This window comes from Arachis ipaensis, chromosome B4 (genome assembly GCF_059453495.1).
Source record: "Arachis ipaensis isolate K30076 ecotype BB chromosome B4, ASM5945349v1, whole genome shotgun sequence".
In the NCBI taxonomy this organism is placed as follows: domain Eukaryota; kingdom Viridiplantae; phylum Streptophyta; class Magnoliopsida; order Fabales; family Fabaceae; genus Arachis; species Arachis ipaensis.
The window spans coordinates 5,444,295-5,516,383 of record NC_142439.1 but is presented as its reverse complement, the minus strand read 5'-3'; the positions used below and the strand labels follow the sequence as shown (position 1 = coordinate 5,516,383).

General features: G+C 30.0%; 5 protein-coding genes across 7 annotated transcripts; 1 reads left to right on the top strand and 4 right to left on the bottom strand.

The window, feature by feature from the left end:
• Positions 1–22,689: 22,689 nt before the first annotated feature.
• Positions 22,690–25,137, bottom strand: LOC107638581 (Heavy metal transport/detoxification superfamily protein). The gene is made up of 3 exons (XM_016341918.3): positions 24,782–25,137; positions 24,630–24,705; positions 22,690–24,559 (listed from the first exon to the last, which is right to left on the bottom strand). Exons 1-3 carry the CDS (start codon positions 24,809–24,811, stop codon positions 23,082–23,084), a joined length of 1,584 nt encoding a protein of 527 aa, XP_016197404.3. The 5' UTR covers positions 24,812–25,137; the 3' UTR covers positions 22,690–23,081.
• A 13,187-nt stretch (positions 25,138–38,324) lies between these two features.
• Positions 38,325–41,411, top strand: GB1 (GTP-binding protein 1). The gene is made up of 7 exons (XM_016341917.3): positions 38,325–38,550; positions 39,042–39,272; positions 39,360–39,500; positions 40,108–40,216; positions 40,346–40,407; positions 40,614–40,717; positions 40,841–41,411. Exons 2-7 carry the CDS (start codon positions 39,180–39,182, stop codon positions 40,947–40,949), a joined length of 618 nt encoding a protein of 205 aa, XP_016197403.1. The 5' UTR covers positions 38,325–38,550; positions 39,042–39,179; the 3' UTR covers positions 40,950–41,411.
• A 669-nt stretch (positions 41,412–42,080) lies between these two features.
• LOC107637529 (uncharacterized) lies at positions 42,081–42,858 on the bottom strand. The gene has a single exon (XM_016340937.3). It carries the CDS (start codon positions 42,750–42,752, stop codon positions 42,270–42,272), a length of 483 nt encoding a protein of 160 aa, XP_016196423.1. The 5' UTR covers positions 42,753–42,858; the 3' UTR covers positions 42,081–42,269.
• Positions 42,859–45,867: 3,009 nt separating this feature from the next.
• On the bottom strand, positions 45,868–50,017 carry LOC107638579 (uncharacterized). The gene is made up of 9 exons (XM_016341916.3): positions 49,435–50,017; positions 49,159–49,220; positions 48,586–48,640; positions 48,259–48,357; positions 47,928–48,014; positions 47,570–47,686; positions 47,242–47,334; positions 47,050–47,080; positions 45,868–46,373 (listed from the first exon to the last, which is right to left on the bottom strand). Exons 1-9 carry the CDS (start codon positions 49,528–49,530, stop codon positions 46,186–46,188), a joined length of 828 nt encoding a protein of 275 aa, XP_016197402.1. The 5' UTR covers positions 49,531–50,017; the 3' UTR covers positions 45,868–46,185.
• Positions 50,018–50,505: 488 nt separating this feature from the next.
• Positions 50,506–52,932, bottom strand: LOC107638578 (uncharacterized). 3 transcript variants are annotated; one of them, XM_021120559.2, is made up of 2 exons: positions 52,722–52,932; positions 50,506–52,594 (listed from the first exon to the last, which is right to left on the bottom strand). In XM_021120559.2, exon 2 carries the CDS (start codon positions 52,494–52,496, stop codon positions 50,646–50,648), a length of 1,851 nt encoding a protein of 616 aa, XP_020976218.1. In that variant the 5' UTR covers positions 52,497–52,594; positions 52,722–52,932; the 3' UTR covers positions 50,506–50,645. The 3 variants fall into 3 exon arrangements, with proteins under 3 accessions (XP_020976218.1, XP_020976219.1, XP_088339420.1); XM_021120560.2 differs by having other exon boundaries at positions 52,726–52,932; XM_088483294.1 differs by having other exon boundaries at positions 50,506–52,514; positions 52,726–52,932.
• Positions 52,933–72,089: the final 19,157 nt, after the last annotated feature.

Below are 72,089 nucleotides of genomic sequence, written 5' to 3'. Positions count from 1 at the left end.
CCTCCCCTTCCCCCCACCCCCACGTCCCCTCCCCCTCCCCATCTTCCCCTTCCCCCCACCCCCACCCCCCCCCCCCCCACCTCCACCTCTACCTCTACCTCCACACAGAGAAGCAGAAACAGAAAATCAACAAATTCAAGCACAAATTTAACACAAGCAGAAACATAAAGCAACAAATCAACAAATCAACACAGCCAAATCAACAAATTCAACGGAGAAGCACAAAGCCAAATCAGAAATTCAAAGAAGCAGATGCAGAAGGCCAAGCAGGACCACCGGCAAACTCATCATCAAAACCCATAACCGCAAGAAGCTGAAGCAGCGAGGCGGCGAGGAGTAGCGGTGACGGTGGCACTGGCTTTCCTCAGCGGCTAGGCGGCAAGAAGCAGCAACGCGACTCCTTCTCCCTCTTCGCGGCTCTCTCTGTCCGATCTCTCTCTTCTGGCGTGGGTGGCTGGCGCGACGGTGAGAGTTGGGCGAAGAGATGAGGGCTGGGCGGTGAGGCGGTGAGGGCTGGGCGCAGCTGGCGGTGAGGCGCTGGGCGCAGCTGGCGGTGAGGAGTTGGGCGCGGCGGTGAGGGCTGGGCACGGCGGTGAGGCGCTGTGCACGGCGGTGAGGGGCTGGCTTCCCCTTTCCCCTTTCCCTCCCCTCCCCTCCCCTCCCCTCCCCCTTACCCTTTTCCTCCCCTCCCCCCCTCCCCGACGCGTTTCCCCTCCCCCCAACAACACGTTTTTTTTTGTTTTTTTTTATTTTATAATTTTTTTATTAAAATAGGGGTAGTTTAGAAATAATATAAAAAATTTTATTAAAAATGACGATTTTAATACGAAAAAAAACGTTAAGGACGATTTTAAATCGAAAATTAGATGAGGGACGGTTTCGATTCTGGCGTTAAACTTTAGGGACTAAAACCATACTTATCCCAAAAAAAAACTTATACTACTTATATATTTTTCCAATACTAATAAACAAGTAAGTAGTATTTGTACTATTATATTTATTATTCTAAATGATGATTTAAATTGTTTATTTCATATGTTAAATAATATAAATTCTTGTATCTTAAATTCATTAATCATTATATTATTCTACAACAAATATTATTCTAGCGTCAAAAAGGCTTATGTGGCGCATTCTGGTACTAGTATACATACTCTTCTCTTCTCAACTTATTTTAAAAACGTATATTTTTTATAATATATATAAAAATTAGCATTTAATGCATAATTAAATTAATTATTAATTATTAATATTTTCAATCATTTTGATTATATTAATTATCAGTCATTCTAATTGTCAATCATTATAATATATTTTTTAATCAAACATAATCAGTAATAAATTAAATATAAATTTATGATTCTAATTACCATAAATATGATATTAACGTAAATAATTTTGTCAAAAATTTTTAGAATACATGTGTGTATTAATTAGTGGCAAACTAATTGATATCAATAATAAATTTCTATAGTTAATTTCGTACTGCTAAAGATTTTATCGTTCATAAATCTAAGTTTGAGAGTTAAAGTATTTTGTTTAAGGAAAGTATGCAGAGCCAATGGAATATTTATACAATGTGTACAATGGAGATTTAGTAAGTATTAGAGATATAATCATTAGTGTTACCGTTTTCTATCAGCTGAAGCTTTTGGGATGAGTGGTATTATGACATGGTATTAGAGCGCTAGATCCGAAAGGTTAAGAGTTCAATCCTTGGTGAACCCCAAAATCAGTTTAATCTTTTGGGAAGATGCGGATGGTTATTCTAGATAGTATAGAGGATGTTCATTTTATAACTCAATAACCCATTGTATACATTGTATAAATAATCCATTGTCTTCCTAGCGGGATCCGTTTGTTTATTTTAATTTGTTATTTTTCTTTGACAACCTCCTAGAATAAGAATGTATTATTCATTTTTCTTATCTCCTTTTAAGGTACAAATTATAATTTTTTATGATATTTTTATGTAGCCATTCTATTATTATTCTTTTGATAATTTGATAATTTGATAATTGTTCTTAGTCATAGTTTATTCTTTTCGTCTAAAATTACAACGCAATTGTCTTTTGCCCCAATTGTTTACAATGCATCACATTCATCAAATATCATTTCGAGTTATATTGACTGATCCGAATTCTAACTACATGGATGTAAGAGTTTAACGAAGGGGACTTAATAGAATGTTTGTAAAGTTAGTTTTCTTAGGAAGAACTTGATTTTTGATTAAGCATGCAATTGCTTCGAAGGATCATATTATAGGCTGAGTTCAAAATCCATCTCCTCCATACTTTCTACGTTTATCAAAAATTTTTAAAAGGAAACATATAATGAGATTGAATTTTCTCAATTTAAGCTCAATTTTGCTAAAATTGTGTCAAGCTTTGAGATGTAATTTCAAAATTTGGTACTTTATTTAAATTTTCTTCTTTAAGTTTTTTGTAATAAAAATAATTTTATAACATATCATATTGTGATTTTTCAGAAATTACTGACCTTCTGGTTCATCAATACAATATCATTGATGAAAATAAAAGTTAATTTAGTTTCTCAATGTGGCTATTCTATACCTTACTACATTATATGGATAGCGATGATAATAAAACTTATTTAACAAGAGGATGATATGCATTTGTATGGATTCTAAATGTCCAAACTGATGACATTATTTCAGTCGGTTGTCGTTACGAGAATGACTCCAATCTATATGTGAGGACTAGAATAGGTTAAATATTATTTAAATAATTTAGTTCTAATATTAGTATTTAATTAAATTAGTTTTAGAAAAATTTAAACTATTACTTCAATTTATATATTACGATTATTATTTTTGAATATGTTATTTTTATTTTTTAATATGAAATTTTTGTTTTTAAATTTATTTTTATTTTTATTTTCTCTCAGTATAACTAAAAAAATAAAATAGTTACGTTAAAAACTTGTTAATAATTAATAATATATTTGATATGATAATTATTTTAATTAATTATGCAGGATTATTGTAAATAAATGATAAAATAATTAATAATTGGGTTGTACTTTTATTAACAATAATATTTATTAAAAATTTAGATGTTCAATAATATATTTAATTAGATTAAAATTTTATTAACATATATATTAACTTATAGTTAACCATACACGTATAATCTTATGATGATAACTTATCATTAATAGTATATTAGGGTAAAATTTAGTTTTTCAATAATATATATATTTATAAAAAAATAACTATGGGTATAAAAAAAATATTAATAGCTAAAATTTATGACTATAATTAATATATATCAAATTAATTTAGTATTAATTAAAATTTTATTTTTTTTATCTTAAAGCAGATTAATTTTGTCATTATTATTATTAAATGAATGTACAATTATAATTATTATTATTTTACGTAATTACAGTACTATTTATAATTTTATTATTTTTATTATATCACTATTTTCATATAAATTTATGTCTTTATGATTTATAAAGATTACCATAATATGTTAGTATTACGGGTACATTAATATTAATAATAAAAAATAAAAAAATTTCTTGAATGGTTATGTAGGCTCAAAAATATTTTTTATATATATAAAGAATTAATCGTAATAAAAAAATAAATATATCCTGAGAACAATAAAATTATTAATTATAAAAAAATAATTTATATATGTAATTTAAATATATTAGTTACCTACAGTTAATATGATATGTAATATAAATAATAAAATATTTAAAATTATTTAAATAAAATAAATATATTCTAAAAACAAAAAATAATTAATTCCACAAGAAATTATCATAATTTATGAAGATTATTATATGTACGATAATTTAATAGTATAAAAGATTCATTAAATAATTATAGACTCAAAAAAAAAATAATCATAATCATAAATAAAGAAATATTTAAAATTATTTAAACAAAATAAGTATATTCTGACAGCAAGAAAATTATTAATTAAATAATTAATATATACGTATATATAAATAAAGAAATTATTAATTAAAAAGATATCGTATAATTTTAGTTTTAGTAATTAAACGTACATAATTATAATTATTTGTTCTAAAGTAGGTAATCAAATTAATTTAGGAGTAATTGAATTTTTTTTAATTTAGAGTAGATTAATCTTATACTATATATGTCCTCTTAATATATTATGTGATTATAAATTTTTATATCTCACATTTATATTTTTTTTTTTATAATTGTCATGACTATTAAATTATGTTCTAACTTTTAATTTAAAATAATATTTAATATAATTTTTTAATTAGTTTTTTATTTACATTATTTTGTCCTTGTATTTTATTTTAATTTTTTTTAGGTATAATTTTATTAAAAATTTTAAGGCAATATCTGGACATAAAGTTTAGAAACTTAATTAAGGTTAGAATAATTCAATTTTAGAGTGTCAAACAATTTGAAATACGTACACAACAAATTTCAATCGAAATAGTTCTACTTGATAAAGAGGCAATTAAAAATTATATATTATTTTTAAATTAATTTGTTACTTTTTTATTATTTTTAATTTTTTTTATGGGTTCTCATATACAATACATAATAAAAAGTTTAAAAGCATCCTTATTTAGAAAAATGATATTGGAAGAAAGTATTTATATTATGACCAACCTTGGCGTAAGTTAAAATAATATTAGATTCAAGCTAACCACGTATGAATATAAAGTTTACTTTAGAAAGGGTATCATTTTGTATTCAGTTGAAGACTTTTCAATTTCGATAAATTCGTTTTATTTTGAACCGTACTATACAAAAAATGCTTTAAGAAAAAAGAAAAGATTCACACTTAATAAGTAAAAATTGTATAATTCATATTAAAATTGTTGGAATCAATTTATTTTGATAATTTTTTAAGGTAATAACACTTTGTATTTTTAAAATTCAAGCTGTAATAAGCCTTTTAACTGGAAAAGAAAATTTAAAGGTCTCTAATAGGTTTGGAAATCTTGTTTCTTTTATTGTGCTAGAACTTGATGAGATGCAGTAAGTTAAAAAAAAAGGTAAAGTATACTTTTTGTCTCTAAAATTTGGCAAAAGTTTTAAAAATACCCTTAAGTTTTATTTTGTTTCAATTTTGTTCCAAAAGTTTTCGATTTTCATCAAATATACTCCTGACGGCTAAATTTTCAAAAAATTTAAGACCAATCTAACAATAATGCATGAAAATTATGCTTGTGTTGAGGGTTGTTCTTATGAAATTATTATTGAATTGGTCTTAAATTTTTTGAAAAATTAGCCGCCAAGGGTATATTTGATGCAAATCGAAAACTTTTGAGACAAAATTGAAACAAAATAAAATTTAAGGATATTTTTAAAACTTTTGTCAAACTTTAGGGACAAAAAGTATACTTTACCCTAAAAAAAATTATGATAGTTTTATTAGTTTTGTTTTCTAAATTTTTATAAGTTATTATGTTTTTAACTATTTTGTCTTCATGTGGTATAGAGGTGAACCTAAATTGAGATGAATATTGAGAGAAAAGTTCACAAGACACTTTTATTGAGTATATGTAAAATCACCCAAATAGACAGTATATCATTATATTGCAATTTGAAAAGTTCAAAAATTTTGACCATAAATACCTTTTTTTTTATAATATTTTTAACCATACATACATAACTATAAATTTTAAGTAATATATTATTTTTTAGTTTGTATTGGTGTTTCGATGATGCTACTTAAAAACATAGACAAAACAAATGGCATATGTAATAGTACACGACTACATATTAAAAACTTAAAAATTATTTCGTTGAATGTAAAATACTAACAGGACAAAAATAAAAAGAATTGCATTAATCCCAAGAATGAAAATAATGACTGCACTTCAATCATATTTTAAAGAAGACAATTTTTATTGATAGTATCTTTGGTATGACAATCAACAAGGTACAAAGACAGACGTTAAAGATTGGGATCTGTATTTACGGAGACTAATTTTCACGCACAGATAATTATATGTGAAATTTTTAAGAGTTAAGAGCAAGTAAGGGATAAAAATTTTAATTTAGAATCATAAAAAAATATTTGAGAATTACACTATTAGTATTATGTATAAAAAAATATTTAATAAATTGAGATGACTCGGTACTATTTAATCAATTAGTATTTTTTTGTTGTTAATTATATTTTTTTCATATTTTTTATAATTGAATAGAAATTTTTATATAAATAATATTTAAATTTTATTTGATATAGGAATAAATATATGACCTATAAATATACAACGATTAATGTTGGAGGCAACAAAAAATGTGTACGCGCAAAATTAAAGCATTAATTTATTATATATTATACTTTTTTTTAATTAATCTAATTATTTTGTGAACTTTTTTATTATGTATGTATTATTGTTTAGTATCTACATGAATAAAAAAAATATATCAGATATAAATAAAATATTAAATAATTTTTTTTAACTCGTATAGATACATATACTAGTCTATTCATAGTAAGAAGAAAAAAATTATACAATAAATATATTTACGAATTTGTTAGTCATCAAGTAGACTAGACCTGATGAATTACTTGATTATGAAACACAAAAGCATTTAAAAAGATTTTTTTTTTTCTTTAAAGAAGAAAAGAAAAAGCAAGTATGGACCTTTCACTGTGTTTTATTTTTTATGCCAACATTTTCTGAACTCCAAACAACAAAGAATAACATGTTGCTTTACATTCATCTGAAATAATATATAAGTTAGTTGGTCAAACTTTGCTTTCATATGGGACCATTTCAAAATTTTGCCCAAATTGAAGTAGAATTATTTGTCTCACATTCAACTTTATTATCGAGCTAATTAAACACAATAATAATCGTCATTTGGTTTCATGTTATATATCGAATTCTGCTAAAAAAAAAAGTCAAATGAAATTATTATTAATTACCCGTTCTTCTTTTCAGATTACTTCTTTTAATTACTTAGCTTAGAACTTAATCAACGTTGCGGGCAACTCAAAAGCAATGATTCACGTGTCAAGTCCAATCTGTTTTACTTTTAATATAAGAATAATCACTGACTTAATAGTATATATCTATACTATATATTTATACTATATACAATGAGAATACATGACTAATGTCTAATTTTTTTTTTTTTCAAAAATACCTCCCGTAATATATAATTTACAAAAAATATCATTTCCAAGATTTGAACCCAAAAGTTTTGTTAAAATATAAATCATTTATCATCTTAACTAATTCATTCTTTATTATTTTTATACCTATTTATTAGTAAATAAAAAAGAATCAATTGGTACGTTAGTAATTAAAAATCACATTGGCTTATCAATATTTGTTTGTCATGTCAGTTAATTATCTGTTGTGTCCAGCATAGTAATGATGGTGTCACATTATCATTCTGATTGATGATTCAATGTCGAAAAAAGATATAAAGATTATATTAAGGTGTGCAGAGCTCAATCTCAGATATTTTAATAATGCAATTAAAATTTTAAGAATTATTTTATATATGTCAAGTCCAATCTCAAAAATTATTTTAAAATTTGAATCTAATAAAATCCCTTAAACTAAAAGTTTTATAATAAGAGGAAATAAAATTTAAAAAAAAAAGAAAATAAAAAAATTATCTGTATGTTGTTAGATAAAAAAATTAATAAAAAATAGAAAAAAAATTTGTTTCAATGAAAGGAAAAATAATAAAAGAAAAAATTATAATAAAATAAAATTATATTAATATTTTTATTTATATTATATATAAATTATAATTTATTAATATATTAAAGTCTTTTTTTCAAAAGAAAATAATTATCCAATTAATTTTCAAAATTTTAATTTATATTATTTTTATCAATAAAAATATTTGTTTTAAAACTAAAGAACAGGAGAGATGTGTTTAGAGATTTTAAAGAAAATAAATTTAAAAATTATACTATCTCTATTAAATAAAAGATAAAGCTGTAACTTTGGTATTGTTGGTACATTTTTCATCTATTTTTATCTCATATATGAAAACATTTAGATGGCCCCACATTACTTTTTTTTTCCTTTTCATTTTTTTTCCTAATTAAATCAAACAACAAAAAATTTAATTTTTTATTCATTTTTTTTAACATTTTTTTTCATTCATATTCCTTCAAACCAAACAATATGTAAACTCTACTTATTTTCAATAAAAAAGATAAAATCTTTTAATTATATCAAACATCTTAACAAATATACTGAAAGCAAAGCAAAACATTTTAAAAATATTTATCATTTCTCTTAGAGGAGGAATCATATAAAAATCAGATCACCGATTAAGCTAACAAATAAACATAATTTTCAAGCTAATAAATTCGAGTCTAATTACTTTAGTCCAAATACAATCTAAAAATTGATCGCCCTTCAAGAAAGAGAAAATTCATATTTACTAAATGGACCAGGCTTGAGAATATTGTGTATCAGAGTTCACCTAGCTTAGGTGAATCAAAACGGCATTATGATCCCTTGCGACAGGTGTGACACTGTAACTAACAATGCAAGAAAACATTGGCAGTAGAAAAGTTGTTTAAAGAAAGATGTTTGGTATGTTCAATTGTGTGTGTATATATATATATATATATATGCATGAACAACACTGTCAGCTATGTCCGCGGCACTATATATATATATAAGAAGTACTAAATAAGCATTTAACCCTAAAAATGCTTCAAATTAAACATAGATGATGGTGACAGCACCAATGAGCCACTATCTATTAATAATATGTATGCTGCCTTCAATTATCATACTCAACAGATACATACAAGAGAATAAGACATCCACTAAATTCTCAATCTTCAGAAAAACCAGTGTTTTTATTTGGAGTAAAGTACCGTTTTTGTCTCAACGTTTGGGTAAGTTTTATTTGTGTCTCTAACGTTTAAATCGTCCTATTTGTATCCCTAACATTTATAAAAGTGATTTAATAATGTTATCATATTATCAATTACACTAACAAATCAGATTATATTTTTTAATTATTTTCACTTGAATGCATTCATTTTTAATTAGGTCTCACTTGGATGTGTTCGATTTTAATATTATACCCACTATTTGTGTTTAGATTTAATTATGTCACTAGAAAAGTGAATTATGTAAATATTGTAGGAATTAGTTTCAACTTTTGATGAGCTATTTTTCGGAGTGGATCATCAATTCTATCCCAGACATTTGTATTCTAACTTCAAGAAGTGATTTTTAAAACTCAAACTAAAGTGTTTATGATGTGTAATTGACGGCAGGATAACATTGAATCACTTTTACAAACGTTAAGGATACAAATAGGACGATTTAAACGTCAGAGATACAAATAAAATTTATCCCAAACGTTGAGGACAAAAACGATAGTTTACTCTTTTTATTTGTCAAAATTTATTAATTCTTCAATTCCTTGTCCTTTTAAAAAAAAAAAGAAAGAAAATAATAAATTCCTCTACTTTTAAGAACAACTAGTTGGCCTCGAAAGTGATAATCATTACATGTGTTTTTTTTGTTGAGGTTATAAAAATAATAAATAAAATATCTTATTTAATTTAATATTTATAAATTTAATATATAAAATTTATAATTATAAAACTTATTGTATTTAATGTTATTTAATTAATCTTGCACAAAGTAAAGAATACAAAATAAAATAATAAATAATAATTAATAAATAAACTAAGATAATTTTGGAATGCTATGAATTAATTTTATCTCTTAAGTAATTTTTTTATACCTCTCTTATATTTTTTATGGTATAAAAAATTTTTTTAAAATTTTTTCACTTCCTATTTATTACTTTTAGTACTAAAAATGAAATATATAAAAAGAATTGTACGAAAAAAGTAGCATAAAGAATATTTTTTATTAATACATGTCATAACGTACGCTTTTTCATTTGAATATGGAAGTAAAAATGGTGTTGGACTCGGACATGGAGAATACAGGTGCTTCACAGCCATGTGGTGTCAGTAGAACAGAACTTGGACGGTCCGAGTTGCGTTTGATATTCCATTTCACAGAAAAATTGACAACAACAAATAGTTCGGAGGGTCCGTTTTCTAGCTTCTGAAATTCATATTTGCCCAAATACAAGTCGGACCATGCGATTTCTTAAACAAAATTTTAAAATCAAACAACTCGCATGGTCCGATTTATGTACTCTGAGTTTTTTCAAATTCCGATTTGTGTACTCTGAATTTTTTTAACTTTTTAAAGTCCGATTTGTGTACTCCCACAATTTTAAAAAACACCCAAAATTACCATATTAAAGTATATCACTCATTTTATTTCCATATTAAAATTTTTTAGCCTCATAACGTACCATTTAAGTTATTCAAATGCTAGAGCCTGTTTTGTAACGTGGAAAAGCTTAGAAATTCATCTCAAAATACCCACGTCATTATAATATTTTAGCAAGATATTTTTTAAAATGTACTAAATGCTAATAGAGAGTAAATTATTGTTTCTAACCCTAAAAATTTAGACATTAATAATGTTAATTATAAAATATGTAAATTAATTTGATATTTATAACAAAATTAAGTTAATTTAATAGTTTTGTCAAATTAATCTATTTTTTATAGACATTGAATTAATTTAAAATTAGAATACCAGTGTCTAAATTTTTTATCATAAAAAACAATAATTTAAGAAGAATGAAATTTTATGCAAAGGTTAATTACAAACCCCCAACCAAGAGAGAGCTACCTTTTGCTGTTTAATAACTTTCTGTGAACTCATTTTTCATATTATTGGACTAAAGCTAATAATACAAGAAGTGGTCGTATATATTGTCTGTTAACAGTGAAATCATGAATGCAACTCCACTTAATTAATTTGATATTTATAACAAAATTAAGTTAATTTAATAGTTTTGTCAAATTAATCTATTTTTTATAGACATTGAATTAATTTAAAATTAGAATACCAGTGTCTAAATTTTTTATTATAAAAAACAATAATTTAGGATGAAATTTTATGCAAAGGTTAATTACAAATCCCCAACCAAAAGAGAGCTACCTTTTGCTGTTTAATAACTTTCTATGAACTCATTTTTCATATTATTGGACTAAAGCTAATAATACAAGAAGTGGTCGTATATATTGTCTGTTAACCGTGAAATCATGAATGCAACTCCCCTTAATTATTCGACTTTAACTTAATTTGTATTTATACTCTGAATCTATATCTTAGTCAAACCTAAAATAAATAAGGTTTAATTAATAGATGTTATCATTACGTAGATTTAATTTTATTTATTTAAATAAGTAATATCATTTTTATTATCTCTTTTAAGTTCTATTTATCTAAAAATGAGATTTTAACAATTTTTTCAACAAAAAAAAGTAACAAAATCTATTATCAAATGTGAGATTATTTAAAACGTGATATTGACTTTACATTTATATTCATAAATATTTAACATTTTTAGGTTCGAATTCCAATCTATTAAAAACTTACCTAATTCTTGTTAATTTAAACAATTGAAGACCATGTAAGTATCATCCTCATCTTTTCACGAAAAATTGTTCATCATTCCTATCAAAAGAGACATCGAATCTTTCACCTAAAAACGTCTGAACCTCACAACCAAACCCAAATTATCCTAGTTCCAAATACGTTTCGGAAAAGCTTGCATTGCATGAAGCCATTAAAAAACCTACTAGCTAGCCTTTGTTCATTAATGTGTTGTCGGCAAATTCTGTTTTACTACTATTTATGAGAAGATAAGTTAACCTTTAGTTTTGAGGCGAGGCCTCTTGGAAGAAGACAAGAAGTGGTGGATTCCCCACTAATCTATTAAGGGATATATGGTTGATTTTCAAATCGAACAACTATTTGTGCGTAATTTTAATTTTTTTGAAATTAAACTATTTTATTTGTGATTATGTTATATGTATACCAAAATCAGTATCAATATAAAACATATATTAAAATATAAATACACAATTAATTTTATATCTACATATAAATATTTTTTCTATAAATATGATACATAACAGAATACAATGACATGTTTGATTCATGTAGCCGACCCCACTTAATGGGACAAGACTTTGTTGTTGTTATTGTTGTTGTTACACAATTAATTTTGTGTTATTTGTAAACGCCAACAGGAAAAATGTTGCAACTTTGGCACACTCTCTTTGTATTTAGCTTAAAAAAAGTTTTTAAGGAAAGAATGAAAGAGAAACAACGAAACAATTAATACTCTTGTCTAGCTTTAATTTTATCTCACGTTCTTAACAGTACAGTAGTATATATGTATTAATGTATATATAACACTAGTGTATAGAAAGTTAGTTCTAATAATAGGAGCATTATTGCGTATATAAGCTTTTTCACTAGTACGTAGTTGATCTATGATTCTAACACTCTTCTTAAGTTGTACTCAATACTCGATAAATTCATCAAAAATGGGCATTTATGACTTCAAAATTGTACATAATATAGATTTTGATTCCTACATGTTGTCAATAAGATATATCGTTTGTTCACTCTGTTCTTGATGAAAACTAAAAAATTATACTGTACAGTATCAATTTGTAGAGTAAAAATCACCTATTCAAATTAAATATATCAAATTGTAAATTAGTTATTGTTTAGATTGTAATCTGATTCTTTGAGTCATAAACTAATCCAAAGCGAATTACATAAACTTTCTAAATTCACGAGGAACTCTACAATGACATAATTATTATAAATTGATTGAATTCAACATCTATCAATGAAAATATCTTTAGGATATTTATAATATCTGACATCATTTTGTTTTAAGATAATTTTTAAAATTGAGAATAAATTTATTTAATTTAATACATTATTAAAATTAATGTTATTGGATAACTTTGGAAATATTCATATTTACAATTATTTATGTTTCAATTATTTTTTGAATGAATTAGAGTCGCTTAATTTTAATTCTAATGATAAGAACAGAAAGGGTCCACGTGAAAGTATAGAAAGGTGTGAATGGAGAGTGGTCAAAAGTCAAAACAAATGGCCCAAGTAGAAAAGCAATAAAAAAGTGCTACAGAAGCAAGAACAACACTAGAAATGATTAAACTGCTTTGTCTCTTGCCTATATAGACAACCACCTAATTCCCTTTTACCCTTTTCCTCATTTCTCTGCCTAATTTTGGCTTCTATGCATCATACAAACCACTTTCAATTTCTCAAAGTTAATAAGAGTTAATAATATCAATAATTTACTTAAGTAGAACACGGTTCTCTTGTGTCAGTGGCACAATGTTTGTTTGCGAGGGTGAAAAAGGAGTAATAAAACCAACACAAACGACATGGACACGCAATTTGTTGTTAGGTTACTGTGTAACTGTGTTCCCAAACACACCGTCCATGTGAACCCGTTAACTCCACGCTCTTGTACCACGTGTCCCAGTGCATGCTCGACGCATTTCAACACCAAAATGCAACACGAGGATAAGAACGATACGGAAATAGCGTTATTGTTAGAACCAAATAAGGGTTTGCCAAATTTTAAGATCCCGAAACAGAAACTGCCCCACATTAAATGCGCGTTTAAATACCTGCACTCGTGCGAAGCGTAGGGTGTACTGCAGCTTGCGTAAGCACGCACACACTGGCACATAACCCACATCCAGGTTCTCTCAAATCTAACGTACTCTTCCAAGATTGGGTGAATTCTCTTCCCACCTTCATTTTCATCGCCACTCATCGCCACTAATAATCCTTTATAGAGTTATGGTGTTATCAGCTTAATTTTTAATTGGTGTGGGAGAGATTTTTTTATTAAAGAATATTAGAAAATAAGTAAAATTTATTATTTTGAATTATTATTTTTAGTTATTAATTTAGTTTTTTTAATTTAATAATTTAATAATATATTTTTTATTTATATTTTTAAATATTAATGATTAATTATAGACTGAAAACAATAAATTTTACAAATTTTATGCAATTAAATATCATAAGACAGAAATTAATTAAGGAAACAAAATTTGTATGATTTTTAATGACTATATCAATAAAAATATGGTGTATTTTTTTATAATTAAATACACAAATTAATAATTTTTGTATCTGAATTTAGTTCTTCAAATAATAAATTTTTTATTTAAATAAAAAAGGTCAAGATTGGGATCATATTTTAGTTGGCAAAAACTTTGATAAATTGTTGCTCCATAGTACAAAGGAGTACAATGCAAGTCACCGAAAAAAAAAAGAGTACAATGCTCTTCTGGATTTGTAGCATTGATAATATCTAAAAAGGTTAATAGGATTAGGATGAACATTATTGTAGCATGCATGGTAGGAGATGCGATTATTTTAAAGTTAGTTACCATAAAGATGTAGCTTTTTTTTTGTGACTTTTTTTTTTTTATTGATTAGGTGTTTGATATTTTATTTTTTGGAATTGAAATGTTTAGTTGATATTTTATACTATACTCCACCTATATTGACATATCCAAAAAAAAAATAGATGAACCAGGTTCAATTTAATTATTGATCTTATTATACTAAAGTTCGATGTTGGTAATTTTGTCTAAATGTATTTGTATTTATAAAAAGTATAAATATTTTATTTTATAAAATAAAATATTATTTTAATTCTTAATATTTGAGTCAAATTTTAATTTAGTTTATAACATCTTAAACCTCTTATTTTGTTTTCAAAAAATTTCAAAACGAATTTAATATTATCCCAGTCGTTAAATTTAATTTGAATAATTAATTAAAAAATTTTTATATTAATAATTATTGGTAGATCGATTTTATTTATCTACCGAAATCGAATTTTACATTGGCTTTTTTTTTAATTAAGAGTGAAACTCAAATTTGCAATTTCTAAATACGGAAAACTATACCATTTTTACTATAAATATACTAATTGTTTATATTAAATTTAACAGTAGAATAATGTTAAACTTATTTAAAAAAATTTAAATTAAAATAAAATATATAAAACATTAAGAATCAAATTAAAATTTGACTCAAATATTAGAGATTAAAATAATATTTTATTCTATATTATATTTCGTAAGTAAAAACGTATATGGCTGTACTTGTGATTTAAAGTTATGAATATTTTAAAAAGTATTTAAAGAGATTTTTTAAAGTTAATTTTTTTAAATTGTATTTATTAAAAATCATTGTTATTTTAATTTATTAGATATAGTTATTATAATTTTTGAAAAATTACCTTTCAAAAAACCAGTTTTAATAAACTATTTGAAAAGTAAAATTTATCAAATCAGACTAATATTGTAAGTCGTGAAACACATTCATCTTAGCAATTTCCAAGTTTAGTAACATTAAAAAAACATGGTTAAATATATTTTAGAATTATAATATTAATTAAAATGTTGGGTATTAAGCGGATATAATATAACTATTAAATTATAAAAAAATTGTCATCACGGATAAATTTTATTTTACTAATTATAAGTAATAAAATTTTATGTGTGATTTTATAAATAAACACTCTTATTATTTTTATAAAAAAATTATTTATATTATAATCCAAAATAATTAAAATTTATAATTAAAATAGACTCACCTCTTTAACAGGCTAAATAGACAAATTTACAATAAATAAAAAAATCAGTCTATTAGGATAAGTTCCAATGTAAAAAAAAAAATAAAAAAAATAAAAAAAAACTACCCACTCACATTCAGTTGTGATCTCTAGAAATAATAATTAAGTTATTTTTTTAATAAATTCTCATCAAATTTAGGTATTAAAAATAAGTCAATTTTTATAATTGAAAAATCCTACTTAAATTCTTTTGATTTAGCTATTAAAATTTTTTATAGATATTTTTAACTGTTATTTTAAAATTGACATAAAGATACTTAAAACATTTTCACTACCCTCCTCAACCTCTTTTACAAAATTTAATTACTTAGCATTTGTTTTAGTTTTAGATATGCCTCGGAATACAAATTTAGTTTGGTCGCTTCTAAAATATATTTATCCATATTTTTTAATTTGGTTAAACCGAAAATTGCAATGCATTTCTTCAACTAGCCAGGGATGTATATAGGTCGAGTGAAACCGAATTTGATGTGATTCAGATCTAATCCGAAATATATACCGGGTCTATTTAATAATTCCGAACTCGGCCCTAGACCCGATGAAATCTATACACTTTCGGACCACGATTATATCAGATAAAAACCGGGTAAAAACCGGGTTGTTAACACTACATTACCTTGATATCTTCTTATAAGCTAGTATGTGAAAATATCCAAATTTTCAAGACTCCAACCATTATTTGACATGGTAAAATTCACTTAAAAAAATATAACAAGAACCAATTATTCTATAAAATTAAAACATAACCATAATCAATACTAATATTGTCTAATAACACCAAATATTTAAATCAATATAAATAACACAATATTATACATCAGTCTAAAATTTTGTGCATTTTAAACATAAAACATTAACTTATAGTATTATAATAACTAATAACACAAAATATTAAGGTTTACAATACTTAAATTCCACATAAGAATAGCCATCATCCATTACTAATAACACAAAATATTAATTGTGTATGATGACCGGACCGACTTCGGGAGACCCGAACAATGGTCCGGACCCGACCCAAAATAATAACCGGGTCTATTTTTGAGACCCTTATCTGACCCTAAACCCGATAAAATCACACCAAAATAGTTCCTAAAATATTCGAGATCGGGACGGATCTTCGAATTAGACCGGATCATACATACCCCTATCTTAGACAAGAAAAACTAGAATTTTAAATTAATTAACCGTCTCATTTTAGATAATTTAGTGAGTATGTAGTAACCATACTAAAACATACATACACGCTTGTTCCACCTTATAATGTTAGTTACTTTATGTACTAAAATTAATTTCTTAAAGAAATCTGACAAATACTACTAATTATAAACTGGAAATGTTAATAGAAATAGGTTTTTTACTACAAGGACAAAGGTGGAAGCGGTGGTGTATGATTAGATTTATATGGATGATGATGATGAACATGTGACATATGTATGATGATCACGAATGGGGGAAGGGGTTGGGCCCACAAGTGGTTACTTTAATTCTTATTTCTTGAGGGTAGTGGCAGTGAGTGATGCCCTTTGTCCTTGTGAGGGAGGGATAGTCAGATAGATAGGACTAGACGCTTACAAATACAGAGAAAGAAAGAAATTTTGGTGTCAAAAAGTGTCAACGCCGTTAGATTTTTTGGAAATGTAAAGTAGTTAGCTTGTCTCTGTCCATACAAATACCCTGAAAAAAAATCACTTATTTTTTTATCAAAAATATATTTTCTTTCCATAAATAATATTTAGAAAAATTGATAATATTTATAGTGCAAAGTGTGTCACTCACTCCCAAAGTGCCTCTGAAAAGTTTTTTTTTATATTGTCAAACTTTACCTACGTCTTTAGCAAATTTTTTTGCATGGTATTTTTCTCATCTTTAATAATTATATGGTGAATACTACGGTGTTTTTGTTATGGTGTCTAAATTGTCTAACTTTTATTTTAAAGTAAAAAGTAAAATATTTAAAATAAAAAATAAATCATATAAAATTTATTAAATATTATTTATTTATTTATTTTAGTAACTTAGATACAAAGTGATAGACACTATTATAACACTCACCTAATTATATTATACAATATAAATTAGTTATGTCCATATTAAAAATTAACTACCATCTAAATAAATAATTTATATTTATAATTTAATTTTTAATATGTACATAATATTTGTTTTACAATATAATGCAGACTTTATTATATTTACAAGTTTCTATTACCAAAAACACATTCAACCACGTATAGTTACAAAACATATCTGTAAATTAGTAGCTCTACATTAATTCTTTACTCTTCTTGCTATTATGTAAATAATTTACACGTGTCCTGTTTATAATTTGTTATTATTAATGGTGTAATTTATTTTTAAAAACGATCATTTAAAATAGAGAAAGTATGAAGAGTCAATAGAATATTTATACAATGTGTACAATGGAGGTTTAGGAAGTATTAGAAATATAATCATTAGTGTTACCTTTTTCCATCATCATGACTTGATATTAGAGTGTTAGATCCGAAAGGTCAAGAGTTCGATCCTTGACGTTGATTTTGTTGTTTGAATTAGTAACTCTAAAAAAATGTCATATTCAAAAATCAGATAATATCATAATAATCACTTGGGTATATACCTTTTTACATTTTTAGAGATTTTTTTTTGGTCAATGCATACGGTTGATGCTGCTATCATGTAGAAAGGCCACCAGCCACAAATAAGTATTTAAAAAGTTCTTTGGTAAATTATTTATAGGTTTCAACAAAAATTAGTATTAAGTAAGTTGTTGAGAAAATATAATCTTGTAACGCCCTATAGATTTTTTTGAGTAAAAAAATACCAAATAAGTACATGAAGAATTGCAATATGAACGTATATGTTAAAAGAATTACAACATACTAAACACCTTTATTTGATCCTTCTATCACTTTTTCATCTCATAACATAAATTCACCTCTATGGTTGTTCATGAATTTATTTATTACTTTTTTTTTCTTAAAGATCTATAAATCTCAGAAAAAAGATTTTAAAAATTATTTATTTCATTACTCTTTAATTTAATATCTAACAATATTTAAGAAGAGAAATAATTTAGAATTTTGAAGTGGAGACTACACCAATCTTTGAAAACAATAAAATTGACATTGATACAAATTATAAAGATTTGGATGTTAAGAAAATTTTCCAGCTCTCATATTTCTTCGTTACACATGCGGGCGCGTGTACGTGCGCACACATATATATCAAAATGTTATTTGTACACTAAAATTAGTCATTAAATTAACTATTAATATATTTGTGTATAATTATATGTATAGTTTAATTTATTTTCAATGTGATAAAGAAATAAGAAATAAACAAGAAGATAAAAATTCAACCTGAATGAAAAGATACATTAAAATTGAAATAGAAATAAAAAGGATAGATTGAAATTGAATACAAAGATCAGAGAATCACTCTACTTTCTATCCAATTTCTTGACGCAACAAGAAAGGAACTCCTCAGTCTAACTTGTCAACGCTATAGTTTGGAAATTGATTCGAAGGGACTCCTCAACCTTCCAACTAATTCTCCGATGCAACAAAAGAGGGACTCCTCAACCTCAATTGTCCACACCATGGTTTAATCACGAAACCAAAAAAGAATTTTAAGACCTCTAAATTATTCTATACTACGACTATAATAGTTAAGGAGGTATTTATAACCTCTTATTAGATTAAAATAAAAAAAATCCTAAAGCCCATAAACATAAGGCTCAATCTAATAATTAAATAAACACAATCAAAATACATCAAATTAAATTAAAATATTCTAAAAATATAAATTAATAAAATCTTCTAAATAACACTCGAACTCTTCATATCACGAACATTTGAAACACATATCACAATGTGTATTTGTATTTCAACATATATTTTATACTGTTGACTGACTTTAGTGGCTGATTTTATTATATATATAGCATTTATATGTATAGTTTGTACTTTGTAACGACTAATTGCAAAATCTTAAAAGAGTTATCACTACAAAAACTCCTTATTAGTTATTATGGTGTAATGAATTTCATAAGATTCTTTTGCATAGATTGACTTCTTGACATTGGAGTATTTTTTAGATATTGATCCTTTGTAACACATAATAGTCTCTCAACTACTCTCCCTAAACACCATTATAAGGAAATTTTTCGTCCTTATTCTTTTTTTTTTAGGTGTATGACCCGCTCGTGGAGTTGGCAGATAGGTTTTGTCTGTCTAAAGTAATCGAATTTAAAAAAAAAAATAGTCGAATTTAAAGTTACAACTCCCTTGTCTTGTCTCACAATAACAGAGGATCCGGGGATTAATGAATGAGGGGTCAAAACTCAAAATTATTACTCAAGTTGTTGTTTTTTTTAATTATTATTATAAGATAAAAATTTGGTGAAATTATCAGTTAAAAATTGTTAGATAATAATTTACTCAAATCCGTCAAACTATTTAACGATTCTCAACTAATAATTGCAAGTGAGTATTCACTTTATTATAAGAATCTCGCTACAATGCGTACAATGGACTGTTTATTTGTCCCAATATAAGTTAAAAATGAACACCTAAAATAAAATACTACTAATTTATTAAACACAATACACCTATACTAATCCAGAATAACCATTTAGATATCAGAGATAATAAACATCTGATATCCTACTGAATCGAACACAATACAGCCTATTATATACATTGTATAAATACTCCATTGATTTTTTATATTTCCTCTTGTTATAAACAACAGATGAAAATAAAAGGTCCAAAGAGACAACACTACATAGAAAACAAACCAAGAAGCAGCTACAATACCTCTTCTATTCGCATAAAAAAAAAAAATTCAACTCTGAATCCAAATCAGCTAATCGCTGAATCATAAACACTAGGAGGAAAAGCTATCAGGTGAAAAAGATTCTATGATCACTGGTCTGAACCCCAACTTGCAAGCCACACAAAGACCCAATCAACTTTTTTTAAAAAATATTTGAACTTCTCTTTTTATTAGAGTCATAATAAGTAGAGTAGAATAAGATTTAAGTTTTAATATAGCTTTATCGGTAAATTTAAATTCTTCAATTCGAACGTTCTCCACTTTAAATTTCTCAATCCAATTTGACTTGCAAAAATATTTTCACTTAAATATAATATTTAATTCTTTTATATTTTATATTATTAAATATTATTTTGTAGTATTAACAAATTAAATTATTAATTTAGTGGACTAAGTATTTGTGGCAAAGAGAATAGCTGTAATTTAAGTCTCTACTCATTTATATATATTATTAAGAATATAAAAAGTTTGACGAATAGGATTAGTTCAACACCTAAATCTCACTCTATCCATACTTTTATACATTTTTAAGCAATTTCTTTTAAGATATAAAAGATAAAATTTATTATCTCTTTTCAATTTTTATCATTTATTTTTAATACTAAAGACAGAAAATATGTAAAATAATATACAAATAAGTGATGCATATAAGTTACAACATTACTAAATCAACTTGCACATGTGTTTTATTATTCTTTTTATTATTATTCTTTATTACTAATTATATATTTAAAAAATTAGCGATTTTTTTATATTGAAACGGAATTGAGAGTTAAGATATTAGTCCCATTGGATAGAGAAACCTCTCTACAATCATCATACGATATTTGGCTAAGAAAATTTGGAGGAATATCAATAAAATGGTACCCTGCACTCTTCTTAAGCCCCTCTCTCTATCAAGGCATCAGCAAGGTTATATTTAAAAATATAAGTTATAAATATATAAAATTATTAAGAGTAAAGTATCATTTTTGTCCTTAATGTTTGGGGTAAGTCTTATTTATGTCCCTAACATTTAAATCATCCTATTTGTATCTTTAACGTTTATAAAAGTGATTCAATGTTATCCTACTGTCAATTATACTAACAAATCAGATTATATTTTTCAATTATTCTCACTTGAATGTATTCATTCTCAATTAAGTCTCACTTGAATATGTTCGATTTTAATATTATACCCACTATTTGTGTTTAGATTCAATTATGTCTCTAAAAAAGTGAATTATGTAAATGTTGTAGGAATTAGTTTCAACTTTTGATGAGCTATTTTTCGAAGTGGATCATCGATTCTATCCCAGACATTTGTATTATAACTTCAAGAAGAGATTTTAAAACTCAAACTAAAGCGCTCATGATGTGTAATTAACGATAGAATAACATTGAATCACTTTTACAAACGTTAGAGATACAAATAGGACGATTTAAACGTTAGAGATACAAATAAAATTTACTCCAAACGTTAGAGACAAAAATAATACTTTACTCAATTATTAAACTAAAAATAAAAAAATTGAGTGTTAAAATTATTTTGAAAAAGGTGGCAAAGTCTACACTCTCCTTTTGAGAAATGTTCCGGGGTATGTAACTCAGAAGAATGATTTGAGATCAAACAGTCAAAGGCCATGTGAATATCCTATCATCCCTATCTTCTGCACCTAGAATCCCACTTGCTCCAGTGTATGTGTGTGTTTACCATTACCAACAATGTCTCAATTAGCCTCCAAAATACTAGTGTAGCTGGAATAATTAAATGCCATTATTTTTTCAATAAAAATTAAAATCCTGACACAAGAATTTGGTGTTTATCACAATTCCGAGTGATAGTGATGATGATTGTGGTGGCCCACACTCACACACTAGCACTGTTTGGGGTCACTGGGGTCCATCCCCTCAAATGCACCCAACTTCAGTGTGCACCCCACCACACAAACATCCATGATTTCTTCACATTGGAACAAGGGACACACTCGTATAAATTAAAATATATTATAAGATCCAAAAGCTAGCTGCTACTCACACCATTCTTTAATTCAATAAGATAGGACTATGCGTGACAGAACAAATCATAAACAATACTGCTAGCATAACTCATCATTATGATTCTTAATAATAGTAATAGTAATAATTTTGCTGCTTTGTCATGTTACAAATTCTGCACTATCAAAATTAACTCTTTCTACTAAAGTCATCAGGACCAGCACAATTAATTTAAATTTTAAAGAGAGAGAGAGAGAGAGAGAGATGGGCAATAATTCTTTCTTTTTTTTCACCCCATTCTCTAATTTTGTTTTTGTTGTGAAAATTTTATTTCTGTTTTGCATCATATAAACACATATAGACAGGTCACATGGAGGAAGCCCACCATGACCACATTCCCCAGCTACATCTCATCTCATACTCCCAAGAAACATAAATATTATATAAGTACCCTATAAATTACTCCCCTATGGTAAAACTCAAACCTCTCTACTTTGGTTTTTTTGTTTTTTTTAAACCTGGGATGAAAAAGAAGATAATAAAAAGTAAACTGAAAATGAAACTAAATTTAAAAGATGAAAAAAAGGAAAAGAAAAAAACTCATTTGTTTCCATTGTATAATATTGCATCATCTTGATGATCAGAGAGAATTGCAAAGCAACCACCACAACCAAACTATTTCATCATGATCCATATTTCACATAATGCTGCAGCTTGAGGTATTTTCATCACTGAAAAAATTGGAATATGTTGGTTCTGGAGGAGGAGGAGGGTAGCTGTAAGGGTTGTAAGGAGGAGGAGGGTACATGTAATTCACTGCCATTGGAGGCCTTGCATACATCATTGGTTGGAATCTATCATTCCCCATTGCTCTTTGTTGGTTCATCATTGCAGCCATGTATTGTTGTTGGTTGTAAGGGTTTCCGCCCATACCCTCCGGAGCCGCGGAGCCGCCCTGTGGGAAGTACCCAGCCGGGCCGCCCCCGCCGCCGTTGACTGCTGCGGCGGGGAGGCCCTGAACGGCCGGGATGTTCCCCATTTGGTTCATTGGCATTGAGCCCATTGGGAGGTTCATTGGGCCCATATTGGGCCCACCCATGCTAGGATGATGACCACCAAGGTTTTGGAACCCATTGCTCATCATAGCTTGAGCACCACCACCACCACCACCATTACCACCTTCACCCATCATTGAATTACCCTTTTTGCCCCCATTGCCATTGTTTGGATTGCCGCCACCGCCGCCGTGGTGCCCATTGTTACCATTCTTGTTTCCACCTCCATTGTTTCCATTTTGCATAGGACCTCCATTTTTGCCACCATTGTTTTTGTTACCACCTTGAATCTGGTTGTTACCACCGCCACCGCCACCGCCGCCTCCTTTCTTTCCTCCTCCATTTCCATTTTTACCGTCGTTCCCACCACCCATCCCCTGCATCTGCACAGGCAAACCTCCACCACCACCACCACCGCCGCCGCCTTTCTTGCCGTTGCCTCCTCCATTTCCGCCGCCGCCGCCACCACCCTTCTGAGCATTCATGATGCCATTCAACATCATATTATGAGCAGCACCATTTCCCATAGGGAGCTTCATCTTGTTCAATGGATGGTGAGGATCATCCATCTCATCATCAAATTCGTCATCAAAGTCATCATCATCATCAAACTCATCCAACTCGTCATCAGACAAATCATCCTCCTCAGGAGGCAAACTGAACTTCACTTGCTTCATGTTGTTGTTGTTGTTGTTGTTGTTCTTGGGGTTCTGATTTGGAGCCATCATTTGCATGTCCTTGAATTGAGGAAGCTTCAGATCTTGAAACCCTTTCATCTGCTGAAGCTGCTGCAACTGCTGCTGCAGCTGTTGCTGTGGATTCTGCCCACCGCCACCACCTTTGGGTTGGTTATTCCCAGCCTTCTGACCCTTGTTGTTACCACCGCCGCCGCCGCCGCCACCACCTTTGCCATTGTGCTCAATTTGCATGTTCTTCATCTGGTTAGCAAGGTGGTTCTGATTATTATGGTTGTTGTTGTTGTTGTTGTTGGGTTTAGGAGCACCCCAAAGCTCTGCATGTTTGCCTGATTTTGCAAGCTTCTTGATGAGAACGTTTGGATCCACGTTCCCTGAAACCGTGACCTTCCCCTGTTCTGAATCTATCTCGGTCGTAAACACCCCTGTCGAACAAAACATAAAATAAGACACCTTGGATTCAAGATATAATTAAGAAGAAATGTGTGTGCATACCATCAATCTTCTGGAGGATTTTCTTGACTTTATGCTTGCACCCATCACAGTGTATGTTCACTTTAAGAACACATTTCTGCATGCACAAGCAATCCCAAAAACAGAATAAATAACATGAAGTTAAAGGAGATAGATGGAGTAAGTGTTGGTACCTGTATCTTCAAAATCTCTTCTTTACTCATATTCTGGAGAAAGAAGGTAGATCTGAGAGAGGGTTGGAAGCAAACACAGAAGCCAATGAATGAGAGGAAAAACAAAAGAAAAAGGTGGTCTGAGTGAAAACAGAGATAGCGAGTCCTGAACAACAAAGGCTCAGACTTGGAGAGAAAGAGAAAGAGAAAGAGAAAGAGAAAGAGAAAGTGCTTCCCTCAAACAAAAACACAGTCTTGTCATTAAAAGCTTTCAATCCTCTATTTCAGGGTGTAATAACAAACAAAGAGAGACAACCGTTTTTGTTTTTCTATTGCAACAACTTCAAAAAAAAAAAAAAAAAGACTTGTGTTATTGTGTGTTGTAACTTGTAACTTGTAACTCGCTACACTTTTTTAACCGTCGCCATGTCTTCTCTTTCCGGAATCGTAATTGGGAAGCTTCAATGTTCAATCACTCACCCAATGTGCCAAAGGCTTTGCCTCTCTTACGTAACACATTTTCATTTTATTCCTTCCCCAAACAAATCTAAACTAGATTCCACTTTTCTTTTTTTCTTAATTCTACTATTCATATTATTTCAATTTATTATTATTAAATATTAAATCATCTTCATCTATGTTTCCACCACTTCAAAATGAGTTATAATTTATGGGAAGGTATGAGGAGAAATAAAATATTTGTATAATGTGTACAATAGAGGTTTAGGGAGTATTAGAGATATAATCATTAGTATTATCTTTTTCCGTCAACCCAAATTTTTGGGATGACATGGTATTAGAACGCAAGATTCGAAAGGTTAAGAGTTCGATCTTTAGTGAACCCCAAAATCAGTTTAAGCTCTCTAGTACTCAGGATGGTTACTCTAGATAGTATAGAGATGTTCATTTTGTAACTCAATAGCCCATTGTACACAACTACACATTATACAAATAATCTATTGTCTCCCTAACGGGACTCATAATTTATAATCTACATTTTTTTTTAGAATTCATATTTTCATAAAGAAAAAAATATTAAATAAGTCATTAAAAAAATCGTGTAAATTTATAAATATCTGAGATAAAAAACAAATAATTTTATGAAAATTCTTTGACAAGATGGCAAAGAAAACTTTCGAAAATATGAGTCCATTGTAATTTTTTTTTAAATTTATTTAATATTTAATTTTTAAAGAACTTACAAGCCTACCATAAAATTGTTCAGACAGTTACAATGACATTAAACACCACAAAATCAATTATCATCAAATATCAATCACTTTATCTTCTTATACAAAGCAACTCTATGATGTCTAAAAACACACATCAAATTAATATTTATAATCAACTTTTACAAATATTATAATGAAACTTTCCAAATAACATATAATCAAATATTACGAGAACATTTTAAAAATAATATAATCAAACCAAATATATACACATAATCAAATTATATTTACAACTATACTAAACTTTATGGAAAATAATTATTATGGGAGAAAGTACTATCTTTAATTTTGGGCCTTTAACTAGCAAATTCCTCTAATTATGGTCATAATTACTCTATTTGACTTTAATTCGAATTCTTTTGATACTTAGTATTTTTTTATTAATTTAATTGTCCATTTTTTCATAATATTTTTTAATTCGACAAATTAATAATTAATCTGTTGTGAATTAAGATTTTATTTAAAAGTTTGTAATTGACCAATAAATTGATATATGCACAAAGAAACATTTACTTAAAATTTTAAACGGTTCCGCTACGTTACCAACAGCATATCTGCCAACTTCTGCCAACTCCTATTTATAATTGTATTTCATAGAAGTGTGTTCGTGGATGTGTCTAATAAAAATGTCTGTTTAATATAAGTGTTTTTATAGATATATTTTTTGGATGTGTCTCTTTATATATATATTTAAAATATATTAATTATTAGACACATCCACGAACAGACTTCCATAAAACACAATTATAAATAAGAGTTGGCAGAAGTTGGCAGATAATATGTTGGTACCCTATACTTTTCCAATTTTAAATAGATTAGTGAACTAACTAGTGAAACAATCTAAATTGATTTTAGTTTTTTTTTTAACAAGAGAGCTCAACACAATAAAGTGGAGCGACAACCAAACCGAAACTACAATATGAATAAGTAGTAAAAACTTTCTTAATGTCATCTCCGACATAGCCATCAACAACAAAAAGAATCTAAACTACTCTATTTTCTAACACTATTTAACGATTTCTGGAATACCTCCTCTGCGCTCCCTTCTTTATTATTAAAAATCCGACGGTTCCTTACATAATTAATAAATTTTATTTAAAATATTTAAATTCAAAAGAAAAAATAATATTATTATAATTATCATGAATATTTGTTAAGTAAATACTTAAATGGTATAATAAATATACAATAAGTAATAAGATTATTAAAATCTGCAAATTATAAAAAAAAAAACTAAATAAAACTATACTTACTATGAATATGTGAAAGCATCAAATATGAACAGAGAGGAATGAATTATGTCAGACTTTATCTTCCAAAATTGGGTGACACAATTAATACTGCCATTTATTGTGGGTCAATGGCTAATTTGTAAATTTGATCTCAAGGACTGGTCTCTTTGGTACATTTACATGAATTTTTCACTCAAGTGGAAGTGCATTTACAGTTACATCCTTGGCAGTGATTTGAGCATACCAAGAAAATTATGCTGACTCCACTCTTCAATAATACTCAACACAACACACACACTCAAAATTTCTTCATTTCCGAGCCCCTTCCACCTGCTCAGCCATTTCTATATGCCTATTTTATTTTATTTTATTTTATTTTATTTTACATTTATTTCATTTTATCTTTCTCTGGGCCCCCAAATAATAATAATGGTCCCCAGCTCAGTGAGTTGTAGTATTCAATAATTAAGTTAAAATAAAATAATATAATTGTATTAGTACTAACTTGATACTTTTTTACTAAAAAGCAAATAGTACATACTTGCATTGGAAATCTTATCTAGCCATTTCTAGCATGATTCCAATACTGGTGGACACATTAAACATGGTTTAAAAGAATTTAAATTTAGTTTTTAAAAACAATCATTGATTTTTTTTTTTGTTGATACTATTTTAGTTTCATTGATTTGGTGAAAAAATAAAAATGTAGACTTTCTTTGATTATATAAATGACGTAATTATTTATGATGATGTCTACTACATTATCAATCTAAAAATTGGTTTATGTGATAAATACCATAATCTATAACGCAATATTATATTCGAGATTTCTTTTTCAATAATAAAAAATCATTTGTGACTTCTGTCTCATTCATGATAAATCAACAAGTTATGTCAGACTCTAATGGTATAATTCTAATCAAGGATTGCTTAGAAAGTAAAAAATACCTCTATTTTAACTCCATCCAAACATTTTTTTGATAGAAACGTGAGTACGAGACTAAATGCCCAAAAGAAACGACACCAAAAGAAAAAAAAATTAGATACAAATCATATAGAATAAAAGGTGAAAACTCAATTGAAGTTAACTTTACGTGAATTTGATACTTGAGAGTCGTTAAATAATTTGACTGATTTGACTAAATTTTCATCTAACGGCTCTCAAATATCAACATCGCGTGAAGTCGACTTTATCTAAGTTTTCACTAGAATAAAATTATTCATCTCTCATTTTCGTTGAGGATATTAACTAATTTTAGAGGTGAAAAATCTCAAAACAATTTTTTTTTTCTAAATCTATATTTTTTCTAGCCAAATAATCTGTACATCTATTATTATTCTATAAATTCTCCCATTATTTTTTTAGTTAAAAAATCCTTCTAACTAGAGAATTAAACATACGTGTAAAAACATACACCTATAGAATTTTATGGGAGAAATTTGGATTCTTTAAATTTTAAATTTGTATTTTAGAGGATAAAGTATAATCTTCTATTCTTGAATAGTTTTTTTTTTATATTTATTTTTTGTCCCACCTATAAAATAAATAGTGAGAGATCACACTTTACTTTCTAAAATGAAATTTAAATTTTAGAGAATCCAAATCCCTACAGGAGTGTCCAAATTATTGGGTCGTTTCATGAGTTTTGGATTGGTGTCTAATTTCAGTAAAATGAAGACTCGTCTTGGTTCAATTATAATGGGCTCTAAAAAACAAAGACATGTTTATTGCTTAAATCATTGATATTATTAAAATAATGGATATTCATAAAAAGTCAGATTATTGTTTACCCTTTTTATAAGCCTATACTCTGTTGGACTTCTCTTGATTTCAAAAACAGCTCTAACTCCACTGTTAATATTTTAGGGAGAAAAAAAAAAAAAACAAGACAATTTGCAAATGATGATTCAAAATAACTATATAATGTTGTGGATGTGGGTTTGGGTTATTAATTTTGAGTTGGCTGAAGAGTAAAGATTTAGATAAAGTATTTTTTGGAGACCATGGATGATTGCGGAAAAATATTAATCTTAATAGTCATGACCCTCATGAAAATATGGCATGAACTTTTTTTTTTTTTTTCATTTCATTTTAATAGGTAAATTTATATTTTGAAAGAGATATTTTTCCCCTTTGTATTAAAGTAGAAGTATGAAATCGGTTATGGCTTCTATCCCAGTTTATGAAATACAAATTTTTCTTCTCCCGAAGTATGCATGTAATAAAATTGATTCTTTGATAAGACAATTCTTGTGGAAAGGCCAAGCGACTGGAAAAGGGCTGCCTCTGGTCAGGTGGGCCTAAAAAGGCAAGAGAATTGGGTATTAGGGATACTTCCTGTGCTAACATGGCGCTTCTGGGAAAGTTAGTATGTGATTGTCTAAATAATAGTGAGAAGTTATGGGTGCAGGTTCTGAAGCATAAATATCTCAGGAATCAATCTGGTATGAACGGAAACAGTAGAAATTCTTCATCGGCTACCTGGAAGAACATTGTTAGTGCCTATGAGCATCTCAAGGAAGGGCTTCATTGGAATATTGGAGATGTCCACAAATCAGTTTGGTATGATGAGTGGACTCCTTTTGGTAAGCTTTGCAACCTTGTTCCTTATGTACATATTTCTAAATCAGATTTCATGGTGGCTGACTTGTGGAAAGGGGTGTCTTGGGAGGTTGATAGTCTTACCACGCCTATTCTGCATGAGATTAAGCAGTTTATTTGTGGTCTGATATATCCTAGTTTGACTGAGTTGGAGCCATAGTGGGAGTGGTGGCCTGCAGCAACAAAAAAGTATAGTGCAAGGGAGGGTTACAGATGGTTATTAAAGAAAACATTAAATTTGAATGCCAACAGTAATTGGAACTGGTTGTGGAACACAAACATTCCAGAGAAGTTCAAATTTACTATGTGGCGTAGCTTACATGATGCTCTACCAACTGAGACCTTTCGATTCAAGCGGCATTTAGCTTCTTCAGATATGTGTAAGAGATATAACAAGGCGCATGAGACTATGGAGCATTGCCTTAGAGACTGTGATCAAAGGCAATCTGGTATATGTTGGATCCTAGTATCCTGGACTCGACGGCTGGTACTACTCTTGAAGAGTGGTTTCGGAAGGCCTTGGCTAACAATGAGGCGTCCTTTGGTGCAGGGCTTTGGTGGGTATGGAGACATAGGTGCAATGACATATTCAACACTGACAACCCTTGGACAGACCATAAGGTTGTTGCCTTGGCCAGAATTACCGCCAAGGACTTACAGGTTTACAGGAATCGAAGCAATGCCTTTAGGTCTCTCCGAAATTGCCTGTGTTGGGAACCATCGGTAGGCAATAGTTTTAAAGTTAATTGTGATGCAAGCTTGCATATGGATTCAAATTTAGCGGAATTTGGGTGTATTATTAGAGATTCTAAGGGAGATTGGATCTCGGGCTGCTCTGGAAGCATTCCCCCTTGGTCTATAATCAGATGTGAATTATTTGCTGTTTGGAGGGGGCTGGTTTTAGCTTGGGATTGCGGTTTGAGGGATATTATATGTGAAACGGATTGCCTTGACATTCTGCCCATCATGCATGAGCTTACAAGTGGGTATTCATCTAAAGTAACTGATTTGGTTCACAAGATTCAGGAGCTTTTATCTCGTCCTTGGCTTGTTCACGTTGAATGGGTGTCCCGAGAAACAAATAAAGCTGCAGATTGAATGGCTAAATATGGTGCCAAGAGTAACTCTAATCATGTTATTTGGTTTGAGCCTGGTGTTGATCTCCAACGAATCATCCGCTCGGATTTAGGATAGTTTTTGATTTGTTTCTTTCCTTATTTAGACAAAAAAAAGTAGAAGTATTCTATATTGTATATATATACTAATTTTAACTCTTAATTTTAAAATTGCAACGTAGACAAAGAGATGTAACAGTGTTAATTCAACAAAATGAAATGATTTTTTTTTACAAAATTTATTAGTAAAAAGTTGAAAACTAAAAATTTAAATAATTCATTTAAGCAAAGATCATTTATAATCCATAAATAAATATATTTTTATAACGTCTAAAACTTGAACTTGCGAATTTTTAGTTTGAGCATAAAATACTAAAAATATTAATAACATCGTATTTGTCATGATCATACGCATTCGGTTAATAGAAATGTGAATTAATTAATGAGTAATGTTATATAGCCAGTAGCCAATTAGTTATAACTCAAATGGCATAGTTTTATATACAAAAAGTATATAATTTATATTTATATTTATTAAAATTTTATACACATAAATCAATATAATTTAATTATTAAAAATAATTTAATTTTTGTGATTATCAAATAATGATAAAAATATTAAAAATTACTAGCCCAAGAGTTTCTCTTAATTAATATGTTAATATTTCTGGTGACTAAAATAAACAAACACAGAAAAACAAAACAAACAAAATAAAGAAACTGCTTAAATAGAGGGACAGTTCCATTTAAGACTACTATTAAACTACTCCCAAGGTGAAGGAAACTTCAAATGAAAAATTTGTAACTTCATCGCCATCTTTGCCATAGTATCTGCTACCGTTTTGCATCTCTCATAATCAAACGAAAGTTAACACGCCAATTCCAATGCATGATATTTCTTATTTTGAGCACCAATAGATCAATAAACCCAAAACCATCTTGGTGATTAGTAACAAGATTAAACGCTTCTACACAATCTATCTCACAAATAACATCTCGTTGACCCACATCCCAGGTTAAGAGATATCCTCTCCAAATAGCAAACAATTCCCCTTGAAGAATATTATTACTCTCAATTCTTCCCAAACACCTCCTTTGCCAACTCCCATTACAATCTCTAATAACACAAACAAAACTAACACTATCACCCGAATCAAGATAACTAGCATCACAATTAATCTTAAAAGCACCAATAAATAAAAAATTCAAAAAACCATTTAGAATAGAGGAAAGAGACATACATTGTAATTCAAAAATATTCTTAAACTCTTTTTCTGAAATTAATATGTTAATATAATAATATCTATTAATATACTAATAAAGATAAATATAGTGAGAAAAATATTTGAAGAACGGGATACATATAGATAGTTAGATACTTGAGAAAGTAAGAAGAAAGTAAGAAAAAATTTCACTGGACATAAAGTGTGAGTGTTTTCCAAATTTAGGAATAGGACTTTTCCAAAAATAGCCTCCAAATGGTGTATTGGGGGATGGATGAGTTTGGTAACCAAGGCATGCAAGAGCTTCATTCAAATTTCACATGGGGTATGCTGAGTGATTGAATAGGAAGATTGAGAATAAGAGTTTTGCACAATTTTAAGGGTGACAGGGGAAGTGGGGCTATTTATGAAGCTTCACCAAGAAAGAGTACAATTCTCATTTCTCACTTATGTAATGGCCCCTTTATTTATAGCACTATAGCTACTACATTTTAGCATGCTATGGGAAATTAATAATGCAACTGCAGGTGTTGAGAGAACCTTTGACAACAATGGAATTTTTTCTCATCTTACAATTGTTTTTGTTCTGTATGTATGTGTGTATACTTGGGAAGTTGGAAGATGCATGCATGTCATTCAGATTTCACTCACATGTGTTTAATTATTATCATTACTATTGTGCCTGACTACATTATTGTAAAGATGAAAATGCTATAAGTTTATATATTCAAGCATTTTCTAATTTATTTATATTTTATATATCTTTACTTCTTTCTTTATTCTTTGCAAAAGGTTGCCAAACATATAATAAATATTTAGCTCAAAAACATGTGGGAGAGAGCTCATGAGTTTTGTAAAATAATTAATAATTTGGTACCTTACCTAGTTTCTTTGTTTTTTTTCCTTATGGATTGAATTATGTATTTTATATTAATAAAAGTATTTGATTTAGCTACTTATTATTTTAAAATTCCTATATAAGTATACAAACAATATATAATTGAATGACATTATAAAACATCATTATATGACAATTATACCCATTGCTCCTATGTGAAAGCTTATGCTAAGAAAACATTTTTGTATGTATATTGAGTAAGCTTCTCTTTTCTTTTGTATACTGGTCAAAGATCCGTAGAACAACGTTTCTACTCTAGAATTTTTGTTATTAAAGATTCGTCCGTTCTTTTCTAGCCACACATTTTAAATAACTGCAAAAAAATATATGAACTATTTGTTTCGCTCTTCTTTCTTGTTAATAACTCATGTTCAACTCTCAAAATGTTCTTTTAATCCTGAATAGCCCACTGTCTCCCAAGGTAAGATAGCCAAGCATCCCACACTTGCTAGGTAAATTCGCACCCAAGAAATAAGTGATAGATATGTTCAATATCTTTCTTACACAATACACATATGTGATCACCATGGTTAATAGTTCCTAACCTAAGCAACCTTTCTTTGGTATTCATTCTGCCTATCAAAATAAACCAGACAAATAACTCTACTCGTGGCGGGACCAAGTCTTTCCATAACGTTTTCGTGAAACTATAGCTGGAGATGTCCTTCAGAAGTATTTCTGCCGCATCACCTGCACAAAGGAGTTAGTTGAAAAAATACATTCCTTGTCAAACTTCCAAAAAACTCTATCCTGAGTATCACATGCTAACTTTACAGCCCGTAAGGTCTCATGCAAATGATCCACTAGTTCCAACTTCCAATGGAATAATTCTCTCATCCACTGGAAATTTCAAATCCATTCTAACCCGTTCCAAAACCCACAGTCCCCTATGACAGATCCTCTTTGGTTTGAAACAGAGAAGAGCCTCGAAAAACTCAACTTTAACGTCCCACTTTGTAGCCAAGTGTCTTTGCAGAACCGGGTCTTCATTCCATCACCCACCTCCATAGACAGTCCAACAATCATCTTATCTCTCACATTGCGATCTAACCGATCTTTGATATGCAACTGACAGATATCATTCCAGGGATCCCCTCGACTAGGCAGTGTCTGAAAATGTAACATCATATTGGGGTTCAAGTTATGGCAGGAGCACACAACCTTCTTCCATAAATGACACTTTTCTTTTGAGAATCACTACCACCACTTGAAAAGAAGAGCCGTGTTCCTAATCACGGCATCACCCACTCCCAGTCCACTCAATTCTTTGGAGCCTGGACTACTTCTCACTTAACCAACGCCATACCATTCCTTCCTTCCTCCTTCCTCCTTCCTAACTCGTAATTTTTACTTCTCACATTGAATAAATTTTTTACATTAAAAATTTTGATGTATTAACTCACTTCTAATTTTTTATTTATATAATTTTTCTACTACTATTAAATATTATTATACCGTTATTAATACTTATTGTAAATAAATGATTGTTATTTTAATTTTTGTAATTAGAAAATTGTGTATTTTATTTTTATTAGCATCACGATGCTTTGATGCTTTATAAATCAAGCGCATTAACTGTAGATGAGTAGTGTAGTGCAACATAGGCCATGCCACATGCAATATGGACTAGGATTATGGTTCTAGATTTTGATGCCCCTAATTTTGTCACATGCCCAATTGCCCATAACTTTCCGTTATTAAAAATCTCAGACTGAAATTTTACATGCGTGTGGATTTTGTAAACCAAAGACAAATAATGACAGACTTGGTATGTAATGTAATGTAACATGAAATATAATAATAGTTGGAACTATAAGATACTTATTCACATCGCATTTTCCTTTGCGAGAGTGGGGTAATAACGTAAATAGATAACAGTTAAAGGTTTGAATTGTTAATGTAGAGAGTGAAAAAAATTAACAAAAAGAAAAAAAAGTAACGGATTGTTGGATAAAAAAATTACTGTGACTAGTAGTGAAAAATATAAATAAGATTAGGTTTGGATAAAGTTGCTCTATTTTTTTTAATTTTTTTAAAACTTTTTTTGGATGTTTTCTTTTAAGTAAATAGATATTTCTTTTTATACATGTTACTAGAAATTTTATTTCTAGATTTTGAGATATTTTTAAGTTATAAGATATTTTTTTTCAAGGTTAAAAGAGGGGGAGGAAGACATAGCAGAAGCAGACACGATAGGAACTTGTCTTGAGGTGCTCGAGAGGAATTACAAATGAACACACGGCATTATGAGAAAAAAAGAAAAAAAAAAAGATGAAAAAAAAAAAGACAAACATACGTAGCACAAATATTATAACGCATTTTTTTAAATTTAGAAAGTTAGTTCAAGTTAATTAGTATCCTAATTAATTACCTAATAAAGTTAATATATTTTTTGGTTATTAATTGATGTTTTATTACTCTTTTATAGGACATTTGTTAACTTTAAATTTAATTTAGAAAAAGGAAAACAAAGGTTTAAGCGAGCAATGCTTTTTTGTTATTATTACTTTATATTTAAGTTAACATTAGTCAATTCTTTTTTTATACACTAAAAACGCTAACGTCAGTATCATTCAAAAAACAATCTCACTAAGTAATTAAGAGAGATTCTGTCAATTCTTGCTAACTTCTATTGGGTTGGACTCCAGAGTCCATTTAAAAAAAAAAATACATTCGCAAAAGATACCTCTGTTTAAAAGACACATCCACAAAAGACACCTCCATTAGAATATACATGCATAAAAAGACACATCTATTAGAAGAACATTCATAACCCACATCAATGGATGATACATTCGTTCCTTCTTCTTGAAATATACGTTCCATCGACAAAACCATCGGAAGATGCAGAATTTTTGTTCGCGGCTTCGGGACAATGTCGAGAGATACGCGTTCGATGACAATCTGGTGATGGAACATGCACGAGTTTTCGCGATAACAGGTTTCACCGTCACGAAACAGCGTGCACCAATGAACCGGTGACGCAACGGTTATTGTAGCTGGAGTGGCAGCGCCCCGCAGCGACAGCAAATCGGCACCTGGCGAGGAAGATGACCGCAATCCGCACGATAAAAGCTTTTGCCGGAGCAAAACGGCCGCGCACCAAAGAGCCAGTAACATGGTGGTTGTGTGCGCTGCAACGACAGTGAAATAGCGCTGTTGGCGAGAAAGAAGATGCTGCAATGATAGGAGGAAGACGGACGCTGATGTGATTATAATAACTTTGTGGGCGGTTACTCAACACAATCTTTTTTTTTTTGAACAAAAGAGCTCAACACAATAAAGTGGAGCGAAGTTTCGAACAGAGTCTCAAACAACAAACAAAACCAAACCCAACTTAGCACCTACAACAACCCCTTGTGTTATCTTCGGCATTGCTATCAACAACAAAATGGATCTAAGTTACACCAATCTCTATAGCTGGTCAAAGATCTGTGGAACACCGCTTCTACTCCAAAATCCTTGTTATTGAAGATCCGTCCGTTCCTCTCTAGCCACACATTCTAAATAACTGCAAAGAAACATATGTACCATTTGTTCTGCTCCTCTTTCCAGTTAACCCCTCCTATCCAACTCTCAAAATGTTCTTTCAATGAATCCGGAATAACCCACTGTCTTATTAATCAAATTTTTCATTAATATCATTTTTTATAATTCAAATTTATTAAAATAATTTAAAATTATTAATTACTAATTATTAATTAAGTCGTCAAAAATTGACTGATTGATTTTGGTACCTAATACTTTTTCTTCCCTATATGTTTTTTTTCTAATCCATTATAGTATTGAATCATACGTATAAATGAATCCACCCGAAAAGAAAGGAAGAAATTCCATCCTGAACTGAAATCACAGACATAGAAAGCATCAAAGGTTTCCTTGTTACCATGGAAATTGTCATATATATATATATATATATATAGTTGTAGTCTTGCTGACGATGAACGTGAAGGACGAAATTTAAGTTTTATTCATTAATTACTATGCTTATTAACGTGTATAGTTAGATTCCACTTTAATTAGCTAGGTTCAGTTTGCTTTTCTACCAAGTTATTAGTACAGTTTATTTATGATTGTTCCAATCCTCTGTAGTCTACATAAGCTACGTTTAAAAAAAAAAAAGTATGCTAGATCCAATGCAAGATCAATCAAACAAATAATAGTCTTATAGTTTAGTTTTCCATAATTTAGTAATTTTGAAAATACTAATATTCACCGTAATTAGTTACTCTTTATACACTCTAACGCAAATTCTCAAGACAAAAGTGCTATTATTATTATATTATTAAGAAAGATTATTGAACTTTATTTATAAAAAAGTCTAAGTATAAGAAACAACAAATACAGTATTACAGTGCTAGAAGAGGAGAAATAGGGAAGAGATTGTGATGGGAGAATCCAAAGTGGTGATGAATGATGATGGTTGAATTAGAGAGAAGGTGAATGCTCCCAAGGTAGTGTTTGTTTTGAAATACTGAAATAGAGATTGAGAGACTGAGATTTAGTATCATATTTGTTGGTTCAGGTACTAAAATTTTTATTTTTGTCTTCAGTATTTCAGTACCTCTAAAAAATAGGGACACAGATTTAGAATTTTTAGAGATGGAGACTGAAACTTTAATAACATTTTATACTTAAATATTCTCATTTCAATTAATTAATTTTAATTTTATTCTTTATGCAAATTAAATTAGAATTTTATTTTTGTTTCAATTTCTGTCTCTTATTTTACATCAAACAGAATACTGATATTTATTTCAATATCTATTTTTTAGTTTCTGCCTCTCAGTCTCAGTCTTTCTATTTCTGTCTCTCAACCAAACACTATCTAAATGTGACAATTTGAACCTTAGTAAAGATCAAAGAGAAGCCCCTAGGATAATTTTTTGTGTGTTCAAAACCCAATATAACAAAGAGTTCTTCAAAAAATATATATATATATATTATGACAAGGACATTATAGTTGTAAGGTTATACTATTTTTTCTTTGGTACACTTTAGGTATGTTATATGTATATATTTTAAGTATTTATCTTTTTACTCCTCTCAGCATACATTTAAGACATACAAATAATCAATAGTATATATAATATTTTTTAATAATATACAATATTTTTAATTATAGAAACCATATACATTATTTTATTGAAACAATTCTATTTAATATAAAATTGACAAATCTAAATACGTTTTCACTAATTTATTTTTAATTAAAATCAAATTTATAAAATTAATTTGATATAAATCCTCATGCTTTAATCCAAATATACTAGAAAACCCAAAGGAAAAAAAAAACATCCATAACAAAAATAATTTTCGTAACTGTTGCTGGGTTCTTGTTACGATAAACGAAAAAACAAACAGAGCTCTCTGCATCTGGGTCTCAGGAAACGAAGAAATCCCTCTGATCCAATTCTCACTTTCATCATCGCCATCGGATCTCTCTTCAATCGCCGTCCTCCGCCGTTCTTTCCCGTCGCCGCCGCTGGTAAATCCATTCAACACCTCTCTTCTCTTCCATCTTATTTTGCCCTCCTTTCCTTAATTCCCGGATCTGTTGCAACTAAATTGACTCTGAGGAATCATCTTGCAGTAGCTCCAATTGGTTCATGATAGAACCCTCAATGATTCGCATCTTCTATTTTTCAACGGAGAATTTTACAGAAATTTGTGCATTTCAATATTTGTATCATGCACGTAGGAATAACTAGGTATATGATTGAACTGACACTGATATCTGAAAGAGCTTCATTCGTCTCCGTGAAATTTGATATAGCAATGTTAGACAGAAGGAAAAAAAAATTACCTTCTAATTTATCTTTTTGTGTCTGGTAATGTTGTTCAATTAGATTTGTGCATTGCCAAATTGAATATTGAAAATTTCTGATACAACTGTTAAATTAGAAAGGGCGTATTTGTATTTTAGTTGAAGTGAGTTTGGTTCAAGGTAGCTTACAAGTTACCACGCTGCTTGTACAGAAAGTCTGAGTGCTGTTCTCGCTTTCGGAATTGTGAACTTGTTGTGAACACATAAGCTATCAAGTGAAATAGCATGAGCTTCAGATTCTTCTGTTTCTGAAGATTGGGAAGGGAAGTGTATTAAAGTGAGCTGCAACGATGTTTTCACTGTTTTATGGTCTTTGGAAGTATCTGTTCAGTAAGATGGAGCTTCACGTACTCATTCTGGGGATTGACAAGGCTGGGAAAACAGTAATGCATATTTTGAATGCCATATTTTTACAAAATTGTTGAACTTTGTTATGTTTCGTTGAGTTGCTGAATACATTAACTTTACAGACTTTGCTGGAGAGGATGAAGTCAGTGTACTCAAACATAGAAAGCCTTCCTCCTGATCGAATCGTTCCAACTGTGGGGTTGAATATCGGTCGTATTGAAGTTGCAAATAGGAAACTTGTGTTCTGGGACTTGGGAGGTCAGGTATGGGCATATGTTAGAAGGATGAATGATTATTAATTTGTTTGGTTCCATTTTGAGCTGCTTGTTAAAATTCTCTTATTCTACAAGTTTAATGTCTAAACTAATAATCATCTACATAGTTCCTGACATGTAAGTTTCTTAGTCTCCCTGAAACAACTAAGTATGATTAATGGAAGAACAAGAAAATGCTTTACTTTTCAGAACTTTCTATGAGTAAGTTGTTTCTACTAGATGGTTTAGACTTCTCTAAATTATTTACTCACTGTATATTTGAACTGTCACTAGAACTAGTGATTTGGACAATCAGCATGACCTTTTGCATATCCGAAACTTGATTTTATTTGTTAAATTTGGCAAGGCTGAAGGAGATTTTAGAATTGAGAAATTTGATCCCGTAAGCATAAACAACTAATTCATTTCTTCAATTTTAGTAGTAAGCCTGGTAGGAAGAGTAGGTATTACTTGATGCAAAGCTTGCAATGCACTCGCTTTATCTTGTGTTTCTTCCCGTATTCATGTTTTTCTTTTGAAAAGAAATTATCTTGTTGATGGGGGATGGGAAGGAGGATATATATTTTAAGGTACTGATGCAAGTTCCTCCTGTTAGCCTGGTCTTCGCTCAATCTGGGAGAAATATTATGAAGAGGCGCATGCTGTGGTCTTTGTTGTAGATGCTGCCTGTCCCTCAAAATTTGAAGATGCTAAGTCTGCACTTGGTTAGTTTGACTTGGTCTTAGTACTTAATAGTTCTACAAGGCATTGGCTTGGTATTGAAATAATACTAAGTATGTAATTGTGAAACAAAACCAGTGATGCAATAACTTATTAAATGGCTTATTTACCAGAGAAGGTGCTTCGGCACGAGGATCTACAGGGAGCCCCTCTTTTGATATTAGCTAACAAACAGGTGTATATCTATCGCTCCCTCTTAATCATTTATAAACCTTATAGAATGACTAATATTTTAAGGAATATTGTAGTTCTAATGCTTATTTATGTTGTACATGTTGAATGTCTCATTTAATTTCCTTCAACCTCAAGGTACTAGTTATGCCCATCTGGGAAATTGGCAGAATGATAGTAGCCACTTTCTTAACATTCTTGTGATTGCAGGATCTTCCGCAAGCAGTATCAGCCGACGAACTTGCACGTTGTCTAGATTTAAAGAAGCTGGAAGAAAGAGTTCACATGTTTGAAGCTGTGTCAGCCTATGATGGGTAAGTTGGGCAGTTGTATGATCGTATCAACTTTCCAAAGTTAATCCACAACGAATGATAATCAATTATCATTTCAAATTTTTACCGAAGACAGATATCTGAGGTACTTTTGAAATGATGCAGGATTGGAATTAGGGAAAGTGCAGAATGGTTGGTTGAAGTGATGGAGAAGAGTAAGAGGACCGAAATGTTGAGAGCGCGGGCAGGTGCAATGGGTCAGGGTCCTGCCTAAAAAGGTCTTACAATTGAGCCAAAGCTGTTTTTCTGTTACTTTATAGATATGTAAATCCAAACTGGAGTATACAGGATTGAAATTCATTTAGGAAAAGGAAGGGAAAAGAACAATTTGGAATTAAACTGAGCCTTGAAAAATTATGTCTTGTTAACATGTAATACAAACAGTTTCATATGAGAGGCTCAGCCTCCATTATTTCATAGAGCAAGTTTCCTTCAGACATGCCCCAAGGATCAATCTGTCAGGTGCTGAGCTGGAGGGTTTTCTGCTTCTGCCACAGTGCATCGTTTTGTCAACCCTAGATTCTGTGCTACTTATTTGATTGAATTTAATTTACTTTTCTCTGTAGCATTGTATAGGCACTGCACTGCCATTCAGATCAATTGATGAATGACTTTCCATAAACAAATTAAATTTGTATTGAAGATAATGTATGGTCTGTCCATTATTTTTGCCTTTTACAGTTCTGTACATTTTATCATTTTTCTGCCAGAGTTTGACTCTTACATGCAGAGGTGGGTAACTTTGCTCCTTGTATATCAAGTTGGCAGGAACAATTTAATGAACTGTCATTGATTATAGTCTAGTGATTACAGAGTCTATAGGCTTTGAAATTTGGTAATATAATGTTAATAATCTTTGCTTTTTATTTAGATTCTTATGTACCTGAATGTCACCTGAACTATCCACCAGTGAGCGTGTCATTGTTATTTACTTCTTAATTTTGGTATGCCGAAATTAACGATTAAAACCCTGTACTAAACCTTTAAGTTGGAGCAAAATAAGCTTGGTTATTTTGTAGTCAAATAATATTCAAATATTCATTTCAGGCCTCCTTGTTCAACTATACTGATAAGGTTTCTATGTAATACTAGATATAACCGGTGTCTTTGCATTTGTTTTTGTACAGTTAAAAATTTTTCTTTCAAGAAGAAAGCAAGTGTCACTATAATTTCCGAAAAATAAAGATAAAAGGGCCTACAAATGTTTTTATATTATGATAGTAAGCAGAAATGTCTTAGTACTAGCCCAAAACATTAGCATAGTAAATCCTTAGTTTTTAGCTATGATTCATTGTCTGATTTCTTTGTATATCATCCCAAATGACCGGGTATCATAACACAAACATCACTTGAATGCAAATTCTCATTCATGTTGAGTAACACTAGCTAAAACACATGATCATCAATTATTGCCATTTGCCAATCAATAACACACAACAAAAGGAAACTTAAAGAGCAAGAAGTTAAAATGCCAATTTCTTACACAACATACTCAACTCTTGTAAACACAAACAAGAAGAGTTACAATGAAAATTCAGCAGAAATCTGGCCGGTTTTGCTTTCGAACCGATATGAAACCCTTTTGCTGATCCCTGAAGACTCTGATCTCAGAAGATTCTCTCAAATCCTCAAGGCTAATATACTGCTGCTTAACCATCCTCATGGAATCACCACCTATGTCATGAATCCAAATATAAGGGTGGGAAGTTTCATCATAGTAATAGAGCAAGCTCTTCAATCCACCTCCATTGCCGCCACTCTTACCCGGCATATAAGCCTTATATATTCGCTTACTTTCCACCCTCTTTGATGAACCCGGCTTCAAAGTATGAACCTTCTTCAATATTGATCCCACCCTTATTTGCAGCTCCACCGGCCGGTCACTTAAATTCCATATCCTTGTCCCTAATCCATAGCCTTGAGTCCGGTCGCAGCAGCTATCGAAGCAACCACCGAGAGATCGAAGGCTGAAACCTCTCACTTTCCCCATGAAGGACACTAAGTCCTTCTTGGTCATCTTAAGTTTCTAGGTAGTGTTATGTTACTATGTTTTTGTGACAGAACTATAGAAGATTCAGTTATTTATATAACAACATAAAAACATGCCCTTGTAATAAAGTGAGTTTCTTTACTTCTATTGTTAATTACTTTTGTCAATGTACCAAGTATCAAGGATCTTTAAACTCTTGCTTGTGGCTCAATCAAGATGCTTGTAAGCGTTTTAAGCGGCTAAGATCATAAAATATCAAAGATAAAAGACTATTGATATAGAATAATGTTTATCCCTTCCATCAAGAAAATGGTAGGGTCCCCTTAAACGCACCAAATTCAACACAAGACAGTGGGTAAGTTTTCTTGCACTGACAAAAATGTATAAAATTTCCAGAATCAAATTATTTCTTTTTTTTATTCTTTTTTGAATAGGAGAAAAAACAAAAACACGCTATTGGCAACTATACAAGGCAATCCACATATTCATGATGATGCAGCATATGATGGTGCCTCAACTTTCATTCTTAGTGTTACTTTCTTTAAACCAGTTCTCAATGAAAAATTCTCCTCCAATAAAAATTTCATTCCTATGGTAGGTATTAACCTATTGAACTAAAATTTTATATTAAAAGTTAATATTTTATATTTATTGTGTCTAAACATAATCATGGTTTGTTTCCTCTTTTTAATGCTCTATGAGATAACCATGAAAAATAGTGTATATATATATAATGTGAATCATTAAGCATGGAAACAGAGGAAAGTACAAAGTTATGATACTTGAATTAACTTAAATATGACATGCATGGCAGTGCAAGTTGGCAATAATAATCTCATCATATTATGATGTTCACAATTCAGTGGAAATATTCCATATCAAGGGACAGATCTTTTTGTCATCAATGACAACTATAGATTTTTTGTTGTGACCTACCTCTCTCCTTCTTAGAAAATTATCCTGAGATCCACTTATAGAATATTTCCTTCACATGTGAAGGATAATGTTGCAATTCTTCATCTTTTGCTATGGTAGTTTTCACCTTATGCGTTGCTTGTGATTCCTGATTTATTTTTTTGACCCATAATCATATATATTAAACTTGGTTAAACAAATTACACTTGGTTTTTTTTATTCAATATAATAATAAAATGATTCTTTTTCAAAATTTACACTACTATTAACAAAAATGTCCAGCAGGGGCACTTGAAGAAAAACCATATATATATTTAGACACACACACATTGGTCTTCACTTAAGTTAGTTGTGTATTTGGTTCATATATATGTGCATCTTGTGATTCCTTTCTTCCCTCTCTTAAACGACGACAAACTTTTTCAGGACATAATCCTAGATAATAAGCAATCATAGATAAAGTTATACACTCACTTTATGCGTTTCTTCCATTTATTTATTTATTTTGATGTGGACGCTTCTTTCAAATTAATACAGCTACGGATGCACAAAATATAAGAAAGTGAATGATTGGGACAACTTCCCATCAATGTGTTAACCTTGTGAAAAGAAAAAAAAGTTAGGTAATTTGTTTAGGTAAGTTTTCAACATCGATGTTTTAGTAATTTTTAATGCTAATTTTAATTAATATATATTTTTTTATAATTTAAATTAACGATTAAAATTATTAAAACAATACTTGGTACAGTTGAAATTCTTCTATTTATTTTTTTTTATGAAATAAATGCGCAGTTTTTATTTTATTTTTTAAGTTATTTAAAATATGATCAATGAATTATTACTACATATATAAATAAGATTCAAAATCTCCTTACTTATTTAAACAAAGAATTGAGCTTATCACTTGACATTGGTTATAAATAGTGGCAACTGTGCAAAACTTACAGATCAGCATGTGAATCAACAGAAGTACAGAACACTAGATTTTCCCCTTACTTTGAGAGTTTGAGGTGCTACTGCTACACAGTAATTTACTATACGAATTTTCGAATATACGAATAAATGTTAAAAATTCTTTAATGTAAATTTGAACACAGAACGGTTCATTATTCGCATTCATAAGTCAATACTGCTTACACAACTAGCCAACTATTTCACGATTTGTGTAATATCGATGGTGACAAAGAAACACTAAGGTTTCTGAGGATAGGATTGGCCATTTTCCAATAAATTCGAAGATCTGCCAAATTGTAGCCAAAGACAAGGATAAAAAAAATGATAAATTATATTGACTTTCCCTGAAATTAACAAATATTACATACATTCTTTAATTTGATATTTTACGTTCACCTCTCTATGCGAGATATAAGAATATCGTATCAACATAATCTAAATATAATGTTACCTACCTTCCAAAAAAGTTGGTGTCACATTAAATCAAGAGTACTATGCATACTATTTAACCTCATGAACATAATTTAAGCTAATCTATGAAGCAGAAGCACGGACACTTTGCTAAGTTATGGTATTCACGTGTCGGATACTTTTCGGATACGACACTTAGCGACACTCGTCCGACACGCGTATTTGTTATATCCAACCGTGTCTTAATAAAAAGTAAAAAATTCTTTTCCGGACACGTTTGGACTTTGAACACACTTAAATACCAACACGTGTCAGCGTGTCCAGTCTTATTCTTAACATATATTCTTAAAATAAATTTAGATATAGTATATATTACTATTTATTAAAATAAAAAATATTTTAAATACTTGATATAATTAAAATAAGATATTAAAAATAATTAAAAAATTAATTTATATTTTAATATCAATAAAAAATCAAAATGTCATTACAATTATTTAAAAACTACTTTATATTTTATATGTACGCGTGTCCCGTATCTTATAAGAATTTAAAATTCGCGTGTCGGCGTATCCTATGTCTTAAAATTCGCGTGTCAGCATATCCCGTGTTATCCGTGCATCATAGAAGCTAATATATGGTTGCTATGTCTCGATAAATCTTAGGAATGTTTTCGTCAAAATAAAATACGGTGAGAACTTTTATGTATTATTTTTCACTCAATTTTTATCCCAAACCACGGGAATACTTGGGTATATTTGATTGGAGGGTAAAAATAAAGTTCCATACCCTTAGCTTCTAATTTTCAGCAGTCAAAGATTTCAATGAAATACATATGATCAGGATTTTAAAAAGGTAGAGATTTATGCTGAAAAGCAAGAGAATAGAAACATCAATATAGAGCCACAATATATTGTGGGAAGTTACAAAATAATATTCTATCATGGGATGAGCCTAGCTGCTGCTGTTAGACAAAAAGATAATCAGTCAATGATCTCATCATCTTGATTGTAAGGATTACCAATTTTTGTCAAACTATATTTCTAATGTTGGGACTGTACAAAACAAATAAATAGGAGCAGGAATCTCCTGCTTCAGCATTGGATTTTTTTTAAAAAAAAAAATGAACACAGCTTCTAGGAGGTTGGGTGGACAAAAAGAATTTACACAAAAAGAGATTTTACTTTTCATGGTCGTCTTCTGCAGAATCTTCTACCTTAATTATCAGAGGTTGGTTGAGATCTGTGGATGGTTCAGCTACAACTGGTAATACCGGCGAGGCTGCGATGCCATCAATCTCTTCATTTTCGGCTAAGGCTTTGTCTAAAGCAGCCTTGGCAACTCTAGTAACACATATCATCAGAACCACTGCACAGAACCAAAATTAACAAAGCTCAGTCTTGCTTGATCAGATAAAAAATTGGAATCCTAGTCTTATTTGATACAACTTTTCAAATGAAAATGCTTGTAATATCCAAGCATCTGCAAGCAATGGCAACCGCTGGGCAGCTGTGAGAGACAGAAAGCTCACCAGCCTTCCCAATCAAAGAGAAGAGGAGCAAAAGAGGAACAAATTAAGAACATGATCTCCCAATACTCCAAAATACCAGAGGTTCTGATATCTTGTTTCAGCTAACGTTTAAATGCTGCAGAATACTATTTGCCCCGAATGCTGGGGAGTTTTATGATTTTTTTTTAAAAAAAAAATTGAGTTTTGTCCTGTTGTTGATGTTGCATATAAACATAGCATGTACAATGGTGTGGTGCGTGTCACATTCACCCAGGCTAATGAAATTATGAAAGTCACATTGCAACAGAAGTTGCACTGTGCATTTGAGCAGCCCCATGCAATCGGTACTCTCTGTTTTTAACAAAAACAAAAACAAGAAAAGGGAGGAGAAGAAACCTCCCATAATATATTCTATATTTATCCGAGACTTTCATAATCTATATATTATTAGAAAAACAAACTAGGGACATATCTGTCATTATGACCCAAGATAGTGTTCAAGATAAATGCATCACTAGAGGGAAAGCAACTTACCGGATATCAGGAGGCCACAAATGATAAAAGCCTGCATTCATGAGAGAAAGAGACACGTGTTATATGCATGATGAGACAAAGCACACCTAAATGATCCAGTCAAGAATGTAAACATGCCAACTTCCAAGGTATCTCAGATGTTCACCAATAAAGATACAGGATCATAAAGAACGACAGGATAGTATATCTTACCCAACGGGTCTTGGAGAATTCACCCCATCCGTGTGTCACGTCAGAAAGATCTTTCAAAGTTGTTCCAACATAGACTAGTGCCAGTGTTATTGGCTGCAACAGTAAAAATATTAGGCATTAACGCCTCAACCTTGATTTGCTTTAGAAAACAGACTTTTACTTTTGAGGTAAATGAAAAGTTAATTAACTTTGAATGGATATACTAATCGCATTTTTTAATTCATTAGTTGTTTGAATTATGTGGAGTACACATTTTATATCACTTAACAGAAATGCATTATTAAATTAACGCCTCAATATAGTAGATAATAAAGAGCAAAGAAAATACCATCATTCCTAGCCAGGAAGCCAGCATGTACTCCCCTAATGAAACAGGAGTCACCGACAGGAGATAATTCAGCATATTAAATGGCAGCAAAGGAACAAGCCTAAGTAGCAATACAATCTGTAAGACAGATAATTAAAAAAAAAAAATGAAAATAAATCAGTTGAGAACAAATAACAGAAAGGAATGCCTAGTCACTAAAACAAACAGCAATGGTCATCTTGAGCAATGACTATAAAATGTGATGAAATGAATTTTACAGACAAGATAAATGGGGAAAACAAAAGGATCATCATATGTTAAACACCAAAAGACTTGAAAATTTCAAAACACTATTATATTATATATAAAACCTACAAACCTTAAAGCCAGATCTCTGAATTGCAATTGCCACTGATCTGAACTGTGGATAATCCTTCAACTTAGAAACAACAAATGATCTCCCAATCTGTATAAATCCATGACAAAGATATATAAATGAAAGATAAAAACTATGCAGTGAGAAAACACATGGACTAAAATGCAGCTCAATTAGAAAGATGAGGGGATTGCCAGAGTCATATATGAAGAAGAGCAAGAGAAACAGTGGATATTGCAATAAACTAATTTCAATAAACTAAACAACAGCAAGTAGTGGACCAAAATTTCTTTTTTTGGCAACTGCTTATCAACATGTTAGTTAAAAAACTTACTGTTCTACCAAGAAGGAATGCAGCTCCTGCACCCACAGTTGCACCGATAGAGTCAGCAATAAAGCCTATTGGAAGCCCAAAAAGATATCCACCGCCAAGCTGAAAATGAAACATCAAATAAAGCAACTTAATTAAAGAATGAAAAGAAATAAATAAATGGGGGCCATGCACCGCATACTAAAAGTCAGTAGACACCTAATAAAATCACGTCTAATTGAAATAAGAATTGACAAATTCAAGTCCTCATCGAAAAAGGAAACAAATTGCATAAACACAGCCAACTTTTAAAAGTTCTGTAGGAAATGACAGTATGTCAAAGGCTCTTACAGTGAGCACTGAAGCTGGAACTGCCAAGACTGTCAAAGGAATGTAAGCAACAGCCCTGAAAAATACCAAATAAACAACGAGTTTAAAAATAGGCCAACATTATATTGTATATGTTGTTTTTCTGGAGACACATAGTTTAGACAAAATATTTAAATGACTATGAATGCTAGGGCTGTGAACAATCTCCTCTGGAAACAAGTTACAGTTCAATTACACTTGCGCTCCAGTTCACCCATTCCGACCTTCATTGGTTGTTCAAAGGGAAATGAAGAATAGCTTAGGTGTATATGACTATATGACCTTATCTTGAAAGATCAAATGGTCATACTCACAAAATAAAAGGAAGATACAAGTCATACTACACCTAGTTAGCTTAATCATTCTCCTAAAGCTTAATTTGATTCAATTTTATCGCTAATGTTTAAAATAAATTTCAGTTTTACCCTTAATCTTTTGACACCAATTGAAACAACTTTCACAGTTATGATGCTATTACATATCAAAGTCCAAACAAACAAACACAAATACATACGCATACACAAGTTTTAGGGATCATAAATTAAATCTACTTACAGTACAACAGGTCCCCAGGGCCCAAGATCACGCTCAACCCATAGCAAAAAGTCCTTCATCATCTGCAGATCACAAAACCGTGAAAAGATTCAGAATAAATCCAGAAACAGATTATTTTCTTAATTTTCCACCAACGTAAATCCAAAGGCAATCCAGCCACAAACAACGCTAGCTCAACATTTCACATTTCAGAAATGCTAGTCGAATATCCAGAGATAAAAGCGCGTTAATCAAAAGACGGAAATGGAAATGAAGAAATAAAGATTGGATGAATACCTTTTCGATGGGGAGAGTGAAGCAGGCGGTGACAACGGCGGCGATGAGGAGGAGGAAGAGGGAGATACGGAGGGCGGCGGGCCATGAGAAGGCCATGTTGAAGAGCCTGCGACGCCAACGCCTGCTGCTGCTGCTGCACTGGTCGTCGTCGTCGTTGAGATCCGACCAATCTTGCTTCAACGAAGAGCGAGCCCTCAATCCCACAAGGTTTGCCAGATTTGGAACCCTATATTTCCCCCAATTTTTTTCTTTCCTTCTTTTTTTTTAGCACTAGGCCTAAAAATCCAACAATTTTTTTTATTTTTTATTTTTATTTAATCCAGCAATGGTAAAAACGAATAGCGTGGTTTTAGGTCTTGAGTCTATTATTGTGTTTTTCCCTCTTTTGCGTCTCTGTAACTGTTAATCACTCACAGATAGAAGCCAAGAAGAGACGCACAAGAGAACTTCGGTTGGTGCTTCGGGGTTAGTTTTGTAATTTCGGTCCATTCTGTTTGCTTATTCGGGCATTCTTCTACGTCCCTACGTGTACCGACAATACCTCTGCCCTTTATGTGCGAAATAAGCAACTCCTTACTTCCTCAAAATTGAAAGAGAAAGTAACTTTATTAAATTCTGGCATGTAATTAATAAAAAAAAGTGAATTATTGAATGAAATCTCACATTAATTTTATATCATTAAAATTATTATTAATAATTATTTAATGGTTACAAATCATAAAAATTGCTGCCCTTAACATTTCTCAAAGAAAAATACTAAAAAATTTTTAGAATTTATCGTATTTTTTAAACGTTAAAAATATTAAATTTTAATCGTTTTCTAATATTTCTCATATTTAAATATTTTTTTTTTTTGGATAAAGTAATGGTGCAAACTGCAAAATGAGTTTTAGTAATTAATAGAAGGTGGTATAACAAATAAATAAAGTAGTTTTAATAGTAATACCGAAGCTGGAATTCCCTCCCCTTACTTATGAAACTTAGTTTCACATCAGCATGATATCTTATTATCCAATCTAAGTGACCATCCACTACACTCTACACATGGAGATGGCTTGCAAGAAATAATGAAGCATAGCAAATATATTCTTTAAACTTTGATATACTTGTTTATCATCATCAATCAATAGTAAAAACTGTTTTGAGGAATATACAATACAAACAATCATGGTTACAAGTTACAAATGTATTAACAAGAAAGAATGCTAAGGCTACCTTGCACATATTGCATTGAGCAGAACATGAACTAACACGAGGTCTACAAAATACAGATGACCCATTTGACCATCTCGCCATTTCATCTTCAAAGGAGCCCTTCCATAGTGAACTCCATCGTTGCAACGATTATCAAAATGCCATGGATATGTCATATCAAAGTTATCAATCACGCCAGTAACAATGCCTGCTTCTTTCAATTTCTCTAGGAATACCCCGTTGAACACCTCCATCTTGTTAGGATTGAATGCTAGTGATCTTGCATATCCGCCAGTTGCCACTGTGCTCCGGTAAAAGAGCCTCGGCGGCACCAGCCCCCGATGGCTCACTTTGTTCACAACATCAGCCCAGAATGATGCTGCATAGTCTGCACCAGCAGAAAATGCTCTGATGTTACGCCAGTGGACGCCATCGTGCAAGCCAGAGTTGAGGATCAGAGTGTCTGGGATTGTGTCTTCTGAGAAGTACTTCCTCACCAATCTTCGAAATCCTTCATCCCTTAGAGAATCCAATCCAAGATAGTTCTGTGTTTCATTCCAGTGACCATTGAAAATGCTTGTAATCCTAACTTTTTGAGATGGATCTTTTGGGTTCGAAAAATTCATATCAAATCTTCTAGGGACAGTATGTATTTCAGGCAAATCCAGAACAAAATTGAGCATATTTCTTATCGTGTCAACATGATTTGAATCACCCCAGAAGAAAATCCACCGATTCTTTATGCAATTCCAAGCAGACTCGGATGAATACATCTTGAATGCGCAGTGTGTCGAGTAAACCCAACCATTGCTCTCTAGAATCCCCAATGAACCATCACACCATGGAGCTTTGCATGGAAAATTTGGTGCTAAGCATCTATATCTACCATCATTACTGATTTGGCAATCATCATTCTTGCCAAGCCTTGTCCACCTTCCACACCAAACATCCCTATCAAAATCGGAAGCTTTGCAAGTCTCTAGTTCTGGTAACTGAGAACTGCTGTTGTAGAATCTAATTGCAACTCTGAGAACCACGCGGTCATAGACAAATCTCCATGGAGTGAATTTCAGACCTTCAAAGTGTCTATAAAGCAGAATTATAGTGAGATTGTATAGCCCTTCGAAATCAGGATGAACCTGAAGTGAAATTGTATAAGAACCATTGTTGAAATCCTTCACCAAAGGCCTAGATTTCCATGATTCCCCTGAAAGATCAGTCTCAAAGTAATCCCCACCTAAACAGCGAGGCTTCCCAGAATCATCCAATGCTCGAAAAACGAATTCATGCACATCTCCAGCTGATAGCTCTATCACATTCTTCCCACCATCCAAACCAGGAACCGAAATCCCCACCGTCTTAGAATCTCTACAAGGTTCCCCTCCAGGAGCTAACCATCTAGCTAAAAGATTTGAAGTCAAATTTGGCTCCAATTCACTTGAAATCCAACTTGAATAATGCCCTAATTGAACTTGGTTCACCACTGGGGTTTCAGAACTTCCATTTTTATCAAGCTTTTCAGATACACAGCTAAAGTTCCTAGCACAAACTAGTTCCACCGACACAGAGTGTGTGATGTTAACATGATTATCATAGGAATCAAAGTTGCTAACATTGGTTTGGTTCTTTTGATTGAGACTAAATTGGGGGATAAAAGTGGAGTTTCCATGGGAATGAGACCTTAGAGAGAGAGAATCTTGATGGTACCTCCAAGCTTCAATGATGTTCCTAACAGTGTAGCCATCAAAACTCCAAACCACAACCATTCCAACAAAAACAAAAGCAGTGAGCAAACCAACCCGCCAATTCAGCATTAGATTGCACCACCACAGTGTTCTATGACTATGATTCTCCACTTTTTCCGCCATTAGAGCAAAAACTACAAACTTCCAACCCCAACACCACGATACAGTAGCAACAAAGCCAAAATCGGATTTTCCAATGCCCAATATAGTAAAGTTGTTAACTTGGACAATCAGAGCAAAAAAGGGTATCTTCAATTGAATTCACAAGAATGATGAAAAGAAAAAAAAAATACAAAATAAAAAGCTTCGATGAAAAAGAGAAGAAAAAAAGATAGTGGTGTTACTCACTTACAAGGTGGGTTTCAAAATTCAAACTTTCAATGTCACGTGACTCATGTCAGAGAGAGAGAGAGGTGAATCCATGCAGAAGAAGAAGTCATGGCAGAGTCATGGTATGAGTATGAGTCTCACAACAATGTTATGCATTCATTTTCAATGGCCATAGTGCATATAGAGTCGAGAATATTATTTCAATGACCGAAACAGCGAAGGTCGTAAAAGGGATTTATGCTCAACTCAAAATTTGATTCTAGCATTTGTTAGGCTATTAGAGTTAATGGACTACCTAACTAAAATTTGTGGATAAAAAATATAATAAAATTGAATAAAAATTTAGATAATAATAAAAATAATAAGATAAAATTATAATTTTTAAAATAATAAAAAAATTATAATGCTTTTTATATATTATAAAAATTTAATAATAACAACAATGAAGTTTTGTCTCACTAAATGGAACTGTGTACATGTAGATTTTGTTAAGATAATTTATTAAATTTTGATTAAATAAAAAATTATAATTTAACTAGTTTAATTATCCGATTCACCACCTTAATCACCACGTGTATCATCTTTAAGTTAATCAAATTATAACATTATTCTTTAACTAAATCTTAAGGTGTCAAATTAATGGGTCTGTTATCTTATAAATTCTTTATTTTTCCTTTCTTTTTTTGATGTAGGACTAGCTTCATATACTCCGAACACTTGCAATATTAACAATCTTCCATCAAGTATGAGTCTCCACATCAAGTATCAACTCTCCCTCTTTCTAGCTTCTCCACCACGAGTATTCGTCCATCAAACCGCCGTAAAACACCGCGGGACATGCCGTCCGGACCACTTTTACCGAAAAAACTTTCGATACTTCACCGTGAATACCCCTTAAAACCACCAGATCGGTTAACTATCAGCTATGATTCCACTTGTTGGGCCACCGTGGGGAGCTCTCGACCATCGAAAAGATTTCAGGAAGAAATCAAACGAGAAAATAAAACCATTAGGTAATAAAACCATGTACTTATTTTTAAATGTTAACAATATCAGTTCCTACATCATTTATTTTCAAAGACTCCAAATAAATTTAGATCTCTTTGAAAATTATAATCATAACACATTAGGAACAAAAAAGGAGAAAAAAACACATAAACTACCAAAATCACCGCCTAATCTCAAGTTGAGAGTATTTTTTCAATGACTGAAAAAGTGAAGGTCCTAAAAAGGATTATGGTAAACTAAAATTTTGATTCTAGCATTTGTTAGGCTACTAGAATTAGCGGCACCACAACTAAAATTTGTGGATGAAAAACACAATGAAACTGAATAAAAATTTAGATCATAATAAAAATAATATGATAAAATTATAATTTTTTAAAATAATTTCATAATATATAATATTCTTTTATATATTATGAAAATTCTTATAAAAAAATTATACATATTAAAAATTTTATTAATTTTTTTCATATTTTTACTTATTAATTCTATATAAAATTTACTATACATTAGCAATTGTTTTAACCACATATATAATTAAGTTTTAATTTTGATGTATTGACAATGTAAAATTAATAATTTTGTTGAATTTTTTATTATTCAATTATGGTAATAAAAGTATGAACTTATTTTTAAATGTTAACAACATCAGTCTCCACATCATTTATTATCAAAAACTCTAAATAAATTTAGATCTCTTTGAAAAATGTAATCATAACACATTAGGAAAGAAAAAAGGAGAAAAAACACACAAACCAGCAAAACTATTGCCTAATCTAGAGTTGAGAATATTTTTTCAATGACCGAAAAAGTGAAGGTCCTAAAAAGGATTATGCTAAACTAAAATTTTGATTCTAGCATTTGTTAGGCTATTAGAGTTAGCGACACCACAACTAAAATTTGTGGATGAAAAACACAATGAAATTAAATAAAAATTTAGATCATAATAAAAATAATATGATAAAATTATCATTTTTTAAAATAATTTCATAATATATAATATTCTTTTATATATTACAAAAATTCATATAAAAAAATTATACATATTAAAAATTTTATTAATTTTTTTCATATTTTTTACTTATTAATTCTATATAAAATTTATCATACATTAGCAATTGTTTTAACCATTTATATATAATTGAGTTTTAATTTTGATGTATTGACAATGTAAAATTAATAATTTTGTTGAATTTTTTATTATTCAATTATGATAATAAAAGCATGGACTTATTTATAAACGTTAACAACATCAGTTTTTACATCATTTATTATCAAAAACTCTAAATAAATTTAGATTTCTTTGAAAAATGTAATCATAACACATTAGAAAAGAAAAAGAAGAAAAAAAATACACAAACTACCAAAATCACTGCCTAATCCAGAGTTGAGAATATTTTTTCAATAACTGAAAAAGTGAAGGTCCTAAAAAGGATTACGTTAAACTAAAATTTTGATTCTAACATTTATTAGGCTACTAAAGTTAACGGCACCGCAACTAAAATTTGTGGATGAAAAACACAATGAAATTGAATAAAAATAATATGATAAAATTATAATTTTTTAAAATAATTTTATAATATATAATATTCTTTTATATATTATAAAAATTCATATAAAGAAATTATACATATTAGAAATTTTATTAATTTTTTTTATATTTTTACTTATTAATTCTATATAAAATTTACCTTACATTAGCAATTGTTTTATCCACTTATATATAATTGGATTTTAATTTTGATGTATTGACAATGTAAAATTAATAATTTTATTGAATTTTTTATTATTCAATTATGGTAATAAAAGCATGGACTTATTTCTAAATGGCAACAACATCGGTCTCTATATCATTTATTATCAAAGACTCTAAATAAATTTAGACCTTTTTTAAAAATATAATCATAACACATTAGGAAAGAAAAAAGGAGAAAAAAATACACAAATCACCAAAACTACCGCCTAATCTAGAGTTGAGAATATTTTTTCAATAACTGAAAAGGTGAAGATCCTGACACCACAACTAAAATTTGTGGATGAAAAACACAACGAAATTGTCATACATCATATTTGTGACAAGTGTATGATTAAAAACAAAGTTGTGAGAACCGAACCAATCAATAAACTAATAAAGTTACCAATTTAATGGTTCATTAGTTCGACCAGAGTTCGATTGAAATTTAATCGGAGTTCGACCGGGATTCGACCGGAATTCGACCGAAGTTTGACCGATTTAATTAAATATTAAATAAAATTATTAAAAAATCTATATATAATTTTGAACATATAAATTCAATAATTTCTAACTTAACAAAATTCAAAATTTTATACCAAAAATTATTCATAATTTAATATTAGAAGTTCACAAATAACTTCAAACATCAAAGTTCATAACGAAAAATAACCAAAACGCACATAATAACAAACACATAATGTTCTACTATCAAAAGAAATATTAACAAACAAGTTTTCAACTAATCAAAGGTACCTCATAAAAAATTATAATCATAATTTATTTGTTATTTCTGATGTATGGAATGATTGATGTTGCAATAAAAGATAAATTGAATCAAAACACAAAATGACTTATGCAAAGAAAAGAAAGGCATTAGGAAAGAAAAAAAGAGAAAAAAAAATACACAATCCACCAAAATCACCGCCTAATCTAGAGTTGAGAATATTTTTTCAATGACGGAAAAAGTGAAAGTCCTAAAAAGGATTATGCTAAACTGAAATTTTGATTCTAGCATTTATTAGGCTACTAGAGTTAGCGACACCGCAACTAAAATTTGTGAATGAAAAACACAATAAAATTAAATAAAAATTTAGATCATAATAAAAATAATATGATAAAATTATAACTTTTTAAAATAATTTCATAATATATAATATTCTTTTATATATTATAAAAATTCATATAAAGAAATTATACATACTAGAAATTTTATTAATTTTTTTCATGTTTTTACTTATTAATTCTATATAAAATTTACCATACATTAACAATGGTTTTAACCACTTATATATAATTGAGTTTTAATTTTGATGTACTGATAATGTAAAGCGTTTTACATAGTTGTGCAATTATTCGTTCTTTTAGATAATCGTTCATATGGTTAATGTAAAAGATAATTATTTTTACTGATTTAGAGTTATGTAATTGGATGCACATATAAAACTATTTTACACTAATAATGCATTAAAATTAAATTCTATATAATTTGTTATAAATAAATAAATAAATAAATAATATAAAAAATAAACAAATCACTACTTGTTCAATTTTTATTAAAATCGATAAATATCAATTTAATCTTATCAACTTAAAAAATTATATGACAAGTTAATAAATATCAATTTAATTTCATCATTATGTATAATTTGTTTTTAATGCATGATTCGTTAATAAGTCAAAAATTACAACTAATACAATTTATTTAATTTTGATCAAATAAAAAATTATAATTTAACTAGTTTAATTATTCCATTCACCACCTTTAACAATTTTGCTAACTTATCAAGTTACATGTTGGACAAAATGATTAACCAAGTTAAAACATCTATAAATCACCACTTGTATCATCTTTACGTTAATCAAATTATAACATTATTCTTTGACTAAATCTTAACCATTCAAGTGGTATATAAGCTATACCATGCCACAATGCTTTCTTTATTTTCTATTTGATAATCATCAAATTGTGTAAACATTAATTTCATATAATTTGGTACGTGAGCAAATTTTATAAAGTTCTACCATTTAAAAATTTTCCCAGTTTTTAGTATGTTGTATTTGTTTTTAAGCAATAGAAAAATGTTTTTTTTCTTTCACAGCATTTAATAATGGCCGTTTTTTGAAATCAGGAGTATCATTTAAGGGATGAAACCCAAATTATATGAAATTAACCAAGATACTCCTAATGTAAAAAATGGCCCTTTGTTCTTTGTTTTACACTTTACTCTCTCTTTTCTTTTATATATATCATTATTTTATTTTATTTATTCTTCTTGTGAACTCAACCAAACCAACATACACCAAACCCTGTTCTTATGATATTATCGAGTTTGTTACGCGGCTTTTGCTTGAACTCTCGTGTAACTTGGAGACTTTTGGAGCTTCTAACAGAAAATTCATTATAGCGATCGTTGATAATTAAGAAGATGAGATGTAATTAATTCAATTTGAAAACAACATCCTAAGAAAAATATGGCTTCAATCATAGAATGGGTTATTTTTCCACTAATTAGTGATTTAAAATAATTATAAAATACAATATTATATTATTTTAAATAATATGATTTAAACTATAACCATATATCCTTAGCCGGTGGATGCCAATAAGTGTATTTTCGAAAGAGGTTACGTTCCCTTCACAATTATTCTACAAATGAAATATGCCAATAAGTTATATATGTTGAAAAATACAAGGTTATGGTATGCGATGCCGTCCCCTTCACAATTATTTTAGGAGAAAACCATTAAACTAGAAGAATCTTTAATCAAGATAGCTTAGCTTGTGGTTAACTCAGTAATGTGGTTAAATAAGTATGGAGGTTTAAATTTTGTTTTGTGGCAAACTTTTTTAATGAAACTCTAATCTGTGACAATTAATTCTTGACTTACTAAATTGGAAGATACTGTAAAAAAAAAAAAAAAAAAGAATCTTTTAAATTTAATAATGATACAAGTGTTTTTATAAAAAAAATTGTATACGATAAATAAATTTTATATTTACAAACTATTTGGACATTTGATCCAAAATTTTGTAAAAATATTTAAATTATTTAAAATGTATGCAAAAAAAATTAAAATCTAAATTTCATCTCATTTTTAAAAATATCTTTTTTCATTTACAAAAAATACTTACTTGGCTTAAAATTATAAAATTTTAAAAATAAAAATTTTATTTTTTTAATTATATTTATAAATAATTACACTAAAATTTAATTTTATTTTTTTTTTAAAAAATATATATTTAATAATTGAGTTTTTTTATCATGCTTTAAAATATTTTAAAGATATTTTTATTACTAAAAAATTTAAAAATACTTTAATAACTGAGATATTTTTTATAGTTTATTCTTATTTTAGGGACATATAAATCTAAAAGTGGTTGGGCCTTGGGCCTTGGGCAAATGAATGGATTCCAGGAGAGAGAGCACCAATAGCGTCGGTGATAAGACCTTATATCCCATTATTGACTAACACTTGTCACCCACAACTTGTATAAATTGGAAGGACTATAATAATACCAAGTATGAACACCATGGCCCATGCACATGTAGGGAACTCACTCTAATATCTTGTTAATTTTCACTGCAAATTTCTGTATGCTCTGACTCACCCATCAATGAATTGCGATTAAACCGCATAAGAGGCCAATCCTGTCAAACTGTGGTCACAATTTTTCATTAGATTATCATGGTCTCCCACAAATTAAAAATGTCATACATCATATTTGTGATAAGTGTATGATTAAAAATAAAGTCGTGAGAACCAAATCGATTAATAAACTAGTAAAGTTACTGATTTAATGGTTCATTAATTCGACCAGAATTTGATTGGAGTTTGATCGGAATTCGACCAGAATTTGACCGATTTAATTAAATATTAAATAAAATTATTAAAAAATCTATATATAATTTTGAATATACAAATTCAATAATTTCTAGTTTAACAAAATTCAAAATTTTATACAAAAAATTATTCATAATTTAATATTAGAAATTCACAAATAACTTCAAATATCAAAGCTCATAACAAAAAATAACCAAAACGTACATAATAACAAACACATAATGTTCTACTATCAAAAGAAATATTAACAAACAAGTTTTTAACTAATCAAAGGTATCTCATCAAAAATCATAATCATAATTTATTTGTTATTTCTGATGTATGGAATGATTGATGTTGCAATAAAAGATAAATTGAATCAAAGCACAAAATGACTTATGCAAAGAAAAGAAAGGCTCAATTTTATCGTTATGGAAGCCTTGAATGTGATGTGCCTAGTTATGGATTCAGGGCATGCTAGACCAAAATTTGGGACAGCTTTTTGTGAGTGGCAAGGGTAAGAACTCGGACCATACGAGTTCTGTGTTCCAAAAAGTTGCTCAACAAATTGAAGGGTTCGATTTGGCAGGGGGAATTTGAATTTCAAAGCAAGCAAATCGGATCCTCTCTCTCTAATCTCTCTCTCTCTATATATATATATATATATGAATTTTTTATATGAATGAGAAAATGAATTCGCACTGTCTATGGACTTATTTTTAAATGTTAACAATATCAGTTTCTACATTATTTATTATCAAAGACTCTAAATAAATTTAAATCTCTTTAAAAAATGTAATTATAACACATTAAAAAAAAGGAAAAAAAAACACACAAACCACCAAAATCACCGCCTAATCTAGAGTTGAAAATGTTTTTTCAATGACCGAAAAAGTGAAGGTCTTAAAAAGGATTATGCTAGACTAAAATTTTGATTCTAGCATTTGTTTGGCTACTAAAGTTAGCGACACCACAACTAAAATTTGTGGATGAAAAAGACAACGAAATTGAATAAAAATTTACATCGTAATAAAAATAATATTATAAAATTATAATTTTTTAAAATAATTTCATAATATATAATATTCTTTTATATATTATGAAAATTCATATAAAGAACTTAGACATATTAAAAATTTTATTAATTTTTTCATATTTTTACTTATTAATTCTATATAAAATTTACCATACATTAGCAATTGTTTTAACCACTTATATATAATTGAGTTTTAATTTTGATGTATTTACAATGTAAAATTAATAATTTTGTTGAATTTTTTATTATTCAACTATGATAATAAAAGCATAGACTTATTTTTAAATGTTAACAACATCAGTCCCTACATCATTTATTATCAAAGACTCTAAATTTCATAACACATTAAAAAAAAAAAGAGAGAAAAAACACACAAACCACCAAAATCACCTCCTAATCTATAGTTGAGAATAATTTTTCAATAACCGAAAAAGTGAAGGTCCTAATCAGGATTATGCTAAACTAAAATCTTGATTCTAGAATTTGTTAGGCTACTAGAGTTAGCGGCATTGCAACTAAAATTTGTTGATGAAAAACACAATGAAATTGAATAAAAATAATAAGATAAAATAATAATTTTTTAAAATAATTTCATAATATATAATATTCTTTTATATATTATGAAAATTCATATAAAGAAATTATACATACTAGAAATTTTATTAATTTTTTTTCATATTTTTACTTATTAATTCTATATAAAATTTACCTTACATTAGCAATTGTTTTATCCACTTATATATAATTGAATTTTAATTTTGATGTATTGACAATGTAAAATTAATAATTTTGTTAAATTTTTTATTATTCAATTATGGTAATAAAAGCATGGACTTATTTCTAAATGTTAACAACAATAGTCTATATAATTTATTATCAAAGACTAAATAAATTTAGATCTCTTTGAAAAATGTAATCATAACACATTAGAAAAGAAAAAAAGAGAAAAAAAAATACACAAACCACCAAAACCACCGCCTAATCTAGAGTTGAGAATATTTTTTCAATAACCGAAAAAGTGAAGGTCCTAAAAAGGATTATGCTAAACTGAAATTTTGATTCTAGCATTTGTTAATTTTCACTGCAAATTTCTATATGCTCTGACTCACCCATCAATGAATTACGATTAAACTGCACAAGAGGCCAATCCTGTCAAACTGTGGTCACAATTTTCTATTGGGTTATCATGGTTTCCCACAAATTAAAAATGTCATACATCATATTTGTGACAAGTGTATGATTAAAAATAAGGTTGTAAGAACCGAATCGGTCAATAAACTGGTAAGGTTATTGGTTCAATAGTTTATTAGTTCGACCGAAATTCGATCGGGGTTTGACCGAAATTCGACCGGAATTTAATCGGAGTTCGACCGGAATTCGATCGGAATTCGATCGGAATTTAACCAATTTAATTAAATATGAAATAAAATTATTAAAAAATCTATATATAATTTTGAATATATAAATTCAATAATTTCTAACTTAATAAAATTCAAAATTTCACAATTTCATACCATAAATTATTCATAATTTAATATTAGAAGTTTATAAATAACTTCAAACATCAAAGTTCATAACAAAAAATAACCAAAACGTACATAATAACAAATACCTAATGTTCTACTATCAAAAGAAACATTAACAAACAAATTTTTGTTGTGATAAGGATGAAAGATGAGATGGATGATCATCATTAATATGGGCGTTTGATTTCAATACTGAATGGCTTAACTTCTCAAGGCAAACCAAATTAATGAAGTTGAAAAATGTAAAACTTCCTTACCTATAAATAGAGAAGCAACTGAGAAATACTACACACATCAATAAACAAAATCAATTCTCTCTCTCTTTACGTTCCAATTTTACTCAATACATCTCTCTATCTCTCTTTATATATATATATACATTACAACATATAATATTAGTAAATACATATATAAATTATTGTTATTGAGCTAACTATATTAATACTATAGTCTTCTATTTATACATCTTTATGTTATATTTAGTATATCTTTTATTTATTTTACAACACGTTATCAGCATGAGACTCTGATCAAATTTTTAGGAAGACTCAGGTAACAAATTTTCATTATGTCGAAATTCTTTCATCTTGAATTTAATGCTCTTGATATATCTGGAAACAATTATTTATCACGGATACTAGATGCTAAAATCCATCTTGATTCAATAGATCTTAGAGATACGGATACCATTAAGGCTGAAAATAATACATCCCAAAAGAATAAAGTCAAAGTCATGATTTTTCTTCGTCGTCATCTTGATGTATGATGAATATCTCACATTAAAAGATCCTGCAGATCTGTGGAAAGACCTTGAAAAAAGGCACAATCATCAAAAGACGGTGATACTTCCTCAAACCCGATATGTTAGAGAAAATTTTCTCGACCTTCCATGCCTCGAATGTGCTCCTAAAGCAGCAGTATCGAGAAAAAAAGATTTTAAAAATATTCTAAGCTAATTTATTGCCTTCTTATTGCTGAACGCAACAATGAGTTGCTCTTAAAAAATCATGAAGTGCGTTCAGCTGGCGCTGCCCCATTTCCTGAAGTAAATGCGGCAAATCATAACCCCAGAAGAGGTAAATGGCAAGATTTTGGTAATAAGAAAAATTATGGAAGGAAGAAGAATTATATTCATAAGAAAGGATCTCACCAGAAGTGGGATAAAGAAAGAAACAATGGGCAAAGTAAATCAATTGAGGATAAATACTTCCGTTGTGGTGGAAAGGGCCATTGGTCACGTACTTGTCGTACCCCAAGGCACCTAGTTGATCTTTATCAAGCATCCTTGAAAAATGATGACAAAGGAAAGGAAACAATTTTTGTTTCAAATGATGAAAATTCCACCACTCATTATGATATATCTAATTTATTTGAGGATCTTGAAGGAAATATTGGCTATTTGATCAATGATGGAATAGTTTAATATGTGTGTTTGTTAAGTATTTATGTGAATAATTTTACTGTGCATGTACTTCTACTCATTTTATTATTTGTCTTTGAAGAGAATGACAAAGACATATAGTGAAGATATTTGCCTTGCGAATAGTGCAAGTTCCCACACCATTCTCAAAAGTAATATATATTTTACCCATTTTGTGCCAAAAGATGAATATGTTAATACTATTATTGGCTCGGACAATGTAATAGAAGACTCCGGAAGAGCTATAATTTTGTTTCCTGGAGGAACAAAATTCATAATAAATAATGCACTATTATCTACCAAGTCTCTGAGAAACTTGTTGAGTTTCAAAGATATTCGTAGAAATGGATATCATATTGAAACAATGAATGAGGGAAATCATGAGTACTTGTATATCACAATCCATGATTCAAATAAAAATATTATATTAGAAAAGTTACCCTCACTTTCATCTGGGTTGTATTATACTAGAATTAGTGCAATTGAATCACATGCCATTGTAAACCAGAAGTTTACTAGCCCAAATAAATTCATAACTTGGCACGACCGATTGGTCATCCGGGAACAACCATGATGCGGAGAATTATTGAAAACTCCTATGGACATTCACTAAAGAACCAGAAGATTCTTAAATCTAGTGAATTTTGTTGTGCTGCATGTTCTCAAGGGAAGTTAATTTTAAGGTCATCACCATTAAAGATTGGATTTGAGTCCTCTAAATTCCTATAAAGGATTCAAGGCGATATATGTGGACCTATTCATCCACCATATGGATCTTTTAGATATTTTATGGTCCTGATAGACGCATCTTCAAGATGGTCACATGTGTGCTTATTGTCTTCTCGCAACCTGGCGTTTGCGAGATTACTGGCTCAAATTATTCGATTAAAAGCACAATTTCCAGAAAATTCAATCAAAGCAATTCGTCTTGATAATGTTGGTGAATTTACTTCCCAAGCTTTGATGCTTACTATATGGCTAATGGAATAAGTGTTGAACATCCAGTAGCTTATGTTCACACACAAAATGGGTTAGCAGAATCACTTATTAAGTGCCTCCAATTAATTGCTAGACCCTTACTTATGAGAACTAATCTCCCAACCTCGGTTTGGGGGATGCTATTTTATATGCCGCAACACTTATTCGTTTGAAGCCAACGAGTTACCATTAGTTCTCTCCTATGCAATTAGCTTTTGGCCAGCAGCCAAATGTTTCCCATTTAAGAATATTTGGGTGTGTGACATATGTTCCCATTGCACCACCTAGTCGCACCAAAATGGGACCCCAAAGAAAATTGGGGATATATGTTGGATATGATTCTTCCACTATAGGGAGGTATCTTGAGATACAAACTGGAGATGTATTTAAAGCCCGGTTTGCGGATTGTCATTTCGATGAATCAAAATTTCCAACATTAGAGGGAGAGAATAAGCTTCCTAAAAAGGAACTTAATTGCAATGCATCATCGTTGATGCATTTAGATCCTCAATCAGGGCAATGTGAACTAGAAGTTCAAAAGAGTATACATTTGCAACGAATAGCAAATGAATTACCTGATGCATTTTTCGATACAAAAAGGATAACCAAATCTTATATACAAGCGAAAAATGCTCCAATTTGAATTGATGTCCCAGTAGGACAAGTAGCCACTGAAGCAAATTCACGCCAGAAGCGTGGCAGGCCTGTCGGTTCCAAAGACAAAAATCCTCGAAAAAGAAAAGAGGTAAATACAATTCCTATTGAAAAAGATATAGTAGAGACACCTGCAGTTGTCCAAAATTCTGATATAGTTTTAACGCCAGAAGATGTTCAGGTACCTGAAAATTGTGAAAATGACGAGATCTCGATAAATTATGTCTTTACAGGAGAGAAATGGGACCGAAATAAGACAATTGTCAATGAAATATTTGCATATAATGTGGCATTAAATATCATGCATGAAAGTAAGGATCTTGAGCCAAGATCAGTCGAAGAATGTCGACAAAGGAATGATTGGCCAACATGGAAAGAAGCCATGAAGGCTGAGTTAGACTTACTTGTAAAACGTGAAGTCTTTGGACCTGTAGTCCGTACACCAGAAGATGTAAAATCTGTTGGATACCGATGGATATTTGTGAGAAAACGAAATGAGAAAAAAGAAGTTGTACGCTACAAAGCTCAACTTGTAGCACAAGGTTTTTCATAGAGACCCGGTATAGATTATAAAGAAACGTATTCTCCTGTAGTAGATGCGATAACATTGCGTTATTTGGTCAGTTTATCTGTATATCATAACTGCATATGCATTTAATGGATGTGGTAATAATCTATTTGTACGGCTCATTAGATCAGGATATCTATATGAAAGTCCCTGAAGGACTAAAGATATCTAAACCATCCAATGAATATTCGCAAGGATTATACTCAGTCAAATTGTAAAGATCTTTATATGGTCTAAAGCAATCTGGATAAATGTGGTATAATCGTCTTACTGAGTATCTGGCCAAAAATGGATTCAAGAATGATGATATCTGTCCATGTATTTTTATAAAGAAATCTGCATCTGAATTCATTATAATTGCTGTGTATGTTGATGATTTAAATATCATTGGGACTAATGAAGAGATTCTAACAATTATAAAAACTTTAAAAGAAGAGTTTGAGATGAAAGATCTTGGAAGGACTAAATTTTGTCTCGGCCTGCAGATCGAGCATATAAAAAATGGGATGTTTATTCATCAAACAACATACACAGAAAAGATCTTGAAGATATTTTATATGGATAAGTCACATCACTTGAGTACCTCGATGATCGTAAGGTCTTTGGACGTAGAAAAGGATCAATTCCGTCATAAAGAAGAAAATGAAGATATCCTTGGTCCTGAAGTACCATATTTTAGTGTCATTGGAGCGCTAATGTATCTTGCTAATAATACACGACCTGATATATCATTTGCTGTGAATTTACTAGCAAGATATAATTCCTCTCCAACCAGAAGACATTGGAGTGGAATCAAACAAATTTTTCGATATCTTCATGGAACGGTTGACATGGGATTGTTTTATCCATATGGATCCAAGTCACAACTAGTTGGCTATGCAGATGCTGGATACTTGTCTGATCCACACAAAGGGAGATCTCAAATAGGATACCTCTTCACATATGGTGGTACAGCTATATCATGGAGGTCCACAAAACAGACGATTACGACAACATCCTCTAATCATGCTGAAATACTAGCGATTCATGAAGCAAGTCACGAGTGTTTTTGGCTCAGGAGTTTGATCCAATATATTCTGTCATCATGTGGACTGATTGATCATAAGATAGCTCCAACTGTCCTGTTTGAAGATAATACAGCATGCACTGCTCAATTTAAAGGCGGATACATCAAAGGTGATAGAACAAAGCATATTTCTCCCAAATTCTTCTTCACTCATGATCTTCAAAATCAGGGGACAATTGATGTCCAACAGATCCGTTCAAGTGATAATCTGGCAGATTTATTCACAAAGTCATTCCCGAAATCCTCTTTTGAAAGATTGGTACATGAGATTAGGATGCGCCGATTTCGAGACATTAAATGATGTCAACAAGAGGGGGAGACTGTACTCGTTTTTTCTTGGTCAGATTTTTTTTCCATTAGGTTTTTCTTGACAAGGTTTTTAATGAGACAATCCTCATCACAAAGGATTTCGTACTCTTTTTCCTTCGCTAAAATTTTTTTCTCATTGAATTTTTCTTTAGTAAGGTTTTAACAAGGCATAATCCTAAATGGTCATCCAAGGGAGAGTGTTGTGATAAGGATGAAAGATGAGATGGATGACCATCATTAATATGGGCGTTTAATTTCAATACTGAATGGCTTAACTTCTCAAGGCAAACCAAATTAATGAAGTTGAAAAATGTAAAACTTCATTGCCTATAAATAGAGAAGCAACTGAGGAATACTACACACATCAATAAACAAAATCAATTCTCTCTCTCTCTCTTTACGTTCTAATTTTACTGAATAATTCTCTCTCTCTCTCTCTATATATATATATATATATATATATATATATATATATATATATATATTACAACATATAATATTAGTAAATACATATATGAATTATTGTTATTGAGCTAACTATATTAGTACTATAGTCTTTTATTTATACATCTTTATTTTATATTTAGTATATCTTTTATTTATTTTACAACAATTTTTAACTAATCAAAGGTATCTCATCAAAACTTATAATCATCATTTATTTGTTATTTCTGATGTATGAAATGATTGATGTTGCAATAAAAGATAAATTGAATCAAAGCACGAAATGAGTTACGCAAAGAAAAGAAACAATGACAAGGAAAAAGGAGAAGACACCAAATGGTGAAATTGAGTAATAGAAACAAATCTGTGTTGGAGATGAAAGGGAAATAATAGCAGAACTGAAAGGGAAATACCACAAACATGGATAAGTGAAGGAAATGAACAAGAATACAGACCGACAACAACACCAACAACAAATTTGGACAGCTAAAACACTAAAACTAAGAATAATTAAGGTTCAACACAATGGCCCAAGAAGCCATATCTTTCCCCAAACCAAATCACTATTCAACACACAGAAAATCAGAAATAACAAATAAATGATAAATCAGCAAACAATAACCTCACAAAATCCAATTAATCAAGTGTTAAACGCCTAAACACTAAACCAGCAAGCAGACACCGATGAGATGGCTAATCAGTGCTTACCGGTTAACACAGAGAAGGCGAGGTCGGTGAGGAGGAACGCGAGCGATAGAGGACGCGACACCGGCGAATAGCCGAACACAGAGAAGGCGAGGTCGGCGATTATAAAGACGCGGTGGGGGCTATGGGCTGCAGTGCTCAAAACTGTCGTTGCGGTGGTTGCGGTGGCTTCTATGGTTCACTTTCAGTCTTCAGAGAAGAGAGGAGAGGAGATGGGTTTACCGTTTATGCTTACAAGGAGGATTACATGAAAGGCGAGCAACAACGACGACAGAGGACACGACACCGGCGAACACAGAGAAGGCGAGCTCGGCGATGCGCGACGCGATGAGGGCTGCGGTGGTCAAATCCGTGGCTGCGATGGCGGCGGGATGCAGTGACGTACTTCTTGGTGGCTTCTATGGTTCTCAGAGAAGAGAAGAGAAATGAGTTTGGGAAGAAGATGGGTTATGTGGATTGATTTACGGAATTAGGGTTCAGTAACTTCAGTTTTGCTTTTGCCGTTTTTCCCCCTTTTTTTTAAATAGCACAAAACGGCGCCGTTTTTATTATTGAACCAAAAATCCATCAAAAACCCGGACAGTTTTGCCGGTTTACCGATTAATCGTCGGTTCAATCGATTTTATGACCCATTTTTCGCCAAACGATTTATAAATTTATCCGGATCGATCAGATAACCGATTTTTAGTTAACCCGATTGAACCGACCGATCCGATTTAGTTTTCAGAACCATGATTAAAAATCTATAAAAGTCAATTTAGATCGATTAAGTAATTAGTGTATTCATTTATTTAAGTAAATATCATATTTACATTTTATGTTGTACATGTAATAATATATTGGCTAATAACAAATCTTTAAATAAATATTACATCTACTATAAATTAGTCTTTAATTTATAAGACCGAAAAATATGGTTAGAGGAACAAAATCTACAAAAATACAAAGCCTTTTCATATTTCCTCACACTCAACAACATTAATGTTGTATACTGTATACATCAACATGAATAATTAAATTAAAGCAACACAAACACAACCCTATTAATTTTGTTGTTTCAAGAAGACAAGTCATTGAATGAGGTGCACTCTTGACACTTGTACACACTACACACAACCTTTTTGTCATTGAGAGGTTATAAATATATGAAGAAGCGAGAGTATTCAATTAACCCATTGAGTCAAGCCCAAAAGTAAAACCAGAGGACAGTATGGGCCTGTAGGCCTCCTTGTTTATTTGTTACTACTTGTGTGGATCAAGCCACCTTAGATGAAATAAAGGGGTATATGGAGCTTTGCCCAATGTTTGTTTAGATATTGTTTGCAAATTATATTCTGTCAGACCATAAAAAATTGAGTTTATATAAATAGAGATTGGGCCTTAGTACACCTTGGGATATCTAAACTTGGGCCATGTTTTTTTTTGTATCTAAAATCTTGAACTTTCACAATAGTGTTCTGTATATGTATAGTGTTGTTGATTGTTATCCCACTTTTAGTTGTCAGATTAGTATTTTTTCAAATACTTAATGATTAATTCCTGCCCAATAAAAAAGGACTTGACTGGTTATTTGTATTTGTAGATGAAGCATGCACGTTTATACTAGTAAGAACTATAGTATGACCACATAAGCTTTAATTGAGTTTTATTTGGTTATTTATTTATTTATGACTCCTGCTAAGGAGACAATGACTTATTTGTACAATGTGTACAATGGGTTATATGAGTTACAAAATAAACATCCCCCATACTATTTAGAATAATCATCCGAGTACTAAGGATAATAAACATCTTCCCAAAAGCTTAAATTGATTTTCGGGTTCACCAAGAATCGAATTTTTGACCTTTCGAATCTAGAGCTCTGATACTATGTCATGATACCATTCATCACAAAAGCTTCAACTTATGGGAAAAAGTAACACTAATGTTTATATCTCTAATACTCCCTAAACATCTATTGTACAAATATTCCATTAGTTCCTCATACTTTCCCTTTATTTATATATCTGGCCTGCCAAGAAAATGAGTGTTCGTTATTTTAGGTCATACCAAGCAACATAAACTTTAATTGGCATATTAATTACATAGATATATATAGGCATGCATGTCTTTCAGCCATCCAACAAGATGCTGAAAAAAATCAACATAGTGAGACATAAACGGCACAAGAATTTGATAAAACCGAACAAGATAGCTAGGTACCAAACTCATCAGTTCAGTTAAAGTCATATTAGAAATAATAATCATATTAATGATGGAAATTCGTGAAATCAACTACTAGTTAACCAATGGATTGGGTCAATTACAACCAGTTCCACTTTTTGTCATCAAAATATATATATTAAGTTTGGATTGTTAGGAAATTATTTTAATTTTTTAATTTGTTTGTGGACATTACATATATTAATTATAATCATAAATTATACTATTTTAAATTAAATGACTTATATAATGGTGAACTCATTTATTGTTATAAATGTTAAATTGAATACGTTATTATTACTTTTGATTTGGAATTAAATGAGAATAAAATCAGATATTATCTTTTATTCCTTAGATAATTATCTTTTAGATTTTAGATATATTATCTTTTGGACTTTAGATACTATTTTATTTGGGATTAAGGATTTAATGGGTGCCATACTCAAATATAAATAGGCCTGAGTTTCGGTCCCCAATATACCAAAGCCGCTTTTGTTGCTCTTTCCCCATCAAAAGAGAGTTACGATTCAGCCTCCTAAGAATATAGAAGATTTTGGTCGAGGAGGATCGAAAGAATCACAAAATTGAGTCTTTCCATTAATTTATAATTTCTACGAATAAAGGTACGCTTTGATATATTTTTGGTGATTCAATATTAATGATCTGGGTTAACAAAATTAATTTATTCCAACATGGATAATCTCTAAAGATAATCTCAAATTAATAGAATTGAGTACGTAGCTTTTATATATAAATAGAGCGATGCCGGCTTTGGAAGTGTTAATTGGATCACACCTTCGTTGCTAGAACTAAATAATTAGCCGCAACATGATTTTTCGTATTACAAATTAATTAAGGGATAAAAATAAATAAAATTAACCGTTCGTGACCGTGAAAAGAAGGGGAATAATGTTGGAAAAACACCCAACATGACACAAACACATGACACCGAGATATACGTTTATATCAAAATAGCAAAATTCTTATAAATTTTAATTTGATGTCGAAATTAAATTGCATATCCACGTTTTATTTTATATATATATATATATATATAATGATATATAGGGGCCGGTTATATATCTTATTATATATGTAGGTAGCTTGGCTCTACTCTTAAAAATGGAGAGAAAAATATGACTTATGGGGCCTGCAATATAGAATAAGTGTGCAATTAATATAAGAATTTAATTTTAATGTATTATTAATATAAAGTAGTATTTTGTATTTTAATAAAAATAATTATATTTATATTGATTGTATAAATAATTATACATAAAAATAAATATAATTAAATAATTATATAAAATATTTTATATTATTAATATATTAAAATTAAATTTTTAATATAATTTGTTTATTTAGAAGTTTGAACACTATTTTCACCGTTCTAATAATTACCAAAGAAGAACCAACCACATGAATCATAATGCACTCAAAGCCTAATCTCCCAAACCCACATTCTCATGATTCTTCTTAGCCATGATCGTTCGCCAATCATGTATGTAGTTTTTTTTAAAAAAAAGATAATTAAATCATTATTCAACTTATTTTATCCATTTCAGTATTTCACTATCACAAATTTTTATACCTGCCTCATCATGAGAGTTGAATTCAACAATAATAATCCATCGGCGTGTCAAAATAGTATTAGATATAGACTAGATGCTAGAGCTAAAAGTTGTGTGCATACACGCATGAAATGAAACTAATTAATTACGTACTTGAGATATTATTATTGGCTCATCGGTAACACTGAACTGTTATTAGTTGTAATAATTATATAATTTTATATATAATAAATATATAATTATAGATGTTATATATTTAAAATTATAACTTGATTTTTATTGCTAACAATAAATAAATTAATAATTTTTAAATTTTGTTTCACATTTTTAATTCAAAGAGTAGAA

What these genes read in the sequence shown, in the direction of transcription:
- LOC107638581 (XM_016341918.3), bottom strand. Translation starts at nt 24,811, where the DNA reads ATGAGTAAAGAAGAGATTTTGAAGATACAG. An exon ending in AAGAGATTTTGAAGATACAG is followed by an intron (nt 24,706 to 24,781) that starts GTACCAACACTT and finishes TTGTGCATGCAG; the next exon opens with AAATGTGTTCTTAAAGTGAA. An exon ending in AATCCTCCAGAAGATTGATG is followed by an intron (nt 24,560 to 24,629) that starts GTATGCACACAC and finishes TTTGTTCGACAG; the next exon opens with GGGTGTTTACGACCGAGATA.
- GB1 (XM_016341917.3), top strand. Translation starts at nt 39,180, where the DNA reads ATGTTTTCACTGTTTTATGGTCTTTGGAAGTATCTGTTCAGTAAGATG. An exon ending in TCTGGGACTTGGGAGGTCAG is followed by an intron (nt 39,501 to 40,107) that starts GTATGGGCATAT and finishes TCCTCCTGTTAG; the next exon opens with CCTGGTCTTCGCTCAATCTG. An exon ending in TGATATTAGCTAACAAACAG is followed by an intron (nt 40,408 to 40,613) that starts GTGTATATCTAT and finishes TTGTGATTGCAG; the next exon opens with GATCTTCCGCAAGCAGTATC.
- LOC107637529 (XM_016340937.3), bottom strand. Translation starts at nt 42,752, where the DNA reads ATGACCAAGAAGGACTTAGTGTCCTTCATGGGGAAAGTGAGAGGTTTC.
- LOC107638579 (XM_016341916.3), bottom strand. Translation starts at nt 49,530, where the DNA reads ATGGCCTTCTCATGGCCCGCCGCCCTCCGTATCTCCCTCTTCCTCCTC. An exon ending in CATTCCTTCTTGGTAGAACA is followed by an intron (nt 48,015 to 48,258) that starts GTAAGTTTTTTA and finishes GGATTTATACAG; the next exon opens with ATTGGGAGATCATTTGTTGT. An exon ending in TTCAGAGATCTGGCTTTAAG is followed by an intron (nt 47,687 to 47,927) that starts GTTTGTAGGTTT and finishes TCTGTCTTACAG; the next exon opens with ATTGTATTGCTACTTAGGCT.
- LOC107638578 (XM_021120559.2), bottom strand. Translation starts at nt 52,496, where the DNA reads ATGGCGGAAAAAGTGGAGAATCATAGTCATAGAACACTGTGGTGGTGC.